This window comes from Aristolochia californica, unplaced genomic scaffold (assembly GCF_029961685.1).
Source record: "Aristolochia californica isolate CCGP_79_NKW_82.1479 unplaced genomic scaffold, dmAriCali1.0.hap1 SCAF_11, whole genome shotgun sequence".
Taxonomy (NCBI): Eukaryota; Viridiplantae; Streptophyta; class Magnoliopsida; order Piperales; family Aristolochiaceae; genus Aristolochia; species Aristolochia californica.
In genome coordinates, this window is record NW_027181782.1 from 8,205,743 (window position 1) to 8,277,831 (window position 72,089).

At 38.5% G+C, this 72,089-nt stretch overlaps 4 protein-coding genes across 5 annotated transcripts; 3 read left to right on the plus strand and 1 right to left on the minus strand.

Moving 5' to 3' along the window:
* The first annotated feature begins 1,884 nt into the window (after positions 1-1,884).
* On the plus strand, positions 1,885-6,110 carry LOC137944417 (plastoglobule-localized metallopeptidase 48, chloroplastic). Of its 2 annotated transcripts, XR_011110816.1 has the most exons (9): positions 1,885-2,165; positions 2,766-2,823; positions 3,393-3,460; positions 3,863-4,042; positions 4,306-4,402; positions 4,545-4,654; positions 5,133-5,266; positions 5,665-5,857; positions 5,930-6,110. XR_011110816.1 is itself a non-coding variant. In XM_068790097.1 (8 exons), exons 1-8 carry the CDS (start codon positions 1,893-1,895, stop codon positions 5,798-5,800), a joined length of 1,056 nt encoding a protein of 351 aa, XP_068646198.1. In that variant the 5' UTR covers positions 1,885-1,892; the 3' UTR covers positions 5,801-6,110. The 2 variants fall into 2 exon arrangements, 1 of the variants encoding a protein (XP_068646198.1); XM_068790097.1 differs by having other exon boundaries at positions 5,665-6,110.
* Positions 6,111-25,558: 19,448 nt separating this feature from the next.
* LOC137944606 (uncharacterized) lies at positions 25,559-30,578 on the plus strand. Its single transcript, XM_068790295.1, has 4 exons — positions 25,559-26,020; positions 29,033-29,207; positions 29,610-29,725; positions 30,020-30,578. Exons 2-4 carry the CDS (start codon positions 29,103-29,105, stop codon positions 30,363-30,365), a joined length of 567 nt encoding a protein of 188 aa, XP_068646396.1. The 5' UTR covers positions 25,559-26,020; positions 29,033-29,102; the 3' UTR covers positions 30,366-30,578.
* A 16,350-nt stretch (positions 30,579-46,928) lies between these two features.
* Positions 46,929-51,551, plus strand: LOC137944412 (ACT domain-containing protein ACR10-like). Its single transcript, XM_068790091.1, has 6 exons — positions 46,929-47,357; positions 47,442-47,663; positions 48,236-48,341; positions 49,169-49,505; positions 50,356-50,640; positions 50,834-51,551. Exons 1-6 carry the CDS (start codon positions 47,204-47,206, stop codon positions 50,969-50,971), a joined length of 1,242 nt encoding a protein of 413 aa, XP_068646192.1. The 5' UTR covers positions 46,929-47,203; the 3' UTR covers positions 50,972-51,551.
* Positions 51,552-51,714: 163 nt separating this feature from the next.
* Positions 51,715-52,326, minus strand: LOC137943566 (uncharacterized protein At1g08160). The gene has a single exon (XM_068789050.1). The coding sequence runs from the start codon at positions 52,324-52,326 to the stop codon at positions 51,715-51,717; it is 612 nt and encodes a 203-aa protein (XP_068645151.1).
* Between the last annotated feature and the right edge of the window lie 19,763 nt (positions 52,327-72,089).

Genomic DNA, 72,089 nt, shown 5'->3' on the forward strand with positions numbered 1-72,089 from the left:
CTCGATTGTGGCCCATTCCTTAGACATTTTAATGGAAGATTGACGCATCTCCTATTACATCTCACATACTGTTGTGCGCAAATCCTGGAGTAGGGCAAGTATTTTCTCTCGAGTTGAAGAATTGATCATTTTGTTCCCACTATGATAGCAGTTGTTACAGTCCATGATCTAACACAGTGATTCATAGGGAAGAAGAAGAGAAGAGAATAATCAAGCCAAAGGGAAGCTTGAAAACCCTAGGTTCGTTAAGGAGAACGCACACCCCTGAGCTCTTTTAAGAGAACTCAAAACCCTCGTTTACTCTAAATCAAGACTTACCCTTTCTCATTTCTTTCACCCTTTAAGTAGGGTTCACGCTAACAAGGTTCAAGATAAAATATTATAATAATACCCTTACGGCATAATAACTCATCAATTGAAATAAAAATGAAGTAAAAGTAAATAGAAAGAAAAATAATTAACTTAATACTAAATTACTTAGCCACTGCACCTCTACATGACTCGGCCTATTATTGAGTTCATAACAATAACTTTGCAAATGTTATACCTCAACTATAGTGAGGGGTAAAGATCTTGTTGAACAATCAACAAGACTGTGTTTAAAGGAATACAAGTACCTGAGAAGAATGTTAACCAGGAATTCTGAGTTGGGTTAAATGGTGAAATTTTATAGAAGCATGTATAAGTTTTAAGTTTGAATATGTGTCATCTTCTGTAATGAGAAATAACGTTTCATTTTGGGATATTATTTATTTTTAAAGTTTTTTTGTGACCAGGAGTAGGATATACTGGGCAATAGTTCACCACCTATGTGGACACTTTTTAAGGGGAATAAGAGAGTTGGGTAGCTTGTTTCATACACGGGCGAAAGCACTAAAGGAAACATAAGTAGGTGATTGGGTAGATATAAGAGCTTGAGTTTGTTAGACAATTATATGTTTTTAAATTACAATTGGAAAGTTTCTACTCAAGATATTTGGAATATGTACAGGTTTGTGATGCAAAATAAGGGGTTGACCCTAGGCCTTCAAAGTGTGTATACTTTTGTGAACTTAGGAGCATTTCTTTGAGAGTATGATAATATGGCAGGTATTAGAATGCAAAAATATATAAGTACAAAAAATTTTACCACCTTAAACAAGGAGAGTCATGTTCGATATTTTATGAGTTAGAATTCGGGCGTGACAATATAACTCTCTTTCATGCCTCTTCTTCAACAAAAAAAAAAAAAAAAAAAAAAAAAACAAATGAAGCTTCTCTTAAAAGAAGATTTTCCTTTTGAAAATTGAAGGTAATTAATATTCATTAAATAATTCTCCTATAATTTTACAAAATTTAATACATGTATCTGATTTAAATGGTTGGCATATCAGGAAAATCACTTTTAACAAAAGGTTTATATACCTTATGTGGGACCCACTTAACAACTCAAACATAAAAAGTGCCTACCAAATGTGGAACTGTAAAACAAGCTTACAAGTTAGTATGCCCATAATCTAGCTGTTACATAGTTTATCATATCTATTTTTGTAAAAATTAATATGTACTAAAGATATATTAATTATTTATCTTTAAAATTTCTATCTTATAAGTTTTTAAGTAAACATAATACATGACGTTTGTTAGGTTTCCTTTTCTAAAAGAGGTCAAACCTTTTTAAGGCTTATACATGCCTTGCCAAATTCTGATCAGTTTTCCTTAGATAATACGATTAGTGGGCTTTGGGCATATGTTCAGCCCATAGGCTCATGTGGACCCAAATGAAACAAGAGGCACGGGATTCTTCCGCATAGACCAGTTAGTTTCACTCGGTGAAAAGGAAATGGCGGCAAACCTCTGCCAATCCCAGCGCCCGAGCGGTCCGGTCAGCACAATAAACTGTAATTTAGAAAATGATGAAAAACATTTGTATTCAACAAAATCTCCGGCGGAGCTCGGTGGCGCTCTCGTTGCCTTTGCACATGGCTACCCTCTTTCTCTCTTCTTCTTGTATCTCTCTGAAACCCAATTTACTTACTCTCACTTTCTCCGATCCACCGCAATCTGTGTTTTCCTCCCGATGCCGTCTTAACGGAAAGAGGTATTTGCCACTTCGGTGCAGAGCAGCTGCGGTCGTTTTTCGTGATCTTCAGGCTGATGACTTCCGGCATCCGCTCGACAAACAGGTGCCAGCGCTCGCTGTCGTCGATTGCTCTCTGTTTTTTTTTTTTTTTTGCTGCTCGATAGTATGATAGGAAAGCATTGCAGTGAATCGTTTGTATGTATTGTATGCTTTCGGTAATCTTCTCTGGCCTCTATCATGCTATGATACAATTTTTTGTTATTTCTAGATTGCTTTGAGATTGTGGCGGAATCTGGTTTTGTCTTTTTATTGATATATATATTTTAGACAGTTCTCGGGTTCATCTGGCGCTTCCTCTAGTTTCCATGCTTCGATCAACGGGAGACTTTTAGTTGGAGTTTAGAAGTGGCTTCTTTGTTTTTACTATAAGCTACCATAGACAACTGTATATAGAAAATTACGGTATTGCGAAAGTTGCGAGGTATTGGTCGCTTGGTATCGTTGTTCTTTGCTATTGGTCTTCTTTTCTTATTAATGTTTACTTTAGCTTCTTCAATTATATTGAGCTGAATGAAGAAAGCCTTGTTCTGAATTGGAAGTCATTTCTCATAGCAGTCGAATCTTAGCATGTTGGTCGCTATGTTTACCTTCCTCTCCTGTATTTTCTTTTTATGGATTATAAATATCTTTCCTTTTATTTCAGAATACATTACTTTTAAGGAGCATTCCGGGGCTGAATGAGCTTGGAAAGGCCTTATTAGGTAACTCTTGGATCTTCATTGCACACATCATGTCAGAGAGTTCTGTATATTGCTCACTTTCTATTGCATTGATGCCTTAAATAGGGTTTTCATAAGGATAGCTTCGTCTGTTCATCCTGTTCATGCTTCAAATCATATTCCTCCATATTTTGTTTTCCTTCAAAATAATATTGAACATTATATAGGTTGACAAGTGTATTTAATACTACATACAACTTCATCTTGATGATTTTGTTAATTCTAGTGTGTTACACTACTCTTTTCAAGGGTAACTTAAACCTTATACTAATATCAAACCTAACTGATGTTTAAATGAACCTCCTTCTAAACTACCATAACCAAATATACTTCTATGGGTTCTATAACATGTGAAAAGAGCTCAAAAGGATTTAAGATCAATGATATGATTTTGGGTATGTGGCCTTTCTTGGATACCTTTCAGTTGTTTGGTATTAAATTTTCTGAATATTGTAGTTGTTCCTCTATGCTTCCCTCCCCACCCCCTCTCTCAAATGGCATCATTTCATGCTCACTGTAGCTAAAGTAGCCCAAACTTCTTATTATTGCAGGACCTATCACCGAACAAGTCATGCTTCTTGAGAACATTGGAACATCAGTTCTTGTAGCTCAGAATCAGGTAACCCTATGATCTATGTTTCATTGAGGAGGATATGTTATTTTTTTAAGTTAATGCTAATGTCGTCTGCTAGTACTTTGTTTTTTTTATTTTTTTTCACATACATGAAAATCCTCAAAACAGTACTAGTATTTAATATAGTTATGTCAGAGATGCTTTCTTGTGAAATTATGTGAAAATGCATTCAACTAGTAGAGGTTGCTGTCAACTTTTCCATCCTGTCATCTTCTGCATCCTGTTTTGAAGCGCTTGCATAGGACATTATGAATTTCTTTCCTTTTAAAAAAGATAATCCAGATAACTTTGCCATCTACTCACCTAAATTTTCAAGAGGCTCTCATGTTATTCATTTATGTGTTGTTTAACTTTCTTCTGGTCCTAATATTTTTTCTCCAATTTCAGCTTTCGGATCTCCATCAGCTGATGGTTGAGGCTGCAGAGATTCTAAACATTGAGGCTCCTGATCTCTATGTCCGCCAAAACCCTGTTCCAAATGCATATACTTTAGCTATCAGTGGCAGAAAACCATTTGTTGTTGTGCATACAAGCCTTGTGGAGCTTCTCACCCAAAGAGAACTGCAGGTCTTCTTTTATCTCTTTTTTGAAAGAACATTTTGGTAATCATTGTCTCATGTTTTTTTTTTTACCATGTTAGCCTTTCCATCCACTCAGAATTGTAAGCCAAGATGGATTATTTTTGCTGATAGAAAATATAAAATGGATGTCTTTCATGTCATGTGAAAATAAATAAAACTCAGAATACAAAATCAACAGACATTCTGATTTTTAAATTCTTGTTCTAGTGACTGACTCAGTTTGTTGGATAAACTGTGCTTTCTAAATAGGTTGTTTTGGCTCATGAGTTGGGTCATTTGAAATGCGATCATGGTGTCTGGCTGACATTTGCAAACATTCTCACCTTAGGAGCCTATACAGTACCTGGTAAGGGTATTTTGGAATGTCAGCAATAATTGTATGTGTTAATGCACTTGCAAGCATGAATGTGAGTAGTAATTTATAGTTTATACATGGTCGCATACCATAAGTGGATGACTTGAATCATTTTCCTTTGGTACTACTTCAGGGCTTGGTGGATTAATCGCTCAGAGTTTGGAAGAACAGTTATACCGTTGGATCCGTGCTGCAGAACTAACTTGCGATCGAGCAGCACTTCTTGTTGCACAAGATCCTAGGGTATTTTTGAGGATGAGGACATTTATACTTCTTCATTTTTAAATATTGAACTTCATTTCAGATATGTTAGAAATAAAATAGATTGATTATTCTGATACTAAAAGCGTAAAAGATGGTATTAGCTTTAATGAGGGTAACTTGTTGTACTGGTTATTTGGATGTTGTCTATTTCCTTGAAACTGCAGTAGAGAGATTCTGTTTATAATCCTGATCTTAGAATTTTTTTAAAAATTGCCATTACTTACCACAAACTGCATGTGATATGTGATAAGTGATCAAGTTGGAGATGCTAATCAAGATCCTGTGTATTCATATTGGAAATTGTCTATTTAGGACAGATGTATCCTTTTTGAAAGTTTGATTGGAATTTTCTTCATTGTAAGGATGAACCTTGCTGAAGATTTTAGAGAGTCATTTTAAAAGTCATGTCCTGAATCATCTGACTTTTTTTTATTGTCATGCTCCTTCATGTCAAGAGGTAGTTGTCTCTGTTCTGATGAAACTAGCTGGAGGCTGTCCATCAATGGCTGATCAACTTAACGTCGACGCATTTCTGGAACAAGCTCGTTCCTATGACAAAGCTTCTTCAAGTCCCATTGGTTGGTATATCAGGTAAACGTACGAGGTTTTGTAATTTGTGAGGACATTCAGTGAAGTCATGGAAAACCTAACAAAAGAAGGTTGTAAAAATTTAAAATTTTAAGGTTGAAGGAGAAAGAATGAAGAGAAGTTGAGAAGAATGAGAGAGGAGAGGAGTAGGAGTTACAAGAAGAGAGGATTTAGATTATGGGTCAAGCTGGTCGCATTACTCCTTATACTCAAGTTATTTTTATTGAAAATTACAGAATGAACTCTCCTTAGCTACATAAACATCTACTTTCTGAGTATGTTCTTTGGTGCCTAAGGAGAGAGAATATGAGAAAACTGAGATTTCTAAACTAACCCTGACGTGGATGTACAATTTACCCTATTATACATTATTCAACAAAGGTTTCTTACTGTTTTTCTAGGAATGCTCAAACAAGGCAGTTATCTCACCCTTTGCCAGTTTTGCGAGCTCGAGAAATTGATGAGTGGGCTAGAAGCAATGAGTATATATCTCTACTAAAGCGGGCAAGACAAGTCAAACTTCCACAGAATGTGTAGTTTCTGCTCATCAATCAAGTAGCATCTAGTACAGTGGATTCAACTGGAAATACGAAAGTAAGTCAGCCTGCTTTGAACTTTAAGAGAAAATGTGATTACTGATTAGGTTTTATTTTCCCTTGTAAACAGAAATTCTGTATATAAATTGTCCAGACGCACAAGACAAATTTTGGTAATGTTTACCGCATGTCAATCTTATCATTTATCCTGATAAAAAGCAGTTTTTTTGTTATGCTAGTGTTGATTGTGGAGTGGAATCAGCTTGTAGTAAAAATATCAACACTTGGATTGTAACAAAGATTTAAGTGAATGCAAAATATATAAAAGAGTAATTGTGAGAATGTCTCTGCATTAAGTCTCTCATAAAAAAAAAACCTGAGTTGGCCGTTTTAAAAATTATCAAGGCATTCTCGTGGTTTCTCTCTCAGTAAAAGCAATTTTCTCATAACCATGCAGAAAGCTTTCTTTAATCTACACTTTTCAAGTTCTTTTGGTAAAAAGCTCTTGTTTCTATTGTTGTTCAGTTTATTTTTCTTGTGACTATATAAAGAAAATAAAAACTATTTACAACCATGATAGCTTAAATTGCATACTTTTATAACACTCTTAATCAAGGAATGCAATGGAGAAACTATCTGAATGGGCCAATAGGATTTCACAAAGACAAAAAGAGTAATCATGAATGAGAATATTGAAACCTTCAGCTGCTGTCAATATGAGGATTCCTGATATCTGAGGAGGATGCCTGTGCGATTCGTTCAAATCCTTTTGACCCTGTTCAGTAAATCAATATGTTAAATTGAGGAGAGAGTTAGAAGTGAAACAACTCCTTTCTCTGAAGAAACCTGATGAAGAAAGTGAAGATGTTATGAACTCAGCATCATCTTCCTCATCTCTCCAATGAGAGGTCCTAGATCCCAGCAGCAAACTCGAATTAGATAATTTTAGAAAGTTGAAGTTTAAAATTCACTAATGTCTCAGGATGAAACTGCCAAAGTTGATTGGATGAGATTGGGTGCTTTGTGGTATTCAAAATGTGACACTACTAATATGACTAAACAAAATGTTATGCTACACTTGAGGCATCCAGGATGGCAGGTAGCAATGGAAGAAGAAATGCAAACACTGTGTGATCCAGATATGAGCTCTAGTTCCTCTTCCTTCAAGTAAGAAACCTGTTAGTTGTAAGTGGGTATATACAGTTAAACATAATCTGAATGGATTAGTTGCTAGCCTCGTTACCAAAGCTATACTCAATATTATGGGATTGATTATGAAGAAACATTCTCTCTAGTGGCTAAATTGAACTCGATACGTATATTATTATCCCTTGCTGCTAATTCTTCCAGTCGAATCTATCAGCTTGATGTGAAACATGTTTTCCTCAATGGGGATATTAAGAAGAAATTTATATGCAACAACCACTTGGATTTGTGGTTGAGGGAGAGTCGGTATGTCAATTGAGGATATCTTATATGGTCTGAAGCAGTCTCCTTGTACTTGGTTTGATAAATTTAGTCAAACACTGATACAAATTGGATTTCATTGATGTTCAGTAGAGCACTTCTTGTTTATTAAAGACATTTTTAAAGGGAAAGTACTTTTGATAGTCTAAGTTGATGATATTGTCCTAACCGGTAGTGATTCTGGTAGCATTCACGAAACCAAAGAGAAAATATGTGAAGAGTTCAAGACAAAAGATCTTGGACTACTTAGATACTTTTTGGGTATTGAGGTATTACAGTCCAAGCATGGGCTTATACTATCTTAGAGGAAGTATGTCCTTGATCTACCGGAGGATACAGTATGGATCAACATATACTCCCATGGATTTAAATATTAAATTATCTACAGGCTCTAGTGAAGATGTGGATATTGGAAAATATCAAAGACTTGTGGGGAAACTTATTTATCTTTGTGTAATAAGACCGGATATCTCATATGCAGTAAGTGTGGTAAGTCAATACATGCACAAACCACGACTTACTCATTGGCAAGCATTGGAAAGAATATTGTGATATTTGAAATGAGCTCTAGGAAGAGGGATTCTTTATAAAAACTATGGTCACTTCAACATAGAAAGGTTCTCAGATGCAGATTGGGCCGAATCCCCAAATGACAGAAAATCTACTTCGAGGTACTATACAATGGTTGGAAGAAAATTGGTAATATAGAGAAGCAAGAAGCAGAATGTGGTTGCAAAGTCCTGTGCAGAAGCAGAATATTGTGCCATGGCACACATAATCAGTGAGCTTCTATGCATTAGGTCCCTTCTCATTGAACTGGGATTCTATAAAAGAGCATTTATGGATCTATATTGCAATATTTAAGTGGCAATTCATATCACTTCAAATCCAGTCTTCCATGAAAGAACAAAACACATTGAGATGGACTGCCACTTTATACAAAAAAAATTCCAAGTCGGCATATTATCCCTCATATATATCTCCTCACAAGGACAAGTTGCAAACATCCTCATGAAGCCCGTCACTCACAAAATCATATCCACCATTTGCACCAAGTCGGGCATTTACGATATTTTCTCACCCCCAACTTGAGAGGGAGTGTTAGATGTTGACTTCGAGATTCTATAATATTAAGGTCTTTAACATAGAGTGAATGAGAGAAGAAGAAAGGAGGAGAGGAGTGAAGTGAGGTGAATGAATGGATGTGAGAGAAAGAGAGGGAGAGGGAGAGAGAGAGACAAACACGTACAGGAAAGAAGAAAGGGGAGAATAAGGGATGTGGAAGATACCTCAACCCTCCCCCTTAACCTTTATTGATAGATGAAAAAGATACATAAATTATAAGTATGTCCTTCACTCTAAGATTATTACAATAATGCCACTCAAACTTGTTTATGTCTTTCAACACTCCCCCTCAAATTGGTGGTGAGAAAACATCATATAATCCCAACTTAGTACATACAGTGGAGAGAATTCTAGAATTGGCTGACTTTGTGAACATATCAGTAAGTTGTCCATGAGTTGATACTTGTTTGAAGCTTGCTTGTAGCTTTTCTCTCACAAAATGATAGTCCACCTCGATATGCTTAGTTATCTTATGAAACACTGGGTTAGAGGCAATGTAGATTGTTGTTTGATTATCACAATAGAGTTCCATAGGGCCTTCTTTGTGGTATCCTACTTCAACTAGAAGGGATTTAATCCATAAAAGTTTACTTACTGCATATCTCATGGCTTTGTATTCTACTTTTGTACTAGACCTTGCAACCGCATTTTGTTTTTTACTCCTCCATGTAATGAGGTTGCCTCCAACTAGAGTACAATATCCTGAAGTAGATTTTCTATCATCTGGTAATCCAGCCCAATCTGCATCAGCAAAGCTTTCAATAGTGAAATGGCCACGATACTTATATAAGAGCCTTTGTCCTAGTGCCTTTTTCTAGTGCATGAGAATCATTTCCAATGTCTGCCAATAAAACATCTAAGGTTTATGCATATATTGACTGACCATACTGACAACAAAAGAAATATTTGCTCCAAACAGTGAGATAGATAAGTTTGCTAACTAGCCTCTGGTACTTGCCAACATCAACTTCTTTTCTTGAGCTAGCACATCGTGTATGTCTCCATGGGGGTGTCAGTTAGACAACATCCTATTATTCTCATTTCTTCAAGAAAGTCAAGGACATATTTTCTCTGGAATAATATAATATCATGTTTGGACTGAAGAACCTCAATACCAAGAAAATACTTGAGAAGTCTCAAATCTTTTGTTTTGAACTCATTGCTTATCCTGTTTTTTACTTGACAAATGCTATCGGAGTCACTACCCGTCAGAATAATATCATTCACATATACAACTAGTAGTACAACTCCTTTGTTAGTATGTTTGACAAATACGTAATGGTCCACAAAGCAACTTGTGAGCCCAAAACGATTATTGTTTGACTAAACTTGTCAAACCAAGCTCGTGGAGATTGTTTCAAACCATATAATGATTTTGTAAGACGGCACACCAACTCCCCCTCAACTACATATCCAGGTGGTTGTTGCATATACATTTCTCCTTAATTTCACCATGGAGGAAGACATTTTTTACATCTAGCTGAAAGACAGACCATCGAGAATTAGCAGCTAGAGATAATAAGAGACGCACCGAGTTGAACTTGGCAACAAAGGAAAAAATTTCCATATAATCAATCCCATAACATTGGGTATAACCTTTAGCCACAAGTTTGGCTTTAAGGCGGGCCACAATGCCATCTAGATTTGTTTGACAGTGAAGACCCATTTACAACCTAAGGTTTTTTACCGGTTGGTAACAAAACGAGGCGCCATGTTTGATTCTCTTAAAGAGTTACCATTTTTTCATCCATGGTTGTTTTCTATCCTAGATTCCTGATAAGAGTGAGTAATAGCAACAAAAGAAATGAAGGCAAAAAACTAACAGCAAAATGGGGATAACTGATGGGTAGATAAAAATTGAGCAATGGGTAAGAGGTAGAAGGTCGGGTGCATGTCCGAGGTTCTTTCCGAAGAGCAATGGGTCGGGTGTCAAATGAAGGACCAAATATAGGAGGTGGAGAAAGAGAGCTTACCTCAGAAGATTTTGGAGACTCCATAGGTGTAGTTTCGGCTAGTGCATCAGGGGGCATGTCAAGAAGGCCATGAATTGCAGAGACTTAAATGGGCACAATAGATTTAGGAAACTCATTAACTGTAAAAAAACCAGGTGAGGCACCATTGGAGGGATAAAAGGGTTGGCCCTCAAAGAATGTGACATCACTAGAAATGAACAATTTCCAAAGAAGTGGATTATAATAGTCATAGTTTTTTTGAGTCCAAGAGTACCACCCAAAAAATATTTTTAATTGCCTTGGGATCCAATTTAGTAGTATGTGGAGAAGTGTTATGTACAAAACACGTACATCCAAAAACTCTCAAAGGGAGAGAAAATAGCTTATCACCAAGAGAAAGGTAAGAATATGGTGTCTTGTTACCCAACACAGAAGAGGGTAAATTGTTAATAAGGTAATAGGCAATGACGATGGCATGAGGCTAATAGAAATGAGGCACATGCATATGATGAAGTAGGGCTAGGCCAACCTCAAGAAGGTGTCTATTTTTTCTTTCAACAATACCATTTTGTTGTGGTGTATAGACACATGAGGTTTGGTGAATTATGCCTTTGTCTTGACGAAAAGATTGGAAGTTTGTTGACAGATATTCCTTGGCATTATCAGAACGAATAATCTTTAGGGCAATATTGAATTGAGTAAACACCATGACACATAAGGACTTAAAAAGAGGTAAGACTTTTGATCTCTTTTAAGAGGAACAATCACGTTGCTCGAGAGAAGTCATCCACAAATGTAACAAAGTACTTTGACCGTGAAACATTGGAAATGTTGATAGGGCCCCATATATTGGTATGAACTAAAGAAAATGGGGCAACATTTTTGGTTTCACTGTGAGGAGAATAAGTACTCCACTGGTGTTTACTCATTTGACAGTCTTTACAATTGAGACTTGAAACAAATTGTGACGTAAGAATAATTTTTTTGAGAGATTAAAGAGATGGATTTCCTAACCTATTGTGCCACTAAAGAGTTGTATACTGAGCACTGGTGGTGGCTGTTAATGTTGGTGAATCAAGATAGTCTAACCCCCTCTTTCTTAGCTTCCACCAATAACCTGCTTTGTCTTTAAATCCTAAAGGACACAGGAAGAAGGGGAAAAAGTGATGGAACAATTAAACCTTTTTGTAAGTTGATTAACAGATAAGAGGTTTAATGGAAACTCAGGTACAAACAAGAGTAAATAAAGAGTAAGTGTAGAAAATGTGGACCCCATCCCATGCACTTTAGTTTGGGATTTTATCAGCTATAGAAACAAACTTTTTAGGTAAACAAGGACATAGAATTCAGGAGGGTACCATTACCTGTCAAGTGCTCAGAAGCTCTAGAATCAATGATCTGGGATGGAGTAGTTGAGACCATACCTTGTATAGGAGTAGCAGTAGTAGGAGAATTCTTGTTAGAGATAACTTGTCTGTTTATCAGACACTTTATCGTCTAAAATAGTTCAAACTCTTCGGAAAAAATAAAATTCATTGTAATGCAATCTGAAATATCTCAGGGTACCAATCAAGCCTAAGTCAAGAAGCCAAGTGATGGAGTGAAGAGACCGGGTGGAGAGAACTGAGTTGACTCATGAGTCCGAGTTGACTGGGTTGATTGGGCCCGAGGCAGACCTTACTTGTTTGAGTTATGTCGAGTGAACTAAGCCCAAGTTATGCCTTGTTGGTGCAACTTGGATAACAGTATACTCGAATAATTGTCCCTCTCTGGTTTGCTAGTTCGAGTTGTGATGAGTCAGCAACTTGCAAATTTTCTCTATTCTCAACAACTCGAATAATCTTCAACGTGCATAATCACTTGACAAGTCCAAACCAGGAAGAAATTGGCAAGCAATCGGCAACAAAAGAGGAAGAAATTCGTTGGCAATAACAGAGATACCAAGAGAGTCAACCAATCAGTCCAGACCAGGATGGAAATACCAAGTAGTCGTCAACAACTGAGCAAGAAAGATTTCACGACACTCTAGGAAGCCTCTGTTTCCAATTTTGTATCTTGATACAGATCGAGCATATAGCGCAACAAATCTTCCAGAAATAAAATATTGCCAAAAAGAAACAAGTAGCACATCAACTCAGGATAAAATCTATGTCAACGAGAATCATGTAGCTCAACAACTTCCAAAAATGAATCACATAGCAGATTTGACTTGCTGTATTGAGAATGAAATAAGCCACATAAGATATATGCCAGCGAAATGACAAGCTGACGCCGGACAGGATAGCAATTATCTTGTAGGCGGATCAAACTGAGAATCACGGGAGGAACGCAAGAAATCCGCCCTGAAATCGTAGAGAAATTCCTCTAAATCGATTTGAAATATCATTCAACCACCATCCTTAAACCCTCAACAATCTTTTAACCAAACTCAACGCCCCCAACAAGCCCAGGCTGCAGCTCAAAATAAAGCAAACCCTAACCCGGGTTCAATACAAAAGATCCGATAAGGATCCGACTACGGATCTGACTCCGACTAAAGATCCGGTTAAGGATCCGACTACTTACACAGGATCTGACTACTTACACAGGATCCGATTAAGGATCCGAATATATACCCACATCAGATATTCTCGCCTGCATCAGTCTCCTCAGGTTGGAAAGAACTCGCCCTCGAGGTCATATAGCTTCAGCGGAACCCAGAAAATAAGGACACAAGGGTGGGACATGAAAAACATAAGAAGTCCTCAAATGACGCGTAGGAATGGCCAGCTTTGTCCGCTCAGGCGACAGTCTAGGAGGAGGATCCTCCGTGACGTCTCCATGCTCGACGAAAACCCTGGACAGTGAAAGCAGGTTAGCAATACAAGCTATCGAAGGAGGAGTGGGTCTTGCCGGACAAGGTGCCAACACAATCTTCTTCCCGTTGATGCTAAAGGAAAAGGTATTCTTCCGCCCATCATGAATAACACGGCGATCATACTGCCAAGGGCGGCCTAACAACACATGACACGCTTCCATAGAGACAACATCACAACAAACATTATCGAAATATTTCATGCCGATGGAACAAGATATGAAGCATCGTTGATCGACTGTTACCACATTGCCTTTAGTTAGCCATGTCAACTTGTACGATTTGAGATGACGATCTATCTTCAACTGCAATTTCTGGACAATCTCGTCAGACACGACATTCTCACAACTGCCACTATCAATGATCATCGTGCAAACTTTATCGACGACTGTGCAGGTCGTGTGGAAAATATTGGTCCGCAACCAATCATCCCCTAAATCCACCTTGGGAGTCAACAGACTCGAACGAACAACCAAAGTCACATGGCCATCACAATACAACACATCTCCATCTTCATCATCATCATACACAGGCTCACCAAGCTCCGCATTTTCATCTACTACGTCTTCCTCAATCAGAAGATTTTTGGCCTTCTGACTAGCAGGGTTCCTACACTCAGTGGCCTTATAACCCTATTCACCACATCGAATACGTGAAATAGAAGTACCTTGTGTAGGCTGCTGGGCAGAAACAGATTCTGTAGGACGAGCTGGTGGGCTGCTTTGATCGCTTCTGATCATGGGCCTCCGGTTCAGTTGTTTTTCCACAGCCAATGCACGCTGGAAGGCTTCAGAAACGGTCCACAGCGAATGAAGACAAAGGACATCTTGCAGGGGCTGTCGTAACCCCCCCAAATACCGTGCCACCATCTACTCTTCTATCTCAGATAAGTCATTCCGGGCAATCAACTGATAGAACTCCTCCGTGTAATCATCTACTGATCTCGAGCCTTGCCGCAACAAATGAAGTCGCTGAAACAAGGTTTGAGTGTAACCGAAAGGAAGGAATTGACCTTTCGTCTTCTTCTTCATCTTCTCCCAATCAGTGATTTTAGCCTTGCCCTGCCGGTCTTGTGATCGCCTCAACTGCTCCCACCACGCACTGCCCTTGAGTTTCATGGCAACCAATTTCACCTTGACGTTATCTGGGACTTCCTTATACTCAAAGATACGCTCTATCTCCTACAACCAGTCGATGAATCCATCGACCTGTAACGTACCAGAAAACTCGGGTAGCGTCACTCTGAAACCAAGGTCTACAGGTCGATCCCCACGGTGTTCCCCGAATCGAGCATGATTGCGATATGGGTTTTCGAACTTGGCATCAGAATCTTGATCTTCCATCTCACGAGAACCAAAATCCTGCGTTGTTAGACGCTGGGTTAACTCCGCGACTTGCCTCTGCAAATCTTTCAGTATCACTGCCTAAACATTACGACTACGACCACGACCACCAGCCATGGAAGACAATATTTGTCCACTTGTTTTTTTTTTTTTGCCAAATCGAAAATACCTCGACGACGCTGATGGAAACTTTCTCCCAAAATTGGGATTTCAAACCTGATTTTTCGAAATCAAGACTCCTCCGGCGGCCCTCTCCAACCGTCATCTCCGGCAACTCGTCGCCGCTTGCGACGCTAGCTCGCTCCGGCAACGAGGGTCTCCTGTCTCGGAACCCCCTTTCTCGGCACCACGAAACTCTGTTTCGGTGCTTTGTTTTTCATCAATCCCGAACTCTTGCTGTTCGGCCAGCTCCGTCGACGGATGTTCCGGCCACGGCGACGGCAACGGCAACGTCGTACGATAGTTCCGACGGTGACGACGTCGATGCCGAACCCTTACCCCACCGATTCCCTATCATTCGGCAAATCCAAAGCCTCTGCTCTGTTTCGGTAACTGCTCGGTCGAGTCCCGAGCTCTGTTCGATCGAGTCCCGAGCTCTGCTCGGTCGAATCCCGAGTTTTTCCAGCAACAACGTTGAGCGGTAGCTCAACAACGACGGCAGCAGTGTTGAGCGGTAGCTCAACGGTGACGGCGATGGCGACAGCGTCGTCTTCGTCGACCCTTCTGCTCGCTGCAGCGTCTCTGGCTAGATCAGCTTCTTCCCGAGCCTGAAGCTCTGATACCAACTGATGCCGGACAGGATAGCAATTATCCTGTAGGCGGATCAAGCTGAGAATCACGGGAGGAATGCAAGAAATCCACCCTGAAATCGTAGATAAATTCCTCTAAATCGATTTGAAATATCATTCAACCACCATCCCTAAACCTTCAACAGTCTTTTAACCAAACTCAACGCCCCCGACAAGCCCGGGCTGCAGCTCAAAATAAAGCAAACCCTAACCCGGGTTCAATACAAAAGATCCGATTAAGGATCCGACTTCGACTAAAGATCCAGTAAAGGAACCGACTACTTACACCGGATCCGATTAAGGATCCGAATATGTACCCGCATCAGGTATTCTCGATAGTGTGATTGATGCTAGAAGGAAAACGAGCCACCAAAGGCAACTCCCCAAGAAACAGGAAAAAACAACTATTACTGCACAGCAGTGAGAAGTTGATGTCCAAATACAGCAGGAGACGTCCAAAAGGATTTAATCCAGCTCAAGGATGATTAGCACTGTGAAGATATGAAATCTTCTACGAAGATATGAAATAATTTCGCACTGATTCAGAGCAACGTTCCAGCTTATAAGTTCTGTAATCAGGCACGAGATTAACAGGCTGATGGATCATTGACTGTAACTTGGGACGGCAACTTTCCAGTCCGACGAGATTGACGAGTATTAAGATCTTGAAATCCAGCTGCGTATCCTCTAGCTGCCAACTCTAATCACATAGGGCTGTTGTTGTATGCAATCTTCTAGTTGTTGTAACAGAGAGCTAGTTGCAACAGAAAGCTGCTGCTGCAAAAAAAAAAAAAAATCTAGTTATAGCAGAGGCTACCGGCAGAACAGAGCAATGTTAATCCAGCAGAGCAGAGGCTGGATCAAACCATGCAATGGTAGAGGCGTTGGTAGCATCTTCTTTGCTGCTAATTAGCTGTTCAGGATAATGGCCACGGGCAAAGTTGTTGGCAGCATCTTCTTTGCCGGCAGACGACTGGGAAGACTTTTAATGAAAGCAGCAATGGCATTCCTCAAAGCCCTCTTCAGATATGGAGGCAAACTTTATAACTCAGAAGCTTGAATAAGGGTTCAATATCAGGAAACTGCTTCTTCCTTTCCACAGGGTTTCGTTGCGTGTTGTTTACTACAGTGGGTCCAACAACTACAAGTAGATCATACTTTTCAAGATACCTCCCGATGGTATCCTTTAAGTCTGTGAAATTAGCAGCAGGCTATTCCAGTAGAGCCAAAGGAAATATCTCAAAAAAAAAAAAAAAAAATTCTTGATCAATCTCGGTAATGCAGAGATAATATCAGGCATAGAGAGATCAGTTAGGCATAGAGAGATCAGTTTTGCAGCATACTAGTTAATAAAACTCAGCCTTGGATATAAGGTTAATACTTGATAGAACATAGAGATCAACATGCAAAACCTACTGTTTTATAAAGAAGTAAAGAGGAAAATAATTTATCTTTTCTGAATCAGCATAGGCAGTCTTCTTCAAACCGAATGCCCATGAAATCTTCAATATAAATCATTATCTTCATGTCTCATCATCTGAGCAGCAATGAAGCAAACTGGAATGCTGAAATTACTGTTCTGATATCATGTTGACTTCAGGATTCCATAATATTAAGGTCTTCAACATAGAGTGTAGGAGAAAAAGAAAGGAGGAGAGGAGTGTAGTGATTTGCATGAATGGATGTGAGAGAAAGAGAGGGAGAGAGAGATGAACACGTAAACGAGAGAAGAAAGGGGAGAATAAGGGTTGTGGAAGATACCTCAACCCTCCCCCTTAACCTTTATTTATGGATGAAAAAGATACATAAATTACAAATATGCTTTTCACCCTAAGATTATTACAATAATACCACTCAAACTTGTTTATGTCTTTCAACATTAGAAGGTGAGCCTAAGTCCACACGAGTATGGAGAAGGTCCACACATCCAAGAGGGGTAGCATGATTTTAAACTAGGTGTCATCTCAAAAAAATGGCACAAAGGTATAGTTAGTCAAGGTGAACATGTCTACTTATGTATTTTATCATGTAAAGCTTGTAGCCCTAAGGGCATTGTAGGTATTGTAAAATCCTCTAAAAAATTATAAATAGAGGTCATTGGCTTAGGGTAGAGCATCAAGTCTCTCTCCCTTTCTCCAAATTCGCCCAAGCTCTCTTAGCCTAAAGGCTCTCTCCCTTTTATCTCTTTCTCCCTTCTTTACCCGAGTTCCCTCTCTTCTTCTCTTCTTCTCTCACTTTCTTATTTTGCTTGAGGTTCTAATCATGGGGTCCTAAATTCAACAAATTGAATTTGTTCCCACTGGAAATCATCTAGTAGACATTTTATGAAGCCATTAGGATTTGATCGGTTCTCTAAGTTTCGAGGATAACTAGGCATGAACAACTCACCTTCATCAACTTAAGCTGATAAAATTGAGCTTAAAAGACTCATGCCAATAAATTAGTGCCATATGAGGAGTGAAATCTAAAAGATCACATTTCATCACTCTGTTGAGGGCATTGATCGATCAACTTGAGCGATTGATTGATCAATCGATACAGAATGGTCAATCATTCACAATGCCAAAAGAGAAGTTGAAGAGTTTTAAATGACATTTCACTTCTTTTTCCGATCCAAACTCTTCCATCATTCGTGTCATAAATCTCTAAACCTTCCAGAGCCTTTCCCCTCTCATTTGATCTAATTTAGAGGTTTCCCACCCCAAGAACTGAAATAAGGTTTTATTTTTCTTCACCAAAGGCTTTTCCAACCCCAAATCTGAATTTTCCAAGATGGCGAGGACAAAGTTCATGGCGAAGAAGCACACTCCAAAATATTCAGATATTTGTGAAGAAATGCCCAACTTGAGGGGGCATTTCCGAATGAGGATCCAAAAGAGTAAGTATTTCAAGAGTTTCTTTTCAAAGAGTATTGTTGAGCCTAGTAAAATTTACATTGATTTCTGTAAGAGAGAAATCAATGAATTTGAAAAAAAAAAAATAGGCCATACATGGGTCTTTTGGTGAGTGAGGAGGCCATTTAGCCACTTTTTGTAAAGGCCAAACCTTGAGATGGAAAAGTGACTCCATGTACCTCGAGGCTCACCACCTATGTAAAGAAAACAACTATCTTGATTGAGTTGAGTGACCTCAACACAATACTCGGAGCAAAATCTTTGGAGATAGCAAAGTACGTCGAAGAAAATTGGCATATGGACCTCCAAAACATACAAGATATCATCATTCTCACCTTTGGCCAAACCACAAGTAGCTCCAACAAAGTGAAAATCAAGACCTTAGTATGGAGCACAAAGTATTTATGGAAATTGTTATCCACATCCTAAATCTGAGGAAGGTACCTTCTCGTGACTCACCATGGCATGTATCTTTTGGATGTGGACTCTCACCCAGAAGATAGACTTGGACTTTGGTTATTTCATGGCATGTCAGATGATTGACATTGCATCAAGCTTATGGACTCTTGTTTGCTTAGCAAACTACCTGTTAGAAGATGGGATCAAACCCACACGACCAAGGAAGGCCCACACATTCAAGAGAGTTGGACGATAAGCTCAAGCCCACACGGCCAAGGAAGGCTCACACATTCAAGAGAGTTGGACGATAGGCTCAAGCCCACAGACCAAGGAAGGCCCACACAGTGTGGCATGATGGTAAATGAATAATCATCTCATAAAGATGGCACTGATGTAATTAGTTTAACCTTGAGGGGCATAATTATAATATTATAGTTTCATTCATATATAATTAGAGCTTCAGGGTGAGGGTTAAGACACAAGTATGGTTTTCAAGATTTCTTAGAAACCCATTTTGTTCTTTTCCTTTGCTCATATTAGTACTTCGGCTTTCTGGTTGATTATATTTATCTACTACTGGTAATTGATGTTATCCGTTTCTCTATGAAATAGTAGTTTTTTTGCATGCTAGTTTTTTTGCACCGATTAATACATGTCTGGTGGTGCTCTCATTGTGCAAGAGTGCATATCTGCCAATCGAACTCCAGCTTCAGCTAAGCGCAAGAGTGCAAGATTATCTTCTTGTTGTTGGCACAAATTGTCTTCCATGTTTGGAGAAGTATTTTTAGAAGTTGAATACCAACAAACTTTATACAGACGATGAAGTTTTGAAACAAAGTTTCAGTTGGCTGTTTTTACCAAGGTGGTGATCTGTGTTGGGCTTGCATTTTTCTAGACCACCTAAAGGTCCTCCATTAATCAAAATCATGTACTTGCTCTTGCATAAACAATGCCTTCATAATTGGAGAAGAAGTTGCTGCTCCAACCTCACAAACAACGAGCTTCATTGCTGCCGCATCTGAAGAGGCTACTCTCTCAGCAGCATTGGCAGTTGCTGCTCTCCCAGTATCATCGGAGTTGTTCACTTCGGAAACGATCATTTAGCAGAATCCCATTAGTCAGAATTTGTTCGCATCGGTGTTGGGCCAAGTGTTAACGCCAAAAGTGTCAATGACAACGTTGGAGTTTCGTCATATTTTCTTCACGGAATCAATCTCCATTGCTTGTCAACTAATTTTGCAGCTTCATCTCTGCTGCTTTGATATATCAGAGACATATCGTGATCTCCATTGTGTAGAATCCTAGAAGTGATTCTACGTGGTTTTTTTTTTAATTCATCATCGTCTTCCCTTGAATTTATTGAAGGATCTACCGAATTCATCATATTTAATCTACCAAAGGATCGGGCCACACCTCAGTCATCCAATTTTTTTGGAAAGTTGACTCATAAGCCAACAATTTGATAGAATATTTTTTTTTATCTTATTTTCATCAATTCCAAAAAAAATTCATTGGCACTGTTGTTACAGAAGGAACTCAATCGAGATTGAGATCTTATTTATGGAATCAATTGCTAACTCCGATTGATTGTCACTCTATTTCGAAAAGTTTCTGGAATCAACTTTCCTCTTATAGCCATTGCTAATTGATCTTCTATCATCCGGCCCATTACATTTTGACGGAAGTTTTTCTTTTGGAAACTCATTCTAGATTGTCTCTACCATATCATTGCCAATTTATTTTTCTTATCTTCAGGAAATAATCGGCTGACATCCGAAAATAGCACCGAAGACGACGACTTCTCATGGCGAGGAAGTCACACTGGCCACTAGACGAAGACTGGTCAGCTATCTCTATTTTCGCCGAGTTGTTTGCATCATCGAGTCCATTATAGCTTTCAGCGATGGGGAGGAAGAAGAAGTTCATTTTGTATTTAATCTACCTAATTAACTCGAACCAACTTGGATCGGGTCAACTTAGATGGATCAACTCGGTCTGGGTCTACCTGACTCGACCCACTTGCTCTTTGACTCTATATATGGATGCGGGTCCCGAGTTCTCTATTGATTCTTCCCCCGACTCAACTATATTGGTTTGATTCCTAACTCAACTCGACTCGGTCCCTTGTCTTAGACTGGAGTATTATCTTGAATTAATTGACATCTTCTTACTCGGTCAGCTTATTATTTGGTGCGCAACTTTCTGATGGACTCTCGATGGATTATTTCATGTGTCCTTTTTAAGGACTATCATCATTTGGGCCCAGAACCATTTTTTGTTGTTATTTTGTCCCTCTGATTGATATATTATTATTGAAGGACTTCTCGTTGTTGATTGTTGTCAGCATTGGTTATTCTGATGAAGAAAAAAATACATGGTGGCCCCAACATATTATCTTCCAGTGATTCCCTTGTACCCTCTTATTATTTGTTAAAATCACTTCTGAGCAATGCCTATATACCTACTTCCTATAGAGGATAGGAGTAAGCCCAACATTCAACGTGAGTCAAGTCTATTATTCACCCAAGATGTGTTTTCTTAGCTACCCTAAGAAAGTGGGTAAACTCTGTGCCCCACAGTTAGGCTACTTTTTCGCCTTTTAAATTGAACGGAGAGTATTTCGACTATGAGCATTTGCTTGGAGTATGGAGTTTTGTCATACGACTAGGAGTATTATCTCTCTCACTATTATTATGCCAATTGGGTCTCTTGACAAGAACAATAGATCACCAGCTTGAGGGGGAGTGTTGGAAGATATGATGGACTGCTATTTTATATGGGAAGATCTTATACACCATTTGCAGTAAGCTGAGCGTTTATGATATTCTCTCACCCCTAGCTTGAGGGGGAGTATTAGAAGATGAGCTCAAACCCACTCGACCAAAGAAGACCCGTACATCCAAGAGAAGTAGATGATGGGTTCAAGCCCACAAACCAAAGAAAGCCCACATAGTGGTGGCATGATGGTAAATAAAGAAGCATCTCGTAAAGATGGCACTGATGTAATTAGTTTAAGTTTCAAGGACCTAATTATAATATTGTAGGTTCATTCATCTATAAATGGATTCATTCATCTATAAATAGAGCTTCAAGGGGAGGGTTAGGACACAAGTCCATAACTTCATTCTCCCCAACATGTTGTCTCTCTTTTTCTCCATGAGCTAATCCATGGAATCCTGAAAATCAATATTACCACCATCCTTCGACATTCCGAAGTTGACCTCACCAATGAGTGAGAGTGTGAATTTGACAAAAAAATGTCAATCGGTGAGACCAAGGTGGAAATGCCAATGGGTTCAGAATGATACGATTGGTAAGTAGGCACCACAGATAATCGACTCCGGTGATGAAATGAGCCCAAAACCACCAGCCAAAAAAATTGAATTTTCTAAGAGGAAGAGAACTGAAGATGCATCCTCATCCTCATATAGGCTCAAGGAATTTGAAGACATTGTGGACAACATGAGGGCAACCTAGGCAGCTATGCTTGCCACTCAAGAACAACTGAAGATGGGTCAAGATGAGCTTAGAAATAGTCAAAATAGGATTGAGAACATGTTGGAACTCCTCATTAGTCGTTCTTCTATCTTAGCCTTTGTATTTATAATAGTTTTTGTACACACAATTTCATATATATATAAGGCCTTTGAGCCATCACAATTCATTGCAAATATCTTTTTGAGTATGACAACACCGCGAGGGGGGGGGGGGGGGGGGGGGGGGGGGGGGGGGGGGTTGTGGGCGGTGGAGAAAACAATCCGAAGGCACTAAAATTATAAAATAAAAAAATTCAAATTTGATATGCATAAAAGGGGGAGTTATTTTCCTAAAATTATTAGATTCACTTACCTCCGACTCTTAGGGATAATATATTTAATTTTTTTGACATTAGGTTTCTTCATCATAAAAAAGAGGGATATTGTTAACTAAGTGTTTCCTCCCTTCTTGATTTTGATGATAAAAAATGTAATTGATCAAAAAATTGTAATTCAATCATTTCAAACGCATTTCCTTCAAGAGACACATAACTCAAAATTTCTAAGTAATGAATTGGCACAAGCTTCTCAAAGACCTCAAACTCAATGGAATATCTAAGTGTTCTTGAAGAAACACCCTCAAAAAGAAGAAGAGGACAATTGAAGACTACAGTTTAGGAAATCTTGAAAATGTCTAAACTCAACCTATGTAAGAGTAAAGCCACAATCCTTCCAAAACTTGAGGTACAAAGTAAAATTTGGACACATATTTACATTTAAACATGTTTTTTACCGAAGCTAACATATGTTTATATAAGTTAAAATCATTTATGACTCAAACATTCATGTTTGGAAAATTCCCATAGCGAATTGGCATTGGATTGGTCGATCAACATCTGCCAATGATCGGTCAACCAGAAGTCCATAAGCCAAAAATATAAAGCAAGATCGATCAACCAAGGTCGATCGATCGATTATGCAAAACATGCTTAAAATGTTCTATAAATATTGTCTAGGCAATGTATATTCATGTTGATTGATTTATCAACATCATGAGACTAATCAATCATACAAAACTTTGCCAAGCAGGGATATAAATCATGATTGATCATACTTGTTATCTACTACCAATAGGAGTTTTGATTGATCGATCATATCTTGTACATTGATCAATCAACTTAAAATGTTAGACCCAACGAGAACATATTGATCAATCATAATGTTGACCAATAAGTCATTTTATGATAGAAATATAGGCATTACACACGATTGATCAATTAATCACTTTATATTAATTTATCAATGTAAAGTCATCTTTTTACAAATGGGGAAAAAATGGCTAATTTGGTTTGGGGAACTTATAAATACCCCACTAATTTGGCAAGGGTGTAAGTTTTACCTTTCTTTTGTAATTTTGCATTTCTTGATAGGTTCATCAAGAACCTTGCTCAAACTCGATAGAAAAGCTTGGTAGAGCTAGAATCTAGCTAATCTCTTGAAAATATTGATTTGTAGTCGTGTATTTGGGCATACACATGGCTTTGAAGGAGAACCAAGATCTCTTTCTTATAATTCCAACTTAATAGAATGATTATTACTAGAAAATAAGTCATTTTCTGATAGAAATATAGCCATTACACATGATTGATCAATCAATCACTTTATACCGATTGATCAACATGAAGTCATCTTTTTACAAATGGGCAAAAAATGGTTAATTTGGCTTGGGGATCTTATAAATACCCCACTAGGAAGCTTGGTAACTTATCTTCTTTGTCTCCATGTCCATAGATCGTTTTGTTTCCATTGCAAATGGTTCTCAAACTAAGGTTTAAGGCATAGGTCAGTCTTCTCCCTCTCCATTATTGCCCATGTCTAATGTTCTACTTGGTCCACAGTTCCTGCAAACCCTTATGTTAGTAAATCAAATTATAAAGAATCTAAATTGTTTTATCACCTTTTATCCTTCTTATTATGTTTTCCAAGATAACCATACCAAGCAGGTGATTGGTGATGGCCACGAAAGAGGGGTCTCTAGTTTTTAGATAATAGCATCATATCTACAATGACTACTTCCATCACAATAGGCTTTTCAGTGGCAAAACCACCTAGGTATTTGTCACTACCTATTTTCTAATCATTAGTTCCTCTCACCACCTAGGTATCTATCACTACCTATTTTGTAATCGTTAGTTCCTTTCTTGAAGTCCGTTAATTGGTTACCTCATGAATTTTGTGAGTTGAATAAGCAGTTCTTTTTCTTCTCATCCTAAGAAAGTATCTAGTGCATTTTGATGTATGAGAACCCGTTCAAGTTTCCAATGTAACTTGTTATATTTGTTGATGATTGTACTAGAGTGACTTAGTTATATTTAATGAAAGACCATTCTGAAGTTTTCTCTATCTTTACCTCTTTTTTAAACATGATTGACACTCAATTTTTCAAGAAAATTTAAGTGTTTACATCTAATAATGCCAAAAAATATTTATCCTTTCAATTTCAGAATTTTTGCTCTCCATCAAGGTATCCTTCACCAAACACTATGTGTATATACTTCTCAGCAAAATTAGGTGGTTGAAAGCAAAAATAAACGCTTGATAGAAATTACTCGAGCCTTACTTTTCTCTATGAATATTCCTCTATTTTATTGGACCTATGTTGTTTTGACCGCATATTATCTCATTAATTTCATGTCATATAGTGTTTTTGTGTTGATTTCTAGGGGCAACACATAAACACAACATATTTCAAGAGAAAAAGAGAAGAGAGGAATTTTAGCTTTTGGGAGAGAGGAGAAAAAAAACCAAGAGAGAAAAAGAAGAGGAAAAGATAAGAGGTATAAGGATGAATTTTGACCCAAGAGGAAGATGTTTAAATCAAACACATTAAGATTGATTATCATTTTGTTCAAGAAAGGTTACAAATTGGTATCATATTAATGCATTATATTTGTTCCAAAAATCAATTAGCAGATATCTTCACCAAAGCTATTGCAACTACACCTCTTGCCTCTACGTGTTTCAAAACTTAGAATATTTGATGTATTTGCACCAACTTAAGGGGGAGAGTTAGAAGAGGTGATTAGTCAAAGACTCATACGTACTGGTATAGCTTGCAATTTTTGCTTTCTTTTAGCCATTGATTATATATTGTGTATGAGGGTATTAGAGTCACTCATGTAATATTCATTGCACTATAAATAAAGAAGATAAGAAATAGCTTGATCTAAATGAAGAGAGCTTTCTCTCCTTTTGTTGCCCTAGTTTCTTCTTCTCTTTGCCTTTTCCTTCAATACTCTAGAAACACCTTCCTTCCTCCTTTTTTTCTCTTGTTCTTCTTCCACCTTCTTCACTTTAACCAACCTTCTCTAAGTATGAAATCCTAGAATCTAACAAGTTGCAATTATCATGTTTTATAAAGACCTTCTCAAGTAAACCCCAAGAGAATGGATAATCGATAATGTAACTTGCCTCTATGAGAAGTCATCTGTTACTTAGGATGATGAATGTATGACTCGCCGGGTAGGAGGAGACCTTTTATTCTCTAAGAAAATCCACTCGAATATCTCTAACCCAATCCAACTAGGGGATTTCACCTGCTACGAGTTGGGTCCCAACTTCGGGTCGCGCAACTGTCATTGCGACCAATAGAACCATTTCTATATTCCCAGATCTCTCCTTCTGTGGGTTCGGACTCCGGATTCTTGGACAAATGAGCGCAATCCCTCTTTCTCCACCAGTAATATAGTCCGCCGATGTTTACTGGTGGCAGCTATCAGACACGCGCCTTGCTTCCCACTCTAGCCTTCTGTTCTCTTTCAGTCTCAAATCTCTCCAACTGAACTGCTTCTAAACAGGGGAGTTAGAAATACTTTTTCGAATGCCCTTCTTTACCTCGATTGATTCTTCCAAATTTCTGTCAGGTAAGACGAGCCAATAGTTATTGTATTCTTGTTTGATTTCTCTCTCTCCTGTGTGTATTTACTCGATCTTTATCTTACTCTTTCTGATTTTTCTCTTGGGTTTTATTTCTGAAGTCTGTATTTCTTTTTTTCACATCGCTATTACTCAATGTTTTACCGCCGGCGTTTCTTGTGGTTTTCGAATTGGAAAATCAGAAATTCGTGAACGTCCCAATTAGTTCATCTTTCCTTTTCTTCTTTGTTGATCAGCTCGTTGCAATCTATTTTGATCTCTTCAGTACTCTTTAGTTCTTGTTATTTTCTTTGTTATTCAATGGTTTTACTTTCCACTCAAATTTCACGGATGTCAATAGGTCATCGTTGTATGGGTCTTTCCTTTCTTGTGCCAAACTTAAGTTTGAAGAATTTTGTTTGCTTGTACATGTTAATCAGTATTAGGTGTTTGGTTAGCTACATGCTTGTCCCAGGTTCCGTGAGCTAGAGTTCTGTGCACTAAGAATCTTACTTTCATTTCCATTCATTTTTGGTTCTGTTTAATTAGTCTCTGTGTCATTGGGAGATTAACTGCTTGAATCTGAATTCGTGTTATTACCCCGAGAAGTAGTTCTTCTCAGGACAGAATTATTCTGTAGGCTTTTTAGTGTTTGGTGGAGACTGGTTGGACTGAGGTGTTGGTTTGTTTGCTGGCTAGAGCTGCTGTTGACTGATATATTCTTTCTCAATGTTGAATTTTATACTTTTCTGACTTGTTGTAATTTGAGTACAACAAGCCTCTATTTATAATAAACAAGTAAAATCAAATTACAATTAAACTACCCATGTCCCAGTTACACCCAAAGACTAACGCTTAAAGATAAGTCTTAGAATAATTAAATAACTAAATATAATTAGAAGACTAACATAGCTCAGACACTTTTAATTAAAACTCTTCTGTGAGACCTCCTTCCATGAGACTTCTCTTAGACTCCACCATATTAATTCTGGCTCTGTAAAACTTTTTGTTGTGATAGTAATGTAAGATTCTTCCATACCTGTTCTTCAACACTCAATTAGCATGGGGTTTGTCATACCCACTTTCTACTTTTCCTAACCACTTCCTACGTTTCCCTATCAACATTTTGCCTAACTTGATTATATATTCAGGCTTACTGGATAAGCTCTACTAGGTTATTCAGCATCAATTCTATCTATAGTTGGGGTCCCTTTGGCAGGTTTCTGAGCTAGTAAATTGACTTTATTCAATTGTCATAATTTCTTCTTTTCTATAGTAGCATTCTTATGTCTGTTTCTGTTTTATTTTATTTTATTTTTTTGATAAACATGTATTATATTAACAAGAGAAAATTTTACATAGGAAGAGGGAGCAGATCCCTAACAACAAGAGATTGAAGGGACGCTCCCTGCTTGGCAAGCACATCTGCTGTCGAATTTGCAGTTCTCAGAATGTGAGACCAAATACAAGAAAGTAATGAGGTAATATCTAAAATCTTCTGAAAGATGTCCCAATGCCTCCATGGCGGAAGGGAAGCACGCTGGCACCAACCAATGACTATGTTGGAGTCCCCTTCAATGTGAATTGGATCACTGCAGTTGTCTCTGAACACGCGGAGCCCATTAGGAAGGCCATATAGCTCTGCCGACGTTGAATCGGAGATGCCTAACGGACCAGCATAAGAGAAACACTGATTGCCAGATGGATCTGAAATTACACCCCCAAAGTCAGCGATCCCCGGATTGCCAAGAAAAGAGCCATCAAAATTGAATTTTAGGTAACCAACCTCCGAGGGAGTCCACTCCTTCATTACTTGAACCTTGGTCCCCAAAGGGCATCCTTGCCAGATTGCTCCAGCTATCATCAATGGAGGTGCCCTTGAAAGAGCAAAAAGGATTCTTAGTCAGAAGCCAGGTGGAAATTTGCCCCGTCACTTTTTCCGCTACTCTTGCCTCAGATTCATTTTTAGCCTCGAACCGCCTTCTATTACGTTCATTCCAAAGCCTCCACAGCAAAAGTAAAATAACGTTAAAAGTAGGTCTGTTTTTGTTCTATATTAACACTCTTTTGTTTGTATACTTTGAGATAAACATTTTGATCGAAGGAAGAGATTTGGAAGCTTTTTTAACAAGGAAATAGGGATGTGTTACATTTTCTGTCTGACAAATTTTTTTTAGATAATTTTGTCTTTTGACACTTGACCTTTATTAATGTTGTTAACTTGAACAATCTGCTTATCCTTTATAGCACTCTTTCACAGTTCTCTTTTGAAAAATATTCTCTTCACTCACCATTGAAAAAATATATTATCCTAACCTTAGGTACCATTGTCATTAGTATCAGCGTGAAATACAGTGCCCTTTTAATTGATGGTAGAACTGCATGTCAATGAGAAAATTTGAAGGCATTGAAAAACATAAAAAACCAGTTCTTGTTGAATGGTTTTGGGATGTATGACATTTTATTCACAGTTTCTGCGGCATATAATATAAATTTAGAGTTATGGCAATAAATTTGGCAGGGAATAAATTTAAATTTGTTGAGTCACTGGATTGATCATTTCTAGTAGAAGTATATCGGTTCACTGAATCCCTGCAGTCAATTCCCAGAAATTCCAATTATTTTGAATGATCACTATGAAGATCTTTGTTTGACAAATTAATTACAGAATTAGAGTAGTCATGGAAATCTAAACCACTAATGATAAAATATCAGCATGCAGTTATATTAGCAACTGAAATTCACATGGAATCTTGAACTTGTATAAGATTAAATTTAATATCGCATGCTTACTGAAATTAATCTTATCGTGAATAACATAATCTATTTGCTTTCTCTGTGTTTTCTGTTATTTAAGTAGCATAGTTTGTGCTCCTAATCCTATAACTTGTTACACTATAAAGTATGGGGACATGTTTTCTATCATAAAACTTCTTTGATATTTCTGCATATTCATACCTTTTTCATTGTGGATACTATGTGCCTCTATATAACATTATTTATTAATGTTGAAACTTTAGGTGAACTGTTTGTGTATCTTCTAGAGTATTTTTTCGGCTGAAGGCTTCAGATATAGTCTGCAGAAGTTTTATGGGTTCATCCGTAATATCACCTGAAGATGTGCTTGAAACCCTTATGAATGACGGGACTATTGATGCAATCCGACTGAAGATAATCAATCAGCTAAAAGCTAATGTAAGTGGATTAGCACTTGAGTATCAATTTTCTTCCTGACAGCATTTTTATTTGACCGTGTAGAACCAGTTCTCCTTTCCTTCTCACCCTTCACCATTCTACCCAGTATTAGTTTCTATGTAACCCTCCTTTATCTCCTTCCTAAACAATTGAATGTTTAGAGTTGTATAAAAGCATTGCACTTCTTTCACAATAGTCAACTGATGTTCTTTGTGGCTTGCCTGGCCACTGCAAATCCAGCTGTTTTGGAGGGCAAATCCTCTTGTTCTTTGACCACTTGCAGATTGAGTACAGTTTTTTTTATCTCTTTTTGGCAACTTGACATTTGAATGCTTCTCTATCAGATGATTCTTCGATTGTTCCCTTATGTTTAATTGCTGGAATAAACATACCCTCTTGCAGGAAGAGCTTAAGAACAACACCATCACAATGGTGGAGCAGAGTAAGGTTCTGAACACCCCAGGTGCTGAAAGACAAACAAAGAGGGAACTCTTTGATGCACTGCGGCGGGAACTTGAGTAAGTAGTGGCACTATAATCATATACTTAGTTTGGACTTATTTTTTTGTAAAATGAAAAGAATGTTGTGTATAGGTTGAAAATTTTATTTATTTGATATCTGAATGACTGGTTATTCATTGAATATCCTCAGTAATATTTAAATAGCTACTGTGGGCAAATTTTGTGATTGTTTGGATACGAAAAGTGGTTGACCTCATCATTTGTTAATTACCTCTGTTATGTTTTCATTAAATGGTTTCCATCTAGTACATGGCATAGGAGTGCAAGTTCTAACACCTGTCTCTGGTGCAGAACCCCCGTCCTTGAGAAGGCCTCCAAGTCAGTTTGGGAAATTATTCTAGACAATGACGGGCTAGGAAAGGAAATAAGTGAAACAGTTGAGAAAGTCTTCTGTCGACTTAGTGGGCGAGACCCACCACTATTTCCCATGCCCAATGGTGATACACAACAACCAGAAAAAGAGAAAGATAACATGGAAAATGAGACAGAGAAATACATAGACAGAGAAGAGAGCTTGGGCTCTTCCTCAAAGAAGAGAAATTACAGTGAAATGAATATGCATGGAGCTGGAGAAGTTGCAAACAGCACCCCTGATCCTCCAACTGCACCTGAAGAATCCGATCCACTTCCTTCGTAAAACACAAAGACATGAAGCTACAAATGTGGGTTTTCTTCTTACATGATAGACTGACTATAGATGATTTTGTTTGTTTATTATCTACTTTTTATATTTGTCAGTTGGATACAAACAAAGCTAGTAGGATCCGTTGTATTCACCATTTGAACTTTTAGAAATGTTTAAGACTGTCCACTTAGCTGTTCATATTAATCTCATTTTGCCAGTTTTGATAGAATTGTAAAGAAGATTGTTTCAGCTTCTGCAGTTCAACCACCTTACATGAAAAAAAAATAAACTATATTCTAGGCACTGATGTTGAACTGGATACTATGGGTCACTGTAGGTCACTTATCTTCGTTGTTGTCTTTTTCTGGTCTCTCTCTATCGAGTATAAGCAGTGTTATCTACAAATTCGAAAGCCTGCAATGTATGGACATGAAATTGTAAATATTTTGATAAAAACTCTACAATAATTGAAAGAATATGTTCTTGGCCTCAAGATCTTGATTAAGTTAATTTTGATGATAACAAATATTTAAACAACTAATTGTGTATTAAGTAAGCTTGGACAATAAAAGCTCCAAACAGAAATTAGTAGAAGAACCATTAGGGCGGCGAAGGATCATCAAAACGTGCCTGAAAAATGGGTTGAACGGCAACTCAAGATCAAAGTGGAGAGAAAGTTATCTATTTAGAATCTGTTTACCCGGATGTTCTAATGGATAACCCAATGAAGGCTAGAGGAGAAAATGGAGAAATCCAAGCTCCAGAAAGGAAAAATGAGGGGATCTATAAGAAGTAGAGCCAACCATTAGGACGGACTAAAAAAAAGGAAACTCGACATGACCATGGAGTTTGAATTTTTAGGCAAGAGGGTTCTTTGGCAATCAAAATCAGACCAATGATGTCTTCCACCACCAGCTTGAAGGGGAGTGTTGGAATATATGGTCAAGCTTAAATGACATTATTGTAATAACTTTTTATTTTTACTCTAATTCACACCTATTGGGGTGAAGGGTATACTTGTAATTGATGTATTCTTGACCACTATAAATAAAACTTAATCTCTCCCCTCCTCTACGTAAAAATAACACAAAAATCTATGATCATCTCCAATAATATGTGCTCAATTCTTTAAGACTTGTTCTTGACTCTTTTTACATCTTGAAGTGGTAATTATTGAATTTTTTTAATTTGAATGGCTTCTTCTTGCATATGTGCTCAACATGTATCATATGGAGTCGAATCCTTGTACAATTTCAGCTCATAATCAACATGTTCACACACAATAGGAAAGTAATTGTTGAAGAGAAAATATGGAAGAACCTTATAGGACTCTCATAGCAAGAAGTCTCACAGAGCCAAAATTAATATAGTGGAGGTCTCACAGAAGAATCTCAATTAAAGGTGTTTTAGTTATGTTAATTTTCTATTTATGTTCAGTTGTTTAATTCTTTTAGGGTTTATCTTTTATTGTTTAACTTTGGGTGTAACTAGGATATAGTTAATTTAATTATAATTGGATTCTATTTGTTTGCTCTATTATAAATAGAGGCTCATTGTACTCAAATTACAAAAAGTCAATGAAGTTTTCCACTTTTCCAAAAATTCAACATGGTATTAGACCAAGTTTTGTTAGTTAACTCGGTCAACCCACAAAGATAATGTGATCCTTTTTTAATCTATCATCTTTAGTAGTGTACTCTTTCTTGTCTTAGTACTTGTGGCTTTCTTGCCATTCACACCTCCATAATGAAATTTTTATATTAAAAATTATATATTGACAAAAACATCTTTAAGTCCATTTTCCAACACAAAAATAACTTTGGTAATCGGAGTTTTCTACTAAGAGAAATCAATATTTGAAGCAGCAAAGGCCACACTGTAAGAAAGGTTAAAGCAACGTAAAAAAAACTTCAACTTTCGAGGCATTTTATGCTATCAAGAATGAGACTTTATATGAAAAATTATATGTAAAAATATATATTTGTAAGTTTATTTTCTTACCTATTAAACTAATTCTCAATCTGAGTTTTCTAAAGGTAGATATTAATATCGGAAGAGTCAATGGTCAATATATAAAACTCCTTCTGTAGAGTAATCTCAATGCGATCTCAACGTTTTCCTCTTTCTACATGAACGACATTCTCACTCATGTGTATGCTCTAGTTGTGTCTCAACCTAGACCCGTTGCATCCTGCGACGACATGAAAAGTTGATTCGATGTTCATTTTTTTTCTTTTTCATCGAATGTGCAGCTATGAATTTTTCTTTTCCCATCAATTGCGCCTCTCTGAAGTCCAAGGTCACATATCCTCTAGTTCCCACATGTTTGAAGGCGTTCGAGTCTGGTTTGCATCGAGCAACAAGTCGGAAATCCTTGGCATGAAAACATCAGCCAGAAGCACTTTTTTTAGGCTTGACATCACAATAGTTGATTTGTTTTTTACAATTTTTGTGCAAGAATAGGAGGTATCATTCTACGTATCGATTGAGTATCAAACGCTAAGTACTATTGAATGTTGAGTACTAACATATTGGCTGCATCATTCCCGCCAGTGAAGGCATCATTCTATGACTCGGTACTATATCGGTTTATTTCTACTACCGAGAAGCTCAAAGCCTCTAATTTTCCATTTGATCGGTTCACCAGAAGAAAAACATTTTTCATTTGATCTCTGTAGAACTTCCAGACTTCTAATTTAGAGAGCTTCCTTGATCTCTTTCCTCTTTCCCAAACAATCACTATGACCACTGTAAACAAAAATCCAAATACCCCAGTACACTCAACAGTACTCAACACCAACAAATTTCATCTTATTGCTATCAATATTTCTACACAAGCTCCTCTTAAACTCACCTCTACCAATTATCTCTCATGGAAGCTTTAGTTTGAAACTCTCTTCATCGGGTATGATCTCCTCGGGTACGTTGATGGCTCCAAACCCTATCCACCAAAGACCCTCAGTTCAAACCACTCTCCAAATCCAGCTTACAATATCAATTGATCCTTAATGCCCTCATCAGTTCTCCGTCTCCTATAATTATCTTATTCATTGCTCGAGCCACCACCTCTCGAGAAACATGGACTATTCTTGCCAATATATATGCCAAACCATCACATGAACGCATCAAACAAGTCAAGTGTTGGAAGATAGCCCAAGCTCACACGACCAAGGAAGGCCCACATATGCAAGTGTGTTAGAAGATGGGCCCAAACCCATAAGATCAAGGAAAACCCATACATCCAAGAGATATAGAAGACGAGCTCAAAGCTCCCAGATCAAGGAGAAGGCCCATAGGCCCACATACAATGATGACAGGATAGTAAATAAAAAGTCATCTCATAGAAATGAAATTGATGTAATTAGGTTAAAGTTCTAGGGTTAAAACCATAAATCCTAAACCCTAAGTTTAGGGGTATTATTGTAATATAATAGTTTCATTAATATATAAATAGAGCTTCAAGGGGAGGGTTAGGATCATCAAGTCCATAACCTCTTCTTCATCTTATTTTCTCTCAATGAGTCTCTTTACCTTTTTCTACATGAGCTAAATTCATGGAGTCTTAAAAATCAACATGGTATTAGAGCATTGATTTTCAGGATTCCGATTATGGTTTTTGGGATTCATTTTCTCTTTCTTTTTTTCATAGTTGCTTTTTTTTGCTCATGTTTTCTGCTGCCCAGCATCATAGTGCCTTCCCTCATTTTCTACCCTGCCCAGGAGCCTTCCTCTAGGTCATGAACTTACCACGTTGCGGACCTCTCTACACGATCGGGTGTGTACCATTAGTGGCTTATAGAAAAAATGATTGAGCTACCATGAGCTGGTTATTGGTTTGCTTGCAAACATGGTGAATGAAAAAAAAAATTAAAGATGAAGCTATGACTTCTGTATTGTGATTCAGTCCATCACAATAATCGTGCGGTGGCGACACCCGGTCCACAATGGGTTGCAAATTTGCACTCCGATCAGTGTGCGGGCTCAGAAATGGCGCCACTTTGGAAGGAGCAAACCAGGCTCAAAACAAACTCCAAACAGAAATGGTGCCTACTTCGTACTTGGTCGAAAAGTCCGTCCCAAGAACCACCAACGCGAATTGGCCGTTCGACAAGAGACACATTGTTTCCTCTCTGCCGGTATTGACGCAACTGACACAAAATCCATCGGTGAGGCAGAATCCAATTTCCAAACAAAGCCCACCACTGGCAATTTTATCCGAAGCAAGTCTGCCGATATTGCTCTCTACTTCACTGACTGTCAATCTGGGATCTATCTCTGTTTCGGATGTTGTTTCGGAAGTTATCTCCCCAGTTGTTCTTTCTGTTGTCATTCCGAAATTGTTTGAGTAGAAGTCGTGTTGCTCTGTCTACTGGAGTCTTCCCTTGCATTGCTATCTATCTTCAGAATTTTTTTTTTTTTTTGTTGTCTGATTGCCATCGAAAGCTTCTGCTCTCCGATGACAAGCCGAAACTATCTTGGCCAACTACTGAATTGATGGGATTTAGTTCCATCACCGAGTAGTTGGAAATCTTCGATCAAACAGTTGCCAATTACAATTGGTTTCTTCTCATCCAACTGGTCATGTGCTGGACATTATTTTTCTGGAGCCGTGATCTTTGCATCTGTTGTTATTAGAACCTCAAACGGGTAAAGAGTCGTTGAGCTCTATCGTCGGGGAGGCGGAGTCGAGAAGAAGAACCAATGAATCGAATTGTTTTCTCATTCATACGTTTACAAAATACAACAGAGGGTTTTATACAACGAAGAGGGGTAAAATAGTAAAAACACAAATATTACATAATAATGAAATAATAAATTAAATAAGTAATGGATTATATTCTAATACTCCCCCTCAAGGTGGGTTGTAAATGTCCTTGACAACCATCTTGGACAACAAAGAAAAAAGGTGGGTAGAAGGGAGAGGTTTAGTAAACATGTTGGCTAACTGGTACTGAGAACGAATGAGAAGTAACTTGAGGACTCCCGAAGTAACCCGTTCACGAACAAAATGACAATCTATCTCAATATATTTGGTGCGCTCATGGAATGTAGGGTTTGAAGCAATATGTATCGCAGCTTGATTGTCGCAGTATAGCAGCACAGGAGAGTCAACTTTGACTTAAAAATCTTGAAGAAATTGTTGTAACCAAATAAGTTCACTGGCAATGGAAGAAAGAGCTCTATATTCAACCTCGACGGAGGAGCGGGAGATTGTGGTCTGCTTTTTGGCCTTCCAAGAGACTAAAGAATCACCAATAAATATGCAAAAACCGGTAGTTGATCGGGGAGAATCAAGACAGAAGCCTCAATTAGCATCAGAAAAGGCCTTTAAACGAACTGGAGCACAAGCATTAGAGTAAACACGCATCTGCAAGGAAGAAGTAGAGGAAAACAATAACCCTTGGCCAGGACTGTTCTTGAGATAACGAAGCAGGTGATGCACTGCCTTGAGATGCGGAAGACGGGGTTGGGCCACAAATTGAGTAAACTTGTGAACAGAAAAAGTAATACCGGGGCGAGATAAAGTGAGGTAAAGAATTTTCCCAACAAGCCACCTATAATGGGTTATATCAGGAAAGAGGTCACCGTCAGTGGCATTTAAAAGAAGTTTGGGATCCATGGGAACAGAAGTTGGTTTACAAGCCAAGTAACTTGTGTGTTCAAGTAATTGTAAGGTGTAGTGGCATTGGGAAAGCATTATACCTTGCTTGGACTGAGCAATCTCAAGACCAAAAAAGTGCTTGAGACAACCAAGATCCTTGAGCTTAAACTGAGTATGAAGAAAGTGTTTGAGCTTAGTAATAGCGTGAGAGGAAGGACCAGTAAGGATGATATCATCCACATAAACCAATAGGGCGACAAAGGAGGAGCCATGACCTTTTGTGAAAAGAGAGTAATCAGATTTCGATTGAAGAAAACCAAAAGTGATTAAAACGTGAGAAAATTTTGAGTACCATTGGTGTGAAGCATGTTTGAGACCATAAAGGGACTTGTGCAAACTAGTTTGTTGTGAGAGGAAGAGAACTCCCCCTGTCGAAGGTAGCCAAGAGGGAGATCCATATAGATTTCTTCAAAAAGATCACCATGTAAAAAGGCATTATTGACATCAAGTTGAGCTAGATGTCAACCATGGGTGGCAGAAAAAGCAAGAAGAACCTTCACAGTTACTAATTTGGCTACTAGAGAAAAAGTGTTGACAAAATCCAAACCTTCTTGTTGGGTATAGCCTTTAGCCACCAAACGAGCCTTAAGTCGCTCAAGAGAACCATCAGAGTTAAGTTTGATTTTATAAATCCATTTGCATCCAATGGTATGTTTATTAGGAGGCAGAGGAGTGACAGTCCAGGTGTTTTTTGCTACCAAAGCGGCCAACTCGTCACACATAGCCAACCTCCATTCAGGACACTTCACTGCTTGATGATAGTATTGAGGTTCAACCTGAGAAGAAAGACTGAGCGCAAAATGTTTGTGCGAATCAGAAAGGGCATGGTAAGAGATGGAGCTAGAGATTGGATAAGGCAGTGAGGGTGAAGCAGATGGAGGAGAACCAACAAGTAAATTACAGTGATAATCCTGCAAGTAATGAGGTGGATGAGTCTTCCTAGTAGATGTGCGAAGAAGAGCACCAGCGGATGAGGAAGGAACAAGTGTGGGAAGATCATGAGGTGGAAGATCATCAACTGGAATATCAGAAATAACTGGTGAATCAGGAATAGGGGAAGAATCAAGGTCGGGAAAAGGATGAGCTTGGAGGGAGGAGTGAGGCAGAACTAAATTAAGAAAGGGATCAATAAGTTGATCTGAATATGTAATAGTATGAAAAGGGAAAAATTCCTCATGGAACACGGCATCTCTGGAAAGGAAAACCTATTTGGTCTCCACATCATAGAATTTATAACCTTTCACACCAGGTGGATAACCAAGAAACACACAAACCCGAGCACGAGGGTGAAATATGGTGCAATGAGCAGCTAAGGTGGAAATAAAAGCTAAACAGCCAAAGACGCGGAAGAGGGAATAATCAGGAGATGTGTTATAGAGAAAATGGAAGGGGGTGTTATGTCGTAAGAGAGGAGAAGGAGTTCTATTAATCAAGAAAGCCGCAATAAGAATACACTTGGTCCAAAAAGGGACGGAGATGCGGGATTGAAAAAACAATGATCAAGCCACATTCAAAAAGGTGTTGATGTTTTATTTCAACAATTGAGTTTTTCTGAGGCCTTTCAACACATGAAAACTGGTGCAAAACACCTTGAGTTTGAAAAAATCCAACAAAGGACAACTCAGGTGCATTATCAGATCGAAAAACCTTGATTTTGGCATTAAACTGCGTAGAAACCATGTTAAAAAAATGCGGTATCACAAAGACAACATCAGATTTGGTCTTTAATAGATAAATCCAAGTAAATCTACAACAATCATCAACAAGAGTTAAGAAAAAACGATGACCAGTATAAGAAACAGTTTGATATGGTCCCCAAATATCACAGTGCACAAGATCAAAAGGACATGTTGACAAATGATTATGAGATTTAAAAGATAATCTACGTTGTTTAGCAAGAGGACAAATATAACAAGGATCAGATTTATGTAATCTAGTTACATCACAGTTTAACTGATCCTTCAAAAAATCAAGTCTCTTGAAAGAAATGTATCCTAGCCTATTATGCCAAACATGGGCAGAAATATAGTTAACAAAAACATGAAAAACAGAATTCAAATGTTGAGCACTGAAGACATAGAGATTTTGGATTTTGTCACCCTTGCCAATCATCCTCTGGGTGGAGAGATCCTGGATAACAAAACAATCAGGAAAAAAACTTACTGTAAGGCCAGAGTTAGTAACTAAAGCACTAACAGAGATCAAGTTGAATTTGAATTGAGGAACAAACAGTACTTCTTTAAGAATAAGGTGAGAATGCAATTTAATATCACCAACAAAGTGGACTAAAAGTTGAGAATTATTTGGCAAAGTAACTGTAGTGTGTGGGATAGCATGCAAGGAAACAAAAACATGAGCTTGAGAGCAAATATGTCGAGTGGCTCCTGAGTCGACAATCCATGATTGAGGTGAAGAAATTAGAGGATTTAAAGTCACAGAAAAACAAATACTTGCCAAGTAGTTGGGTGTAGAAGATGTTGGAGCAGTAGTGACCGTTGCTGAGCTACTCAGGTGTGTAGAAAGCATTGACATGAGCTGCTGATATTGAGTGGAGTCCAGATTCTAAACAAAACTTCCAACAGAAGGAGAACCTTGGCTATCATCAGCAATAGAAACTTGATGAGTAGCAGCATGAGAATTTTGGTTGGTTTTGGGTGCGGATCCAGCCGGATAGCCATGGAGCTTGAAACAACGAGCAATAGTATGGCCAACAGTCTTGCAATGAGTACAATAATACTTGTCCTTGTTTTGATTCCTGGGAGCACTGTAATTTTGATTCCGAGAAGCATTGTAATTCGGATTTTGGGGGGCACAGTAATTTGAATAGAATTTATGAGAGGATTGTGAGCCAGGTTTATTAATTTTTGTCTTCCTAGATTTAACCATAAATGTCATCGTGTCAATGGGAGTATGCAAACCCGAGGCATGAGTAGTCTTCCTTTGTTATTCCTCTTGGACAACCAGAGAAAAAACACGATTAATAGGGGGCATCGGATCCATAAGGAGCAGCTGACCACGAACTTGGGAGAAAGAGTCATCAAGGCCCATTAAGAATGACATGATATACTCCATATGGTGATAATCAGTAAGAGTTTTAAAGCCACCACACTAGCATTTCCCACAAGAACAATTAGGGCGGTAATTGCTTAGTTCTTCCCAAATGGTTTTCAGCTTGGTGAAATAAGTGCTAACGGAATCCTTGTCTTGACGCAAGTTCATCAATTCTCATTTAAGCTGAAAAATGTGCAGGCCGTTTCGCTGTTGAAAACGATCCTGAAGGTCTAGCCAAATTTCTCGAGCAGAAGCAACAAAAATAACACTCACAGAGATTTCCTTGGAAACCGAATTTAGGATCCAAGAGATGACCATATTATTATTCCGGGTCCAGGAGTTGAGCAAAATAGGATTTAACACTTTGAGGTTCAGGTATGGAACCATCGACAAAGCCCACTTTGTTCTTCACAGATAAGGTGATCAACATCGCATGACTCCAACTGATGTAATTTTCACTGGTAAGCAGCTGCAAGACAAGAACTTGCCCGGGGCTGTCTGAGTGGTGAATATAATAGGGATTCGAGGATTCGTAAAAAACGGAACGAGATGAACTGGTACAAAGTCCATAATCGAAAGCAGTCGTCGAAGAGTAAGTCTCCATGGAGCACTGACCGAAGCAGACCACCAATGTAGCTCCAAAAAAATTTCACCGAGAAAGTAAAGTCTTGTACACAACCGCAGAATCCAATAAAAATTCTCCACCAGACCCAAAGAGAAAACTCTAGGCCAACCAAACAGATCCAAACAAAAAGTCTCCACCAGATCCAACACAAATTCTCCACCAGAATCCAACAAAAAGATTTCCACCAGATCCAACAGTGAACGTTGCGCCAACCAAACAGATACAAGCAAAAAGTCTCCACCAGATCCAACACGAATTCTCCACCAGAATCCAACAAAAATATTTCCCCCAGAGTCAACAGTGAACGCTGCGCGGAAAAAAAACTTTCTCGACCAACCAGAAAAAAATCCAACCTACGCTAAGAACACCCTCTCAGCCAACATTTTGTATCTCTTCAAGGACATAAACACCCAGGCATAAACGCCCAACAGCGACATCCAACCAGCAAGGGAACCAGACGAGGAAATTTTTTTTTTTAAAAGGGACGAAATCTAACCTCTTGGCTGGGAAATAACCAATGGAGCCAACGGAGGGAGAAACCAGCCGCTGCAGAACACCGATGGCCGAAAATAGGTTGCCGAAATAGGCGAAAGAGATGATGGCCGAAAATGGGTCGCCGATAGCCGAAACCAGTCGCCGAAATCCAACCTCACGGCAACGGAACCAGACTGAAAAATTAAAAGAGGGACGAGATCTAACCTCTTTGCCGGGAAATAATCAACGGAGTGAGAACCAGGCGCTGCAGAACGCTGATGGCCAAAACCAGTCGCCAAAAATTTTGGGGAAAGAAACGAAGAAAGGTCCGTCATCCAAAAATAATTAGAGAATGAGAATCGTCTGCTCTGATACCATATTAGAACCTCAAACAGGTAAAGAGCCATTGAGCTCTGTCGTTGGGGAGGCGGAGTTGAGAACACGAACTAGTGAATCAAATTGTTTTCTCATTCATACGTTTACAAAATACAACAGAGGGTTTTATACAATGAAGAGGGGTAAAATAGTAAAAACACAAATATTACATAATAATGAAATAATGAATTAACTAAGTAATAGATTACATTCTAATAGTTGTGGTGTTTTGAATCTCTTCCGAGGTGTCTATAGTAGGAGTTTGATCTTCCTGGTTCATTGCCTGTTTCATTGTTGCCATTATCTCTGTTTGATCTTCGGTAGTTTCTTTAATCAGCTATCATCCCGAACTTTCCTGTTGCCAGTCAGTATCTCCATATATGCCATATATGTCGAGGAAACTCAGTCAGAGACCCCTCTGTGATAGATATTCTCCCAAGCTGTGGAAGTTTCTTCGCTTGCATTTCGTTTTCTGGCTGATACTCTGGGATCTTCGATTCAGTCATTGCTATCCCGCTCTGTTTAGAAGCGGGGAAGAAGATGCATTGTTGCCAAAATTAAATTAGGAAACTGGGTATAATTAAGCACCAGTTTTTTACTGAGACCCAGACCGGGCCGAGTTAAACCATCAACCCGAGGATCACTTGATGTTTCTGTTCTTCCATGTTAACTCGAGCCAACTCGGACCGAACTAACTCGATCTGGGTCAACTAAGTGAGTAAACTCGAACATGGCCCACTTATTTTATGCCTCAGTATATGTGTCTAGACCAAAGCTTATACATATTTCTCCCATGACTCAGATATATTGATCTACTATTTGACTCGGCACAACTCGGTAAATTTTTTCTCTGGCTGGATTATTAGTTTTGAAGAATTGACAAATTATTCATTGGTCAGCATATTATTTGGTACAGATATTTGCATTGGATTGGGACCCCATCATTTATTTAACTCTCAAAAATATCACGGATGGGACGCCATGAGAGTCGGCGTTCGGATTGGGACACTATGATAAAGAAACCCACTTCCCCCCATTAATGTCATTTATTACTCTACCACTTGAGAGTTGTTGTCCTGTTGAGGGACACGGTGGTGGAGGTGGACACTTCAGAGCAATGCCGATAGACACACTACCTACAGAAGACGGAGTGTGCCCTACATCCAGCATGAGTTAAGACTGGAGTATGGAGCAATGTCTTAGCGACTAGGAGTGATTTACTCTTACTTATATTATGTTAGTTGGGCCTCATGAAAGAGAGCATCAGCATGAGGGGGAGTATTGGAAGATGAAGGCATATTGGAAGATGTGCCATTTTATAAAAAAAAAAAAAATATACATCATTTGCAGCAAGCTGGGAGTTCATGTTGTTCTCTCACCCCCAACTTGAGGGGGAATGTTGGAAGATGGGGCCCAAGCCCACACGACCAAGGAAGGCCCACATATCCAAGTGTGTTAGAAGATGGGCCCAAGCCCATAAAATCAAGGAAGATCTATACATCTAAGAGATATAGAAGAAGAGCTCAAAACCCCTAGATCAAGAAGAAGGCCCATAGGCCTACATACAATGATAGTAGGATGGTAAATAAAGTGTCATCTAGAGTTGATATTGATGTAATTAGGTTAAAGTTCCAGGGTTAAAACCATAAACCCTAAGTTCAGGGGTATTATTGTAATATAGTAGTTTCATTAATCTATAAATAGAGTTCCAAGAGGAGGGTTAGGATCATCAAGTCCATAACCTATTCTTCCTCTTGTTTTCTCTCAATGAGTCCCTTTCCCTTTTTCTCCATGAGCTAAATTCATGGAGTTCTGAAAATCAACATCAAGAATCTTCTCAAAACTCCCACCAAATTTGCTATGAATATCACTAATTTTCTTCAATATATTAAATCTCGTGCAAATGAGTTTTCCATACTAGAAGCACTAATGGATGAGGGAGATCTTGCAGAGAAGATCTTGGATGGACTGGGAGATGACTACAAAGAGCTTGTTCGTGGTGTTCAAGCTTGAGACACATCCATCACCCTTGATGAGCTTCATGAGAAACTTCTATTTTTTGAAGATTGGTGCACATATTCCAATTACTGCAAATCCAATGAAACTAATAAATACCACTTGGTGCCCACCAAAGTCCAACAATTGGCAACCACCCTTTCAATATCCTATTGGTCATGCGGGTTAGCGCCTGTGGCCTAACTACCCTAGCCGACCACCCACGGTTACCAACACTAGTGCTCCAACTTACAACAATCGTCCTCGACCTCGTCCATATCTGGGGTTTTGTCAGATTTGTGACATCCAAGGGCACTCGACTAAGTGATGTTCATCATTTCAGCTCGTACCAATTCAGTCATCCAACAAAGGATCTCCACCTTCTAATACTTCAGCAATAAAATGGCAGCCACAAGCTCATTATGCTGCTAACATCACCTCCAACAATTCAACTTGTACTTGATAGTGGAGCATCTCACTATGTTACAACTGACTTGAGCAACTTATCTCTTCATGCACCTTATATAGGCTTTGATGATGTTATGATTGGTGATGGCACTGGTCTCTCCATCACCCACACCAGTTCTATCTCTCTCTTCCAACTCTCGCTACTACCTTTTACTCTAAATGATCTCCTTAGTGTACCAACCATGCAAAAGAACTTAATTTTTATCTCTCAATTTTATACTACTAATAATGCTTCTATTGAATTTTTACCATCTTCTTTTCATGTGAAGGATCTTTGCACAGGGATAATCCGTTTGACGAGTAGCACTAGAGATGAAGTGTATGAGTGGCCTACTAGTAAACTTATGTCTTCTCCAATTTTTGCTTTATCTCATGTCAAAACAACATCATCTATTTGGCATTATCGATTAGGTCATTCTGCTCTTTCCATTTTGAAACACATTCTTTCTAGTTATTATTTAACATTTTCTTCTCTTATGCCAAAAGAGTTTTCATGTAATGTGTGTCTTTGCAATAAAAGTCATAAGATACCTTTTTCTACTTCCAACTCTTATCTCTACACAACCTTTTGAAATTGTTTTTTCTTATGTATGGACTTCACCTGTTTTGATGGTATACTACATCATTTTCATTGATCACTTTACCAAATACATATGGTATTACCCACTGAAACGAAAATTTGAAGTCCAAGACGTTTTTCACCGTTACAAAACCACTATGGAAAGTAATTTCAAAAACAAAATTACCACATTCTATTCAGATAATGAGGGAGAATAAATGGGCCTCAAAGATTACCTTTTCTAAATGGCATCTCTCATTTAATCACTCCACCTAATACACATGAACATAATGACTACTCAGAAAGACGACATCATCATATTGTTGAAACTTGTCTCACCTTACTTTTTCATGCTTCTCTTCCAATTACCTTTTGGTCCCATGCCTTTGCCATTGTTGTCTACTTAATGAACAAGATACCAACCACTATACTCAATTTATCATCTCCCTATGAATTAATTTTCCACAAAACCCCAAATTATTCCAAAGTAAAGATTTTTTGCCGTTTATGTTATCCTTGGCTTCAACCATATACATCTCACAAACTTGATCAAAGGTCTAAACCAAGTAAATTTCTTGGATACTCATTTTCTCAAAGTGCCTACTTGTGCTTTGAAACCATCTACTTCAAAAATATTTCTTTTCATGTCAAGTTTGTAGAGTTAGTCTTCGCGTACACCTCCCTTCATAATCACTTACATCATCCCACCTCCACCGCCATTGACACTTGGATTCCCCTTGTGCTTACTATTTCATTAACTTCTTCACCACAACTGACTGCTAACACTCCACCTCAAGTGTGCCCTCAAGAAGAAATGCCTCTTTTTGATGATACAACCTCTGAGATACCAACACATCAAACAGAAACTGGGCAACAACCATCACCCATCCAACCATCACCATATCCAAGCCATTCATCCATCGAAACACAATCTACCACCTAACATTCACATTACTCATTGGGCCAAAAACAATATTTGTAAACCAATTCAAAAACTCAACCTTCACAACCACCTAACATCACAACCCAATCTTGAACCTACTTCCATGACTCAAACCTTCAAAGATCATAATTGGTGTCGAGCTATGTTTGAAGATTATGATGTTCTTGCTCGTAATGGGACATGGGAGCTAATTCCTCCTGATGGTATCGCTAATTTTATTGGTTGTAAAATGGATTTTTTGAATCAAAATACACTCTGATGAATTTATTGATAGATTTAAAGCTCATCATGTGGCCAAACTATTTCATCAATGACCAGGTGTGGATTACCATGAGATTTTTAGCCAGGTTGTTAAGTTCGCCATCGTGAGACTTGTACTTAGTATTGCAGTTAGCAATGGTTGGTCCCTTTGTCAACTCGATATCAATGATGCTTTTCTTCAAGGCCGACTCTCAGAACATGTTTATATGGCACAACCTTCGTGCTTTATTGATTTCGATCATCCAACTTGTGTCTATAAAGTTCATAAAACTATATATTAGCTCCACGGGTTTGGTATCATGAACTACATCAATTTCTTGTGGATTCCGGTTTCAAGAATTTTCGCTCTGATAGTTCCATATTTATTCACAACACTGGAAAACATGTTCTATATCTACTAATATATATCAATGATATTATTATTACTAGTAATAGTGATGACCTTATTTATCAATTTATTGATCGCCTCACTCAATGTTTTTCTCTAAAAGATCTTGGCTTTCTTCCTTACTTGGAGTTGAGGTTACTCCTCATCACAATGGCATATTATTTTCTCAACGAAGATACATCCAAGACCTGCTAAAAAATACTCATATGGAAGATGTTAAACCTATTTTTACCCCATTGCCAACGAACTCTTCATCACTCACCATGACCTCAGGTTCTCCTGTTTCTGATTCTTTTCAGTTTCATACAATAGTTGGCAGTCTGCAATATCTCTCTCTATCACTCGTCCTGATATTTCTTTTGCTATCAATAAGATGTCTTAGTTTATACATTAACCGACTAATGAGCATTGGGTACTTGTTAAACGAATTTTATGATATTTATGTAGCACATTCGATAAAGGGTTTCTTTTACGTCAGGAGTCTCCTATATCTCTTCACAGGTTCTCAAATACTGATTTTGTTAGCAATAAAGATGATTACTTTTCCACTACTGTCTGCCTTATCTATCTTGGGCGTAATCTCATTTTTTGAAGTTCTTCTACTGAGGTTGAGTATCGATCAGTTAATGCTACTATAGATGAACTTTGGTGGGTGTACTCTCTGTTTGCTGAACTTGGTGTGACTTTGTAATTTTCAGCTGTGATCAAGTTCAATCTGGTCTACTTCATGTGACTCATATTTCTTTTGCTGACTAATTTGTTGATCTTCTTACCAAACCATTGTTGGATAAATTTTATTAACTAGGCTTACGGCGAAATTACCCTTCTTGGATAAACTTAACGAAACCACACCATTATAACCCAGCTGCGTCGAGAGCTGGTGATAACTTTGTCAGTGACGTCACGGGAAATATCCTCTGACGCAGGTTGGTGGGCTACCATTTAGGGTGGGCCGCAAGCGTAACATCGAGGCAACCACCCTTCCTTTCAATTTCTCAAGGTTTCCTCATTAAAAAAATATTTCGCAAAGAAAGCGACTCTGAAAACGAGTTTTCCTTGGAACCTCCGCTACGCTACGCACGTGATCGCTACCCTCTCCAAAATACGACACGTGGTGGCGGCTAGACTGTCTCCGTCATCCCCACCGACCATCACCCTCTTCAACGCCAGAACCGCGGGACACCCAACTCAACTTCTCGAGGACGCGCATTAAATATTAATTATTAAAGAACGATGAGGGTTTTAATTAAAGATGGATCGGCGGACTACGGGACGCCTCCAATCGCGGACACCGGACTCGTCTGCCTCTCGCTTCGAGACATGGTGGTAAGAACTATTACCGAAATACGGAAATCACAAGGTCAGTCGCGGCGCGGGCATGTACAGTGCTGGGTTTCACACGCGGGCGACCCTTTTGGAGAATCTATACATTAAACGGGCCTGAACACGTGATTTAATAAATAAAATAAAGGCGTAAGCAAAGTGTGGCAATTAAATAATATAGTCAATAAAAATAATACTGTATAATGAGATAAATTAAATAAATCTTATTTTATTCCAAAATTAATCGTGGATCCAATATCTGAATGTTTGTTATCAAAATGCCTTATCCAACGCTGAGAGCGTGTGAAGATGCGTGTTCACACGCCGAGTCAAATTCTAGCACAGTGATGTGGGGTCAGCGAGTGAAGGGCAGACTCGCACTCGCGCAAGTGTTGTTATTCTCTGTTCCTTTTTAAAAGATACACCGCTTGCGACCACCGGATGTGCTTGTCATCGGAAAATTAAAAGTTTGCGCTCTCTCCTCTATCTCTTTCTCTCTCTCTCTCTCTCTCTCTCTTGTTCTGTTTTCTTATGGAAAATCCGATCTCGAGGCTGATTATTTTATGGCGATGGAATCACAATAGTTTCTCTTTTTATCTCTGCGAAAAATCCTACTCAGATGGTTGATCGATCAACTGCAAGGAGCTGCAACAGGGAGTGAGGGAGACTTTTTGGGTGTAGTTCTATTGGAGTTTTTTCGACCTTAAATCTTCAAGGTACAGAGAGATGGGTATTCAGTCTGACGACATAGTTCTCATTCGGGAACCGGAAAAGCCAGGAGAGCCCAGCGTGATTACAGTAAACTGCCCGGACAAAACTGGACTTGGGAGCGATCTCTGTCGAATCATCTTCTTCTTTGGCCTCAGCATTGTTCGTGGTGGTAAGCGGATTGTTTGCTTTTCTCTAACCCGTTTGGTGTTTGCACGATTCAGTCGTTTGATTAACTTTTTGTTCAACCTGTTAGATGTTTCGACGGACGGAAAATGGTGTTACATAGTGTTTTGGGTAGTGGGGAAAAGGAAAACGCGATGGAATGTCTTGAAGAAGAGGATTTTGGCGGCTTGCCCTTCTTGCTCCTCCGCATCGGGGTTTTATCTCTATGATTCCCTTGAAAATCAGCTGCCTAAGGAGCCTGATTTGTTTCTTTTGAAGGTCTCTGCTTTAGATCGAAGAGGGTTGTTGCATGGTGAGGCCTTTTTCGGTTGCTAAAATTGCCAGTTGTTTTTCAGTAATTCATTTATCTCTTTGGGTACTGATTTTCTCTTATTTTAGTGTTTAAACACGAGCTTATTTATTTTATTATTATTATTATTATTATTTTTTGCCTGTCGGAATTTATTTAAACTCATATTCCTATTACTGTTGCGATTGTTGGCACTGTCGCTTCAGATTAGATCTCTCGGTTAGGAGGGGGACATTAACTTTGCTGTCTTCTTTGATGTCGCTTTTGGATTAGTTTAATTTTTTGTTTGTTTGTTTTGTTTTGTACTTCCCACATTATTGCGGTAAAGGCACACTGTTATTTTCATTATTTACTTATTTTTGGTGGCACGATGAAGAGATGCCAATTTTCTTAATAAATTATTTGTTATCTGTTGCAAGTGTACCCTTCTTATGCTTGTAGCTGTGATTAGATTAAGTTGTAATGCTGAGACTTGGGGAATTTTTCTGGATGTGGACTTAGACGCCCTTGTCAAGTTAAATAATTGATCTCTTTTTGTTATTTGACATTCCTGTTTTTTTTTTTTAAATTTTTAGATGTTACAGAGGTTCTATGTGAGCTAGAGCTTACTATAAGGAGAGTGAAGGTATCCACGACTCCAGATGGAACAGTAATGGACCTCTTTTTCATCACAGACACCAGGTTTGCTACTTTGCATATTAGTCATATTTTCTGCAACAATTTTCATTTCCTCCCTTGCAACTTCATTGTTCTAAAACAAACGAAATCTCAACCAAATTAACTTCTCCATAATCAGCAAAAATAAATCACAAACTTTGGAATATTCTGAATGTGTCATGTGTGCTGTAACTGTATACTTCAGAGTTCTATATATACGAATCAAGTGTTTAAAAGTTTCACATATCTCAAAGTAACCAGTGTTGCTTAAATTAAACCATTTGCATCTTATGGAGTCACATACTCAATGGGGTGCCTCAATGATGTGATTTTAGTGGTAGCATGTAAAAAGAAACAAAAAGAAAAAAGGAAAAAAAAATAGATGCCATTCCTATCATACTGTTTTCTATCTCAGACAGTTAGGTCACGTCTTCAGTTGAGGCTATGTTGAGACACTACTGTCCAGCTCATCTGGATTAGGTTGTGATGATTTCTTATAGTCATTTCTACCATAGCTAGAGTACTAGATGCATTTTGCCTATGTTTTTACCTGTTTTTGATCTCCCTCTATATGCAGATTTAAATCTGTATATATTTTTTAATTCTGCCCATGTTTTTTTTTTGTTAGCTTTACAAACCTTCTGTCATCATTCTTTCTTTGAATGAACACTATAAATTGCTATCAGAACTCTTGTGTACTTTTTTATTCTTAAATCTGAATGTATCTTCTCTCATATGTCAAATATCATATATATGACATCCCCAGTTATAGGTTTTTTGTGTCACTAACCTTGAGGTCTCCCTTTTTTTTTTTTTTCCATCAATTAATTTTCCACCTTGGTTTTGATCAGGGAGCTTCTACATACAAGAACAAGACAAGAAGAAACACGAGATCAACTCAGAGCTGTTTTAGGTGACTTCTTGATAGATTGTGCCATTGAATTAGCTGATGCAGATGTGACCACATGTTCCCAGAGGTCCTCTTTTTGGCCTCCTGCTATTGTAGGACAGATGTTCAGTTTAGAGATGCCTGAAGAGCCTGAGGGATCTTCTAAAACAATCAACAATCTCTCTGTGACAATGGATAACTCTCTCAGTCCATCTCATACTCTCATCCAAATTCTCTGTCAAGACCATAAGGGTCTCCTGTATGACATCATGAGAACTCTCAAGGATTACAACATTCAGGTACTAATTTCACACCCATGCACAAGGTGAACTGCCACCCACCACTCATCCCCCACCCAAAAGTTGAAAAAGAGTAAAGTGAACATAGAAAATGGAGAGAAGGAAAGGGAAACAATATAATATTGTCAGATAGTACAATGCATTTGGAATGCACTAAGCAGTTAATTTTGGTTATTTTTTTGGAATGTTGATGACACATGCATACACTTCCTACCCTTGGTGAGACACTCGAAACCGCTCCTGTGGAGCTATTTAAGCCAAAGGTCCAAGTCACTGTTAATTTTGATTATGAAGTATACCATATGCTGGCTATGCTTGAATAGCCTGCCATGTCTGAGCATCTAAATGACCTGCAGCCATCGTTGGAAGGCCCCAGACCGGATTTCTTGTTGGTTGAAAATTTCAGTGAACAACATAAAAATATTAGTTGGGGCTATCATAAATGTGTTCTTTGTTTACCAGATCTTCCATCTGTGAGTATGATTTGTATTGGAGGAATCTAGAAAATAAGATCCTGAGAATGGCTGTGAGTGGACTCTTTTATATTTCAATAATGCACTGAAGAAATATATATAACACTTAATACACGTTAAACTATATGTTTATTGCCGCAAGTCAATATTTTTCATGTCTTCTCTCTCTATGTTGCTTTATGTCATTCAGTGCATTTTCATGCATTTTTTTTTGTTACATTTGTTTACTAAGGCAATTACCTGTTTATCCTAAAAATTAATATATAGCATCGCATGTAATGTCACGTTACTGTGTTCAGACTTGGCAGATCCTCTCATCTAAGTGTTTTTTTCTATTTTAGTTCGTTTTCTCATTGACGTATTAAGCTTTGCCACAGATCTCATATGGACGGTTCTCTGCAAGCCGAAGAGGAAAGTGTGAGGTGGACTTGTTTGTGATGCAAGCGGACGGGAATAAGATTGTGGATCCAAATAAGCAGAAGGCTTTGAGCTCTCGTTTGCGGATGGAGCTGTTTCGTCCACTCAGAGTAACGGTTGTGAGCCGTGGACCAGATTCTGAGCTTTTGGTTGTAAACCCTGTGGAATTATCTGGAAAGGGCAGGCCTCTCGTGTTTTATGATATTACCCTTGCTCTGAAGATGCTGGACACTTGCATCTTTTCGGTACGTTAATTTCCTTCATTGCTCCCAAGCATAAATGATTTTCTTTTCGCTAATTTGTGCCTGAAATGAACTCTTATCCAGTCAGTTGGATGTAATTAATGTTTTTTGGTCCTTCCATGGCATCAAAGGGCTTCCTTCCTACCTCAAGTTGAACAAGAATGCATTGTTTGACAAGGCCTCTTAAATCTTGCAGGCTGAGGTTGGGAGACATCTCATTGGTGACCGGGAATGGGAGGTGTATAGAATCCGTCTAGACGAGGGTGACCTGCGTGTGGTTGCACGAGACACGATCGAAGAGGAGGTAACAAAGATGTTAATGGGTAGGGAGTGAAAGATGAAATGAGATATTATAAGCCTAAATGAGGCATATCAGCTACTGCAAAAGGAAAAGCTTTGCATGGCTGAGCGTTTTGCTGTTTACCGTTTGCTGTACAGTGTAGCTTTCTGACCAATATCAATGTACAAGAATGTAGATAGTGAGATATAATCTGTGTAATAGTCACTGGTTTCCAGTCTACATCCACGGTCACTCTGATAGGGGGAATGAAACGAAGGTCTAAACGATTGGAGGGGAAAAGATTGTATCTTGGATTCCCAGCAAGAGGTGTGGCTGGTCCTGGCCAACTGGTTTAAAAAAGGAACCCAAACCAATCAGTGGAAGCCTTCGCGGTCGCAAGTTCCATCAACGTTTACTTTCACTCTGTCAAGAAATCAATCTCGGAAGATATTTAGGAGTTTATTCCAAAGAGGTCCTTTTCAAACGCTCGCTTCCTCATTTTTCAGCAAATAAGGACGAAACTCGAGATACTTCAACGATAGATGATCAAATGGAAAGAGATTCTGAGAATTGAAAGGACAGCTATGAATTGGTATTTTGAATTTAGAAAAGCATTCTGGCCGTTAATGGAAGGCAACAAGAGTTGCTGTGTGCCAGATGCTCGACGAAATGTCTCTTCGGGTTTACAAGAAAAAAAGTTTCAAATGAATCATAGCTACTAACAACAAATGCACAACCAACAAAAGTTACGAACAGATGAGAAATAAAATAACAATAGAAAGAGAGAAGAAACACAGCTAGAGATCAACATTGCAATAAGTCCGTTCAAACCACTTGTTGGCGTTAAAATGCAGCACCACTGGGGAGCAGAAGGCCTTGAGATGATAGACCCCAGTCTTGACTATCCCCACCTTGAACCGCAGCCTTGCTTTAACTCGAATCTGCAGCTTAATCTCACCCGACTTCTTCTGGCGATTGAGTTCATCTGCTACGTACCTCATCAGCTGCACAGACCGCGCTTCCGCCTTCGCCTCAATTCGAGTCGAGTTGCGCCGTCTCTGCTGGAATGCCCCGATTTCGTCGAATGCGAGCATCTGGTCCTTGAACCACACGGAGATGTCGAAGGACCTGTAGGACAAGGCCATCCTGTGGTTGGGATTATTGACCCTCAAAGTGATGCCGAAGGTGGCATTGAGAGAGTCGTTCGCCAAACTGAAACCATGCAATGAGCCGTCCTCTACAGTGTACGAAACTGGTCTGGGCTTGATGATCAGCCATGCGAGTAGCACTATCAAACCGTGCATAACAATCATGCACAGTATGGCGATGACTACACATCGTAAGATCCTCGATCGTTTCGATGGCGTCGCCGCCCTCTGTGGGACAGGGGCCGGTGCCGGAGTGGGCATGGCAACTGTGGCTTAGCCTTGGATGATATCCTAATCTGTTTGATTCAAGTGAGAAAGATGAGGATGGGGAACTCTCTGCGGACTTTATAACTGGGGGAGGTTACATGGTTTCTTTATCACACTTCGCTTTAGCATCAGAGATATCTTAAGTTGATCATGGCAAAAACAGCATCAAACCATGTTCCTCAGCACCAAGTGAGGGAGGCAAAGAGGGTGCCTTAACTTATATTTATTTTCTGTTTTTGTATTACAGGGAAAAGGGAAGCAAATTACCATGAACTTTATTCTTCCATGGATGGACTAAGGGTCAAGCGATCCTTCTCTCAGCTTTTGATATTCTATTTTGGGTTCCTTTTTTGCCTTGCTCTCTACATAAGTTATTCTACATAGAACTTAGCAAACTCCGGAGGCCAACGTCTCCTGTAAAGTGTTGCATGGGCTGCTGCTTTTACCAAAAACAGACTCTTTGTTGTCTCTTCTGTCAACATCTTTGAGGAAGGGATTCCCTGTTCTGCTCGGCCGGCCGCAGACATCCCGAAGACGGCTAGAGGTTCAGGGTGGATAGAAAACCCAACTCACCCCACCTCTTAAAAAGGGTTAATTTCTTATCCCCATCTCTACCTTGTGGTCTCACCTTGCCACCTTGTTCTGACCCTACCCCACAAAATCCCTCCCTCATTTTGCCTTGCCTTGGGATAAAAGATAATAAAATAAATAAGATAGTATATATTCAGTTAAATAAATATTATAGATGAATAAACTATAATATTACAAGTAAACTCTTAAAGCTTAAACTAATTACATCAATGCCATATGTGTGGGATGACTTTTTATTCACCTTCATGTGGGACTTCTCCTTGGTCTATGGTCTTGGGCCCATCTTTCACTTCTCTTGAATGTGTGGGCCTTCCTTGGTCGTATAGGCTTGAGCCAATCTTCTAACACACTTGGACGTGTGGGTCTTCCTTGGTCGTGTAGGATTGGGCCCATTTTCCAACTTTCCTCTTCAAATTGGGGGGTGAGAGAATGTCACAAATGCCCAACTTGTTGCTACTCCAATCAAATGGTCATAGTAAAAAATAGTCTCTGCTCAATTTCAAAGGCGAAAAAGTAGTTTAACTGTGGGGCACAATGTCTACCTACTTTCTCAAGGTAGCTAAAAAAAACACCTCTTGGGTGAATAATAGACTTGACTCACGTTGGATCTTGGACTCACTCCTATTCTATGTAGGTAGTAGGTCTATAGACATTGCTCATAATTGATTTTATCAATTAATAAGAGGATAATGGGGAATCACCGGAAGATATTATGTTGGGGTCACCAAGTGCTTTCTTCTTCATCAGAATAATCAATGCTGACAACAGTCAACAACCGAGAAGTCCTTCAATAATAATGTCTCATCCAAAGAGACACAATAGCAACAACTGAAATGGGACTGGGCCCAAATAACAAGTACCAAATAATGAAATTCTTTAATAAAGACACATGAAATAATCGGTACGGAGTCCAACTTTGAATAAGGAGGGGTTAGTCAACATTGAAGTTGAAGTTGAAGTTAGACTTCAAATTCAAGGCAATGATTTAATTCAACTTCAACTTGGGTGTTAGTGACCCAAAATGAAAATAGAGTTCAAGTGTACAGGAAAACAGATTCTTGTGTTAGTGCCCCAAAATAAAAAATATAATGTAAACAAGAGAACGAGTAACTTTTTATAATATACCTAAACAGATAATTAACCAAAATAAATATGGTTACTACACTAATAAGTGATTTAATGTAGTATTAAAATATATTATTATTCTAATTAATGAAATACTATATTATATTAATTAATTATTACAGTTGATTATAAAATAATATAATAATTACGTGTGACTATAATAAATTATAAAAAAACAAATAAAGTAAAAAGTAACAGAAGATGGATTTTTTACGTAGTATTAATTAATTAAAAATGATTAGTTTAATTAATTATAAAAATGGGATAATTAAACCAAAATAATTGATCAAATGTTTTCTTTAACAATATTTCAATTGCCAGTCTTAAATTTCTAATTTAATATAGTAATAAAATTAATGAATATAATAAATAAATAAGTATATTATATTATTAATAACCTAGGATTAATTATTAATAACATATATTTATAATTAAAATTTAAAAAAAATGTTTGAAATGAATTGAGTTACTCGTAATAGTCCATAATTTATAGCATAAAAACAAACGTTTATGCCTTGGAATATAACAACGAGTTGTGCCTTTAATATTAAAATCATCAACTTAGGGGGGTTAATGGTCGAAAATAAGTTAATTAAACCAAAATAATTGATCAAATGCTTGATTTAATAATATTTTAATTACCACTATTAAATCACTAATTTAATATAGTAATTAAAGAATAAATATAATGAATAAATAACACTGGTTTAATTTTTCCTAACTTAAAAAAAAATTAAATCAACAACGTCGTCTTCCTCACAACACCGATAATGGCAGGGAGCCAATGGGGGGACCAATAGGCAACGACGATGAAGGCGGTGCTCTGTCGATACGCTGAAGTCATTAGTGGAACGCAGATGATATTTCATATAGATGCAAGGGATGAAGCGGTCCCTCGTCTCCGCGGTTTAAAATCCTTCGTATAATAGAAGGCCATATTTGATCTCTCGTCGCACCCCCCTTTCGTTTCCCATTCTTTTCTTCCTCTCGCCGCACTCCCTCTCTCGTCTCCCGGATGGCATCATACTCCTCTTACCCTTCTCTCACGCATCCCCCTTCTCTTGCCCCTCTTGTGCATCCTCCTTCTCTTGCCCTTCTCTCGCGCATCCCCCTTCTCTTGCCCTTCTCTCGCGCATCCATTCTTGTTGACGACTGAACCAGTTCCAAAACCCTCCTCTCTAACTGCTGTCTGAAACCTTCTCTTGCCCTTCTCTTGTGCCTAATTGAATTTTCATGTGCTTGTGCAAAACCCTTCCTTATGATTGTTGTGGTTCATTGCCTAGAACCCTCAATTTCTCAAGTTGATTTCTGCTGGTCTCTATGGTTGCTATCTGCAACTTTCTCTTTGATTTCATCGTCAAATCCCATAAGCAAGTCGAGGTAATTTCATCGTTTGTCATTAATTTTCTTTCTTTTTCACAAAGATCCTCTGCAAAACATTTTGAGTTTTTATTCTATAGATTGTTCTATTGTTAACAATTTATCTTTATTATATAGTCATTGTTCTAATGGAATCACCTTATTTGGTAGAGGATATGATAGTTTGCCAAAATTTGTAGTTTGGGTGGGGCAATTATGTTTTAATTTTGAAGATGCACATTTAATAAAAACTTAGTTGTTGATGTTTTCCAAATTTTTACTATAATAAAGTAGGATGTTGAAGTAAGTATCATATAGTGATACGTGAAATCTACTGAATCTTTCTTTCTTGTTTCTTTATTTTTTATTTGTTTATTTATTTATTTATTCTTTCTTTCTTTCTTTCTTTCTTTCTTGTTCTTTATTTCTTTCCTTCTTCTTCCATTTTTTTTCTTATTTCTTTCTATATTTAGTCTTTGTTTCTTTCTTGTTTCTATCCTTCTTCTTTCTTTCTTCCTTTCCTTTCCTTTCTTTCTTTCTTTCTTTCTTCCTTCCTCTCTTTCTTCCTTCCTTTCTTTCTTTCTTTCTACCTTTCTTTCTTTCTTTCTACCTTTCTTTCTTTCTTTCTTATTCTTTGTATTTCCTTCTTCTTTCCTTTGCTGATGTTTTCCAAATTTTAGTATAATAAAGTATGATGCTGAAGGAAGTATCATGTAGTGGTACTTAAAATCTACTTGCGACTATGGTTCAGATGTTCTCAATAACCAACATTATATGTTGGCACGATGGTAAGTTTGAAAGGAAGAATAAATGAATTATTGACTACCATGGAGGTGAACAGTTTTTTTCATGGATTTACTCTAATAGTTCTATTCATGCATTCATGACAAAGTTGTATGAATTAACTAGTTGGAACTCAATTAATGATTCATGCTTGGTTTGGGTGAATGTTATGTGTAGGAGAGTGGGTGCTGGATGTTATGTGTAGAAGGATCTTTAGATCTGTATGCAAGAATTGTATGCAAGAATTGATGTGGGATTTGGTAAGAGGTTTTAGGTCACCTAGGTTCATTTAGAAATGTGAAATTGTGGACTCGTTTGAAGAAATAATTATTTGGACCCTTAAATATATGGGTATATATGTGGACTAAAATACTCATTTTGTAAATGTGCCCCATCTGCAGTGGGGAGTTTGGACTTCAATTGGGAAACCAGAAGAGGATGATGTGGACTTCGTTTGGTATTGTTTGGGATGCCAAACGGGAGATCAAATCCTTTTTTGGGACGCCGTTCGAGGGATATGGAATTGACCTAGGTCAAAAGGAATGAGATTGTACGAAATCAAGTTTAGAAACAAAGTGCCTCATCTGTAGTGAGGAATTAGGACCTCGTTAAGATAACCAACGTGGGTGTGTTTGAAATCACTAGTATACATATTTATTTATTTCTTAGTAGTATGATGTGTGCATGTTAAGTATGTTGATGTTGGGGTGTTATCATGTTAGTTACAATTTATATTTGAGGTACCTATGGTGGGTTAGTTGTCTTTATATTTGCACGTACTCAGAATGTGTTGATCTATTGACTATGGATTACTCTCTCCCGTTTGTGAGTCGAACTTACTGGGCATTTGCTTACCTCTGTTTTTCTTTATATGTATATACAGAGGAGGGTACCAGGGAAACTACCCCCAAGAGATTTGGGTAGGTAGAATGGATAAAAAAAAAAAGACAAGTGAAGAGAAATATTTTTTTATGCTGTCATGAAATTCAAATTAGTCACAATCTAAACCTTGTAAATAAAAGGACATATTGTACAGTATTTATTTTGGTATATTATAGCATGATATGGAAAGTCCTATTTTGAGTTAATGCTTACTTATGTTAGCATGTTGATAGAAGTGGATTTGAATGTTGACTCGATGATGCATGATAAATGCAGTAAAAATAATACAAGACAAAAAAAAGTAACGGATATATTCGTAATTGGTTAGGAATAGTGTTGATTAGATGCAAATAATGATTATAGTTCAAGTGGCATTGACGCAATGTTTGATGAATTCTGCATTAAGAGTGATGGTAATGGCAACTTTGAGTTTGTTGGTAGCGAAGGGGAGTTAGTGTGCAAGATGTGATCGTGGAAGAGGTTGATATTGAGTATCCTAATACATTTGAAGAACTGTTAATTGTTATGGTTTGTGGGAGTACTATATTTGCATTTGATTAATTAATTACTTTTAATTTTGTGAAAATATATTATTAATTAATACCATATAAAAAATCTATCTTATGTTAGTAATATAATATTTTTTTATTCATTAATCATATTTATTTTTTATTTACTCTATTGTATTAGTGATTTAATAATGGTAATTAAAATATTGTTAACTCAAACACTTGGTTTAATTAACTCATTTTTATAATTAATAAAATCAATGGTTTTAAATTTCAAAGATAAAGATGAAGATGAACTTGTCCACACTAACACCCTATTTTGAAGATTTTGAACATGAACTTGTTCACACTAACACCTATTTCGAAGATGAAGATCATGTAGATGTTTATCAAATTTTCAGTTTCTTGACTACCCCCCTAAGGGAGTCCAAGATAACAATCCAACTAGAGACAAGGGACCGAGTTGTGTCGAGGCAGGTATCAGACCAATATAACTGAGTCGCGGGAGGAATCGACAGAGAACTTGAGACCCACGGTGAGTTAACTCAATCCAAGTTGACCCAACTCACAGGGTTAACCAAATGGAACAGAGTCAGTATGGTCGCCCACTTGTTGGGTTAACCTGACTGATTAAAATCGTGACTCAAAGGATTTAATGAAACAAAAAAAATCTTCGTCTTCCTTGCGATGTTGGCTTCCGAACAGTGTGTGACAATAGGCCAACAAAGAGACTTTAGACATCAATCACGATAAGAGATCTCAGAGAAATAGCTGGGAAGGGAAACTCCAGCAAAGTGATGACTAGCGATCACGAAGAAACTTGCTGAAAGAAATCAATCTAGTAGAGAGGTAGTGAGCAGATAAGTTTCCAAAAAAAAATTAAAAAAAATAGCAATCTCGAGATGGCAATCGGACAACGAAGAGATGAGCAAGAATTACGGGAAATCAGCTAGCGTAGTCCAACAGATAATAACAACGACAAAAATAAACTTCCAAAAATGTAGGAGCAGTTGAATAAGAGCGATGACAGTAGGATGACTTGCGCCAAGAGATAATTTAAACCAATTGAGCAGATAGAGATAAGCCAACTAGAGACTTCCTGAAATAAACCATCCGATAGGTTGGATCAAGTAGAGCAATACGATTTTGATTTCTAGAGAGAGTAATGCTCAGATAGCAAAGCAATTAGACAACAAAGAGATGAGAAAGAATTTCAGGAAATCAGCAGTAGCCGCTGCGGTGACGGTGACTCTTTGGTTGAAGACGGTAAGCCGGAAGGGTAGCGCCATAGAGTTGAGCCTTGGTGGCCTAGAAAGTGGGATTGGCTACGCCGTTCATGTTTTGGGGCTTGGCAGATGGGTAGACTCTTTCCATCATTCCTCTTCCCTCTTCTCCTCTAGGGAAGTTTCAATTTCATCAAACTCTGGAATTTTTACTCTCCAACATTTGTGAATACTTGTCCTCCTCATAAATCGAATCCCCACTCGTCTAATTGCGGGGATCACAGTATCGCACCAGTAAATGAATTCCTGGTGCGATAACCTTACGATTTTGGTCATCCCAGAAGTGATAACCAAACTCAGTACTACCATAGCCAATAAAGAAACATATCTTAGATTTAACATCAAGTTTATTTCTAGTAGCAGAATCAATATGAATATAAGAAACACAACCAAAAACTTTCAGGAAAGAAAAGTTTACCTCTTTGCCCCTCTAGACCTCTTTTGGCATTTTGTAATCCAATGGTGTTGAGGGACCTCTGTTGATCAAATAGGCAGCGGTGCTAATAGCCTCAGACCAGAACATTTTTAACAATCTCGAATGTAATCTCATGCTCCTTGCACGCTCGTTCAAAGTCTTATTAATCCTTTTAGCCACACTATTTTGTTGAGGTTTTCCAGGAATGGTCTTCTTCATCTTGATTCCATTATCAACACAGTACCGCTTAAAATCACCATCTATGTATTCTCCCCCATTATATGACTACAAGTACTTCACCTTCAAATCTGTCTCATTCTAAAGTATTGCTCTCCATCTCTTGAAGGTATCAAAGACATCAGATTTTTTTTTTATGTAATTAATCCATACTTTTCTACTTGCATCATCAATAAATGTCACATAGTAGTTAGACCCACCAAGGGAGGTAATAATTGAAAGCCCCCACATATCTATGTGAACCAACTACAAATTTGTTGACTTTTGCTCCTTTCCAGCCTTAGAAAAGCTAACGCTTTTGTGGTTTTCGAAAATACAACCTTTACACAAATTGTTGTTTACAGCTTTCAACCTTGATACGTTTCGTTTGGACTGAAGCATATTCATTCCCTTCTCAGTCATGTAACCGAGCCTATAATGCCACATATCAGAATCAGTAACAACATTAACAATTGTAATCGTGTCTCTACAATTGGAAGTGATGTACAAGTTCCAATTTTAACTCCTCGTGCAACAACCATGACTCTCTTTATGACTTTTCAGGCAACACCATTAAAAGTCGCATTATGATCTTCATCTTCAACCTGCCCTATTGGGATCAGATTACGCATAAGTTTTGGTACATGTCTCACCTTGTTAATTTTCTACACTGACCCGTTTGACATCCTCAAGCTAACATTACCATCAAACTGACATTACCAATACTGACAATTTCCAAAGGTTCTCCATCAACAAGATACACCTTCCCATGATCTCCAACAATATAATTCTCCATGATCTCACGATAGGCGGTGGTGTGAAAAGAAGCTCCTAAATCTAACACCCAAGAGTCAATAGGGTTATCAATCGACAAGAGTAAAATATCTTGTACCTCTTCAGTCATCGCATTTGCAACATTGCTTATCTTTTCATCCTTCTTTGGTGCTCTACAGTTTTTCTTTATGTGACCAGACTTGCCACAATTCCAATATTCCACATTCCTCTCGAATTTGGATTTGATTCTTCCATTCCTTGAAATCCCTGTACTGTTGCCCATGTCAAAATTCCTTTCGAAGTTCTTCCCCTAGTATCAACATTTAAAACAGAATTAGATGTCGACGATTCTCCAAAGTCCTTTCAATGAACTTCCTCTATGAGAATGGTATCCCAAACATCATTAAAGATCAACTTCCTTTTGTCTACAAAATTATTGGCCGCAACCTTCATTGGCTCCCAAAAAATTGGCAGAGACGCCGAAAGAATTAAAGCAGGAACCTCGTCATCAAATTTAATTTGAACGGAGGTCAATTGGTTGACAATTGTGCTAAAATTATTCAAATACAATGCCACCGATGTATTTTCTGTCATCTTTAAATTGAAGATTTTTTTCATGAGATGTACCTTATTATTTTCGGAAGGTTTCTCATACATGTCAAACAAATCTTCATCATCCCCATTGTGGTTTTCTTCAACGCCACGTTGTGAGTGACGTTCTTCGACAATGTTAACTGAACTAGTCCCAACACTTGTCTATTGAAGAGATTCCACTCATTATCTTTCATACTTTTTGTTTCATATCTATAAGTGGTGCGTGCAATTTTTTACTATATAGATAATTTTCGATCTACATCATCCATAATGCAAACCATCGAACTTATTGATTCCAAGTGCTGATCCTTCTCTGCCATCCATGGCTCTCAATCACGAACCAAAACTCTGATACCACTTGTTAGGAATTAAATGCCATAATTCCAAACTAACGAGAGCAATAATAATAATCACGGAAGAAGGTAAAAGAAACAACGAAAAATAACAAAAAGATTTATATAGGTTCGTCTCAAGGTGAGACTATGTCCTGTCTTCCGTCGTTACAGTAATCTACTATGAAGATGAAATAGTTTAGAAGAGAGATCACACACACTTACAACTGTTGTTTTTATCTAACCTCTCTCGGCCGCAACTGATGCTCCTCGGATGAGAAAACCTAATAGTCATGCCCCAAATATAAAGCGAAAACTAGGGCAACCATGATACAAGAGTAAAATTTCCAAACTGCCCTTAATGAAACAACAAGTAATATATCGTGGACTGGATGAGGGCTTTACCCCCCACTCCTCAGGGAGAGGGCTTCCCGCTCCCCTTCCAACCCCCATGGCGACCTTACTGTGAAGTCAATCCGCGTACCGACTCAGCGTAGGGCATTGATTAGGCTCCACAACTTAACAAATGCTACAAATTACAGATTTGTCTATGTGGAGATTCTGATCTAGGACCTGATTCAAAACATATGTTTCTTCTCCGGTTATGAGAAATCCTTGCAGCATATTAACATGCTGGTGCAACACTCGGTGTACTTATCCCCTTAAGAAGTGAAAAGCCTCGCTCAGCCTATCACTAAGTGAAATCCTTTCAACCTATAATTGGTCTGGCCTCAAGCTTTGCCTTCAATTTTTTATCTTGCTTTTTTGAATCGGTTTCATTATGTAATTACATCTCTAAGCATGGTCTATATTCAGAAACTTGACACTTATGTCATTGCCTGTTAATTAGTTGGTTTAATATGGCTAGTTATCGGTATGACATATGAATTAATCACCGATGTAGTAAGCTTGGAAGCAATATCCATTACTATTTTATTTACTTTTCTCTGTTAGAAGACCTTGCAGGTGGTCTAAGAACCAACTACAATCAGTTCAATTATTCTTTTTGAGAAGATTAATAGCACTTGGCTCAACTTATTGGCAGCTTATTGCTCGATTCTAGCTTATTATTTGGTATACATAATCCTTATTTAAGGATGGACTTACTGTAGATTATCCCATGTGTCCTTATTACTCTTAAGGACTTTTACTATTTACCGGTTATTCATTGCTATGTAACAACATATTTGATATATGTTATTTGGGCATTAGCTCATTACCGTAATTGCTATTGTAACTATTTGATTGAGATATTATTATTATAGAAGAACTCCTCGATTGCTTGCCTTGAATACATTATTTACTGGTTGTTGTCAACATTAGTTAATATGATGAAGAATTGGAATTACTTAGGAAAATAAAACACATGATGACCTTGACTTGTTGACCTTATCTTCTTTTGATTCCCCATTACCCTCTTATTATTTGGCAGCCTTTCTTCTACCATCCTTTATTTGACTTTCACTTACCCCTTTGGCCAACCCTTTTAGAGTGTTGCCTTGATTGGTCCCTTATATATATATATATATAAGTGGTTTTTTTAAGTCCATTGAAATTTTTTATTGGTACCCTTGGTTTTTTTATCGTCGTTTTGTGAATGACAGGCTTCATTTGTTCAAAATTATTTGAGGTTTGTTTTGACTTAAGTTTTTTCACCCATTTCTACCCTTTGAGAGTCTGAGCCCAGTTTCGTACTTATCCATGGGACACAGTGATGGAGGAGATTATTATTACATCTATGTTATTTGTTTAAAGCGGGGATCACGGCCATTACCTCCTAGCTTGAGGGGAAGTATTGGAAGATATGATGTAATTAGGGTGTCATTGATGTAATAAATTTATGTTTTATGCCTCTTCTTCACTCTTATTAGGATGATGAGTATAATTGTAATATTGGTAATTTTATTATTTATAAATAGAGTTTTGGGGGGGGGGGGGGGGGGGGGGGGGGGTGTCTTTCTCTTTTTCCAAATTTGTCACTCTTCATATTCTCCTCCTAAACCTTCTCTCCACAACTCTTATCATTTATAAACAACAAAGCAAGACACTGGACCACTTGGGTCAAATTTTCAAGCAAGAATTAGATTACTCCTCAAGATGGAAAACGGTGTTTACTGAATCTATAAAGGGAATGGAACTCTCAATAAAGTAGTTGAATTCTTTTAGCTTCACTTGTTACTATTGATCCAATTCTCACAAGTAAAACCTATTCATTTCCTTATAGTTTATATTATAGAGAAACTCATGCATGAAGTTAAGTAATACTAGTTATGACACAAACATACGACTAAGAACAAATAAAAGTCTTGCAATTACCTTTATGTTGGTTGCATTACTTACATTTAAAATTTCTTATTTAAGTACATTTTTCTATGGCTGGTGTTGAGTTTTTTGAGCGGATTTGCTAAACTCACTTACCAAGAAATTAATCTGTGATGTATGTGTTGAAGATACCTCGCCTTGATTAAAGGCTTCTCTTTTGTAAAGATATTGTTGAAGACAATTAGCCTTGATTAAGGCTCTTCCTTCATAAAGTTTCTGTTTCCATTGTAATCTTCTGATTTGTAATCTTTTGTATATGGTGATAATTGATTATGTAAAGGATATAAATAAATCATCTCACCACCTTCTAATTGTGGTGTTTTTTATCAAATATTCTCATGGTATCAGAGCAGGTGTTCTACCCTGTCTCTGCCGAGCGATTCTAAATTTTTTTTTCCTCTCAGAAGATTTGCCAAAAAATTTGTTGAAGATACCTTGCCTTGATTAAAGGCTTCTCTTTTGTAAAGATACTATTGAGGATAATTAGCCTTGATTAAGGTTCTTCCTTTGTAAAGTTTTCGTCTCCATTGTAATCTTCCGATTTGCAATCTTTTGTATATGGTGATAATAGATTTTTTAAAGGATATAAATAAATCATCTCACCACCTTCGAATTGTGGTGGTTTTTATCAAATTTTCTCATGGTATCAGAGCAGGCGTTCTACACTGTCTCTGTTGAGCGATTCTAATTTGTTTTTCCTCTTAGAAGATTTACCGAAACATTTCCTACTGAGCTTCACTGTTCATTTATTTTTCTGTCGTCTCTGTTCATTGCATCTGTCACCATTGTTGTTGAAGGAAGACGAGGAGTTCTCTTTCTTGGCAGAGCCAGTGACGATGAATTCGGTCATTGTTCTTCATCTTGGTTTCTCGTTCGGCATTTCATCCGACAACCACCCATACTGGAACTCTCCTCATCAAACAAAAAGAGCTACAATTTCTTCTTCCTCCGATCAGGGAGAAGATTCACCTCTGTTCTCGATTTGTCGTCTACCATCTGCTGTAGCTGCTTCCTATCGGTAAATTCGATCGTCCCCAGCCTATCGGGGCCAATGCCACTGTCTCGTCTCGTTGTCACCAATCACCGTCGTCTTCCGCAACACCTCTTGGAGAATCCCTTGCTCCATCGAGCAGAAAGACGAAAATTGCTCTAAAGCAGAGAGCGACACACGTGCGCAGAAAACACTAGCATGTAAAAAAAAAAAAATCGTCTGCCTTTCTTCCATGGCTTCCGATTCCTCTTCTTATCTTCCTCCTATTAATACTCTCATCCACTTGATCACCATCAAATTGTCTTCCTCCAATTATCTTCTCTAGAAAAGCCAATTTCTTCCTCTCCTTGAGAGTCAAGAACTGTTGGCCTATGTCGATGGAATTCTCGTCCCACCATCCCGTTTTGAACCAGCTTCCTCTACTACACTCAACCCCAAATTTCTGGCATGGAAATCGGCCGATCAAGGACTTCTCTGTTTACTGCTCTCTTCTCTCACTGAGGAAGCCATTACTGCCGTTGTAGGTCTCTCCACTTCTCGTGGTGTCTGGGTTGCATTGGAGAATACATTCAACCATCATTTGAAAGCTCGTGAACTACGACTCAAGGAAGATTTGCACCTGATAAAATGTGGCACCAAACCAGTTGCTGAGTACGCTTGTACTTTCAAAGCTCTTTGTGACCAGCTTCATGCCATTGGGAGACCCATCGAAGATATTGACAAAGTGCACTGGTTCCTTCGTGGTAACGGTGCCGAATTTTTTAGTGTTTCCACCGCTCAGATGGCTCTCACCTCTCTCCCTTGTTTTACAGATTTAATCTCTAAAGCACAAAGTTTTGAGTTGTTCCAGCGGTCCCTTGAGCCTTCTGCCACCATTGCGGCATTCACAACCATTCATCGCGGCCATAACAATACCATGGAACTTCCTCTACTTCTTGCGGTAATAGGCGAGGTCGTTCTTATTCCCATGGCAACAACTCTTCCAACCGAGGACGCACCCACTCTGGTCAGCTCTTCCAACCGAGGATGCACCCACTCTAGTCAGGGTCGTCGTCCATCCCACTGCCAAATCTGTCGCATGGAAGGCCATTATGTTGACCACTGCAATCAGCGGTATACTTGGACTGAATCCTCGACTCATCTTTCTGAAGCCTTCAACATATCTCTCTCTGTGGATCCGAGGCTGCAGACTGCTTTTGGACACTGGGGCTTCTACCCATATGACCATCGATCCATCTACTTTGGATCAGTCCAAAAATTATACGAGCAAAGACTCTATGATCATAGGCAACGGTGCATCTCTACCCATTACCCACACTGGTACCTTTTCTCCTGTTCCAAATATTCACTTATTAGATGTCTTGGTTGTCCCTCTTCTCACTAATAAATTAACTTATGATTTTCCTCTCTTCATTACATTTAATAATACTCTTTTCACTATCCAGAATCGTCAAACAGGAAGGGTGGTGGCAACTAGTAAAAGAGAAGGAGGGCTTTATGTGCTGGAACGCGACAACTTTGCTTTTCTTTCTGTTCTTAGAAATAAATCTCTACGTCCATCATATGATTTATGGCATGCTCGTCTTGGTCTTGTGAATCACTCTGTTATTTCATTTTTAAATAAAACAGGACATCTTTCTCTTACGTCTTTATTGCCTTCTCCCAAACTATGTAGCGCCTGTCAACTTGTTAAAAATCATCATTTGCCTTATTCTCGAAATGAACACAGGTCGTCTCATGTGTTAGATCTCATTCATTGCGATCTTTGGGGTCCTTCCCTTGTCAAATCCAATTTGGGTTTTCTCTACTATGTAATTTTTATTGATGATTATTCCCGATTCACCTGGCTTTACCCTTTGAAATTTAAATATTATTTCTTTGATATTTTTCTTCAATTTCAAAAATTTGTGGAAACCCAACATTCCACTTGTGTCAAGATTTTTCAAAGTGATGGTGGTGCCGAATTTACTAGAAATTGCTTCAAAGCCAATCTACGTTCTTCTGGCATTCATCATCAACTCTCTTGCCCATATACACCTGCTCAAAATGGTCGAGCTGAAATAAAACATTGTCAAGTGACTGAGACTGGCCTAACACTTCTCTTTCACTCTCATCTTCCTCCTCACTTATGAGTTGACGCTTTTAGCACTGCAGTTTATATCATAAACCGGTTTCCCACTCCGCTTCTTGGAGGTAAGTCACCCTTTGAACTTTTATACGGCTACTCTCCGCATTATGAAAATTTTCATCCTTTTGGTTGTCGTGTTTATCCTTGCTTGCGTGATCATATGCCTCACAAACTTTCTCCCCACAACATTCCTGGTATTTTCTTAGGTTATAGTCCCTCACACAAAGGGTTTCGTTGCCTGGATCCTCTCACCACTAGGCTGTATATCACCTGTCATGCTCAATTTGATGAAACTCACTTTCCTACAATCCCTAGCACTTGGAATTTGGTTCCTCGTTCTGTCAACACCAACATCGTGGGCTCTAAATGGGTGTTTCGCACTAAATATTTTTTGGATAGTTTTGTCGAGCATCTCAAAGCTCGTCTTGTTGCCAAAAGATATAGTCAGGGACCTGGTCTCGATTACACTAACACTTTCAATTCAGTTGTCAAACCTACCACTGTCCGTGTTGTGCTTTCTCTTGCTGTTACCAGTAATTGGCCTCTTCGGCAACTTAATGTCAAGAATGCTTCCTTCAATGGCAACCTTATTGAACATGTTTATATAGAACAACCTCCTAGGTATATTGATCCTCGCTTTCCCACTCATGTTTGTCTGTTAAAAAAACTCTCTATGGCCTGAAGCAAGCTCCTCGTGCCTTGTTTCAGCATTTCAGCTCCTTTCTTCTCACACTTGGGTTTTCTTGCAACCGCGCTGACACATCTCTCTTTGTCTTTCATCAACAGTCTAGCCTTATATATTTACTTCTTTATGTTGATGAGATTATTGTTACTGGCAACAATCCATCTCTGCTTGACAGCTTTATTCATAAGCTTCATTATGAGTTTGCTACCAAGGATCTAGGCTTCCTTACTTTCTTGGTCTAGAAGCTTTGCCCACTCTTGATGGTCTATTTATCAGTCAATTAAAATATGCTCAGGATATTCTCACTCGCGCTCAATTGCTTGACAACAAACCTGTTCACACTCCCATGGTTATTTCCCACCACTTGTCTGCTGATGGTTCTCCTTTCTTTGATCCTACTCTCTATCGGTCTCAGGTTGATGCCCTTCAGTATTGGACCATTTTGTGCCCAGATATTGTTTATGCTATCAATTTTGTCAGCCAATTTCTGCCCGCCCCTACTAAAGACCATTTTCTTGCTTTTAAGCGTATTCTTCTCTATGTGAAGGGCACCCTCCATTTTGGCCTTATTTTTCATCCATCCATTGTTCCCAGTGCGGTAGTCGCTTATTCGGATCCTGACTGGGCTGGCTGCCCCGATACTTGTCGTTCCACATCGGCGTACTCCATTTATCTTGGTAACAATCTCGTTTCTTGGAGTGCAAAGAAGCAACCAATTGTCTCACGCTCCAACTGTGAATTTGAGTATCGTGCACTAGCAATGACTATTGTTGAACTTCTTTGGCTTACGCATCTTTTGCATGATCTCAAGGTTCCCGTTCCACTACAGCCCCTGCTCTTATGCGACAACAAAAGTGCTATCTTCTTAAACTCCAATCCTGTTTCCCACAAGCGGGCTATGCATGTTGAATTAGATTACCATTTTCTTCAGGAACTCATTGTCGCTGGCAAACTTCGCACCCAGTATGCGCCCTCCCACCTACGGGTTGCTAACATCTTCACCAAAAGTGTTCATCGACCTCTTTTTAAATTTTTTCGATCCAAGCTTCACGTTCGTTCCAATCCGATGCTCAGCTTGCGGGGGGGGGGGGGGGGGGGGGGGGGGGGGGGGGGGGGGGGGGGGTGTTGAAGATACCTTGCCTTGATTAAAGGCTTCTCTTTTGTAAAGATACTGTTGAGGATTGAGGATAATTAGCCTTGATTAAGATTCTTCCTTTGTATGGTTTCCGTTTCCATTGTAATCTTCTGATTTGTAATCTTTTGTATATGGTGATAATTGATTTTGTATATAAATAAAACATCTCACCACCTTCGAATTGTGGTGGTTTTTATCAAATCTTCTCATCTCAAGGGACCGTTGGAACAACTCAATTTTTTTTGCTTTAAAGACTAAATCTGCAAAATAGGGGAGAGAGGTGAGAGCTATCTGAGTGGTGGAAAAGCTGGAAAATTCTGCATCGAGACCACGAAGGAACCAGTGCACATTGTCAATATCTTCGACGGGTCTCCCAATGGCATGAAGCTGGTCACAAAAGCTTTGAAAGTACGAGCGTACTCAGCAACTGGTTTGGAGCCACGTTTCATCATCTGCAAATCATCCTTGAGTCGCAGTTTACAGGCTTTCAAATGATGGCTGAATGTATTCTCCAATGCCACCACTGCGGCGTTCACAACCACTCATCGCGACCGTAACAATACACATGGAACTTCCACTGCTTCCTGTGGTAATCAGCGAGGTCATTCTCATTCCAATTATAACAACTCTTCCAACCGAGGATGCACCTACTTTGTTCAGGGTCGTCATCCACCCCGCTGCCAAATCTGTCGCATGGAAGGCCATTATGCTGACCATTGTAATTAGTGGTATACTCGGACTGATTACTCGGCTCATCTTGCTGAAGCCTTCAACACATCTTGATCTCTCTCTGGATCCGGGGCTGCTGATTGGTTTTTGGTCACTGGGGCTACGACCCATATGACCACCGATCCATCTACTTTGGATTAGTCCAAAAATTACACGGGTAAGGACTCTGTGATCGTAGGAAATGGTGTATCTCTACCCATTACCCACACTGGTATCTTTTCTCCTGTTCCAAATATTCCCTTATTAGATGTCTTGGTTGTCCCTCATTTCACTAAAAGTCTTTTTCAATCAGTAAATTAACTTCTGATTTCCCTCTCTCTGTTACATTTACTAATACTTTTTTCACTATCCAGAATTGTCAAACAGGAAGGGTGGTGGCAACTGGTAAAAGAGATGGAGGGCTTTATGTGCTGGAATGCAGCAACTCTGCTTTTCTTTTTGTTCCTAGAAATAAATCTCTACGTGCTTCATATGATTTATGGCACGCTTGTCTTGGTCATGTGAATCACTCTGTTATTTCATTTTAAAATAAAATAGGTTATCTTTCTCTTACGTCTTTATTGCCTTCTCCCAAACTATGTAGCACCTACCAACTTGCTAAAAATCATCGTCTGCCTTATTCTCAAAATGAACGCAGGTCGTCTCATGTGTTAGATCTCATTCATTGCGATCTTTGGGGGTCCTTCTCCCGTCAAATCAAATTCGGGTTTTCTCTACTATGTAATTTTTATTGATGATTATTCCTGATTCACCTGGCTTTACCCTTTGAAATTTTAACATGATTTCTTTGATATTTTTTTTCAATTTCAAAAATTTGTGGAAACCCAACATTCCACTCGTATCAAGATTTTTCAAAGTGATGGTGGTACCGAATTTACTAGCAATTGCTTCAAAGCCCAACTACATTCTTCTAACATTCATCATCAACTCTCTTGTCAGCTCAAAATGGTCGTGCTAAAAGAAAACATCGTGATGTGATTGGGACTGGCCTAACACTTCTCTTTTACTCTCATCTTCCTCCTCACTTATGCGTTGACGCTTTCAGCACTGCAGTTTATATCATCAACCGGTTGCCCACTACTCTTCTTGGAGGTAAGTAACCCTTTGAACTTTTATACGACTACTCTCCGCATTATGAAAATTTTCATCCTTTTAGGTTGTCGTGTTTATCCTTGCTTGCGTGATCATATGCTACACAAAATTTCTCCACGCAGTATTCCTGGTATTTTCTTAGGTTATAGTCCCTCTCGCAAAGGGTTTCGTTGTCTGGATCCTCTCACCACTAGGCTGTATATTATCCGTCATGCTCAATTTGATGAAACTCATTTTCCTACAATCCCTAGCACTTGGAATTTGGTTCTTTGTAATGTCAACACCAACATCGTTGGCTCTAAATGGGTGTTTCGTACTAAATATTTTCCGGATGGTTCTGTCGAGCGTCTTAAAGTTTGTCTTGTTGCCAAAGGATATACTCAGGGACCTGGTCTCGACTACACTGAGACTTTCCGTCCGGTTGTCAAAGCTACCACTGTCCGTGTTGTGCTTTCTCTTGTTGTTACCAATAAATGGCCTCTTTGGCAACTTGATGTCAATAATGTTTTCTTGAATGACAACCTTACTCAACATGTTTATATGGAACAACCTCCTGGGTATATTGATCCTCGCTTTCCCACTCATGTTTGTCTGTTAAAGACAGTTCTCTATGGCCTCAAGCAAGCTCCTCGTGCCTGGTTTCAACGTTTCAACTCATTTCTTCTCACATTTGGGTTTTCTTGCAATCGTGCTGACACATCTCTCTCTGTCTTTCATCAATAGTCTAGCCTTATATATTTTTTTCTTTTTGTTGATGATATTATTGTTACCGGCAACAATCCATCTCTACTTGACAACTTTACCCGTAAGCAGTATTCTGAGTTTGCTACCAAGGATCTGGGCTCCCTCAGTTACTTTCTTGGTCTAGAAGCTTCGCCCACTCCTGATGGTCTATTTATCAGTCAGTTAAAATATGCTCGGGATATTCTCACTCGTGCTCGATTGCTTGACAGCAAACCTGTTCACACTCCCATAGTTATTTCCCAACACTTGTCTGTTGATGGTTCTCCTTTCTCTGATCCTACTCTCTATCGGTCACTAGTTGGCGCCCTTCAGTATTTGACTTTTTCGCGCCCAGATATTGCTCATGCTATCAATTCTGTCAGCCAATTTCTGCACGCCCCTATCGAAGACCATTTTCTTCCTGTTAAGCGTATTCTTCTCTATCTTAAGGGCACCTCTATTTTGGCCTTATTTTTCGTCCATCCATTGTTCCTAGTGCACTAGTCGCTTATTCGGATGCGGACTGGGCTGGTTGCCCCGATACTCGTCATTCCACATCAGGCTACTCCATTTATCATGGTAACAATCTCGTTTCTTGGAGTACAAAGAAGCAACCTACTGTCTCACGCTCCAGCTATGAATCTGTGCACTAGCAATGACTGTTGCTGAACTTCTTTGGCTTACACATCTTCTGCATGATCTCAAGGTTCCCATTCCATGATAGCCCCTGCTCTTATGCGACAACAAAAGTGCTCTCTTCTTAAGCTCCAATCCTATTTCCCACAAGCAGGCTAAGTATGTTGAATTAGATTACCATTTTCTTTGGGAACTCATTGTCGCTGGCAAACTTCGCACCCAGTATGTGCCCTCCCACCTACAGGTTGTTGACATCTTCACCAAAAGTGTTCCTCGATCTCTTTTTGAATTTTTCCAATCCTAGCTTCACGTTCGTTCCAATCCGACGCTCAGCTTCCAGGGGGTGTTGAAGATACCTCACCTTGATTAAAGGCTTCTCTTTTGTAAAGATATTGTTGAGGATAATTAGCCTTGATTAAGGCTCTTTCTTTGTAAAGTTTTTGTTTCCATTGT

Excerpts from the sequence above, each read along its gene's own strand:
- LOC137943566 (XM_068789050.1), bottom strand. The coding sequence starts at position 52,326 with ATGCCCACTCCGGCACCGGCCCCTGTCCCACAGAGGGCGGCGACGCCA.
- LOC137944606 (XM_068790295.1), top strand. The coding sequence starts at position 29,103 with ATGGGTTCATCCGTAATATCACCTGAAGATGTGCTTGAAACCCTTATG. Across the intron at positions 29,208-29,609 it reads TCAATCAGCTAAAAGCTAAT|GAAGAGCTTAAGAACAACAC; the intron begins GTAAGTGGATTA and ends ACCCTCTTGCAG. Across the intron at positions 29,726-30,019 it reads GCACTGCGGCGGGAACTTGA|AACCCCCGTCCTTGAGAAGG; the intron begins GTAAGTAGTGGC and ends TCTCTGGTGCAG.
- LOC137944417 (XM_068790097.1), top strand. The coding sequence starts at position 1,893 with ATGATGAAAAACATTTGTATTCAACAAAATCTCCGGCGGAGCTCGGTG. Across the intron at positions 3,461-3,862 it reads TTCTTGTAGCTCAGAATCAG|CTTTCGGATCTCCATCAGCT; the intron begins GTAACCCTATGA and ends CTCCAATTTCAG. Across the intron at positions 4,655-5,132 it reads TTGTTGCACAAGATCCTAGG|GTAGTTGTCTCTGTTCTGAT; the intron begins GTATTTTTGAGG and ends TCATGTCAAGAG.
- LOC137944412 (XM_068790091.1), top strand. The coding sequence starts at position 47,204 with ATGGGTATTCAGTCTGACGACATAGTTCTCATTCGGGAACCGGAAAAG. Across the intron at positions 47,664-48,235 it reads TCGAAGAGGGTTGTTGCATG|ATGTTACAGAGGTTCTATGT; the intron begins GTGAGGCCTTTT and ends TTAAATTTTTAG. Across the intron at positions 49,506-50,355 it reads TCAAGGATTACAACATTCAG|ATCTCATATGGACGGTTCTC; the intron begins GTACTAATTTCA and ends GCTTTGCCACAG.